Source organism: Oryzias latipes, chromosome 13 (assembly GCF_053564925.1).
Source record: "Oryzias latipes strain Hd-rR chromosome 13, Olatipes_Hd-rR_3.1".
Classification (NCBI taxonomy): domain Eukaryota; kingdom Metazoa; phylum Chordata; class Actinopteri; order Beloniformes; family Adrianichthyidae; genus Oryzias; species Oryzias latipes.
In genome coordinates, this window is record NC_136249.1 from 34,340,560 (window position 1) to 34,412,648 (window position 72,089).

Genomic DNA, 72,089 nt, shown 5'->3' on the forward strand with positions numbered 1-72,089 from the left:
ATTTGCATCTCCTGTTATTACGTCAAAGAAGGTCAGGCTAAATGGTTGAGCCTGAAACATTGTCATCTCAACAAATCCTGCCCTCTTTGTAAAATGTTTGGACACCCCTGGTAAAGAGAAAAGAGAAGTTTAAACACCTTAAAATGGGTTCAAATATCTTGAATGTCTGAAAACCAGGTTTCCGTTTGCAGTGTAGGGAGTGAGGAAGTGGAACTGTCTGGAAAAAACTGCCCGGTGACTTTTCTGGTCTTCTTCAGGGAAGCGGAGGCTGTTTAGGTAACCATCCATCAGAATTTACGTATTCTTTTACGATATTCTAGAGGCTGATTTCGGGACGGCAATATATTCAGTTTTTTGCAGACCCAAATACAAAACAGAAAAAAATAGACTGAGAAATTGTTTACAGGATGACTCACATGGATCCCTTTTTTAAAAATCTCAATACATCACAGATTAGAGATAAAACAGATGAAGAAAGTGTGAGCGTTCAGGACGCGGAGGTTGACTCAGAAGCTTCTGCTGGAGCCCGTCTACAAACCGCTTTAAGGTCTTCTGGCCTGACTGGCAGCAGACTGGACACAGTGATAAATGACATTTCACTCGGCCCCCTCCCCTGATGATTTTACACTGACGTGTATGAAAGCGTGAACGAGTTCAATCCAGTTTCATGTCTGGCAGGTCCTCGGTCCCCGTGGAAATCAAAGCCTCCTGCTTACATTAAAGCCTGACAGCCCCCCGCCTGTCCGGGGGACACTGTGGTACTTTTGGACTTTTTGAAGGTTTTTTTTTAAATCTCAAGGTCAGAAACAAATAAAAGACATATCCACATTCTTAACCCTTAAATGCTTCATACAAATGTCTTCATAACAGAATTTTAGAGGATAATTTAGCATGTCGTCCATATTTTTGCAGGGAGACGCTGTGCCTTGCAGGCTAGAGCCTGTGAGGCCTCCTATCTGATCAAGGGCAGCAGTGGGCTGTTTCACTGCGCTTTCAACCCCATTACCATGAGCCCGGACTGAAAGATAAGAGAGCAGGAATCATCTTTCATTCATGACTTAATTAATTATTCGGAACAAATTCCTATATCAGTCCAGTGTCTGTTTCTTTTCTAGCGTTTAGTTCTCATTAATTTTTCCTTTGCTGCTGCGGCTTTGGACAGACGATGTTTGAAATCCAGCGTGAGGAAAGCATCATGCAACAGCAGGAGTTACCAAAAAGCCTGGTACTCGGTAAAAAAAGAGAAGATCAAAATGCTCAGGAGTTTGGATAAGAGGGGATTTCAGCTGAGACTCTTCAGGTGTGAGGACAAGAATTTAACTTTTGTTACAACAGGTGTCTGCTAGTCAAACTAGTCAAACCAGCGCAGGTGGTCTGCAGGAAATGTCAAGGTCAAAGTAAATGCTTAGGAAATAAACAACTTTTTCTTTGGCATGCTGTAGGCGACAAGTCGTGGTGAACACTTAACACATATGGGTAATTGGAACCGGTTCCTAAAATATTGCACCACTGCATTTGGTGGCACAAGCACCACTTTTGGCATGATTGCAGCTGATGGAGCCCTGTTTCAAAAAAGCCTGGTTGGCACGAGAAAATACAAGAATTTAAAATTTATATGTACTCACACCAGATGCCCGAGCCACCTCAACTGGCCCCTCTCCATGTGGAGGAGAGGGGCCAGTTGAGGTGGCTTGGGCATCTGGTCCTGGTGCCCCCTGGATGCCTCCCTAGGGAGGTGTTCCAGGCATGTCCCACTGGGCAGAGGCACTGGGGAAGACCTGGCCTGGGAATGTCTCGGGGTCCCCCCAGAGGAGCTGGAGGAAGTGGCCAGGGTGAAGGAAGTCTGGACATCTTTGCTTAGACTGCTGCCCCCGTGACCCTGTCCGGATAAGCGGAAGAAGATGGATGTATTAGGTCCACTGTCCAACTGCTCGTGTCCAATGCAAATTTTAATCAGCCAATCATATGGCAGCAACTCACTGCATGTAGACATGGTCCAGACAATCTGCTATAGTTCAAACTGAGCAGCAGAACGGAGAAGAAAAGTGATAGTGACTTTGAACTTGGCATGGTTGTTGGTACCAGATTTTAGAAACTGCTGATCTTCTGGGATTTTCCCCAACAACCATCTCTATGGTTTACAGAGAATGGTCCTGAAAGGAGAAAATATCCAGAAAGCAGCAGTTCTGTGCTCAGAAATGCCTCGCTGATGCCAGAAGTTAGAGGAGAATAGCCAGACTGGTTCCAGCTGATAGAAAGACAACAGGAACTCAAAGAACCACTGATTCCAACCGAGGTCTGCAGAAGAGCATCTCTGAACGCAACAACACATCCAACCTGGAGGCAGATGGACTACAGTAGCAGAAGACCACACCGGGGAAACCGAGGCTACAATTCACACTCACTCACCAAAACTGGACAATACAAGATTGAAAAAAACATTGTCTGGTTTGACGAGTCTCCATTTCTGCTGCCACATTCGGATGGTAGGGTCGGACTTTGGACGTGCAGCGGACAAATCCTCAGCAAATGTGTGATGCTGTCATGTCAATATGGACCAAACTCTCAAAGGAATGTTTCCAAGACCTTGTTGAATCGATGCCATGAAAGATTATGGCAGTTCTGAAGGCAAAAGGGGTCCAACCTGGTAGCAAGATTTACCTAAGAGGCCAGTGAGTGTATAACATGTATACAGTGTAGTGGCATCCTGTAGGCTATCCTAAAGTTAAAAGACTGTTTTGAGTATTATTGTTGAGACTTGGACGAATAGACACCAAATACATTTGTAACAACTAGGTCTGTGGTAGTCAGTTGTTATTTATCTTGTGGCAAAACATGCTTTTCTGAAAGAGGGGATCCATTGATCTAATATGGCAAAATAGTAAGGGTGAAGTAGATGAGATGCAGGTATGACTAATGAATTTTCCTTTTTTCAACCCCCTAAATGTTGCAGACTGAGCAAGGAGGTTGTTAGTTCTGTTCAATTAGACAGAGTGTAGTTTGTGTGGACATCTTACAGGTGTCCTACGGGCACTTACATATCACGTGCACGCCCCGTGCGTGACGCATTTGTGTGCGGTCAGTAAGGAGCCAGTACTCGCACCTAACAACTAGAGTGGGCATAAAGACACCATACGGCAGCATCACCCGTCTGTCAGTAAGTGCGTGTAACTTCCCTTAGCCTCACGTATACTTCACACTACACTGAGCACACGCACCACAATGGTACGTTCCATTTTCATGACGTTCCTTAAGGTGGCCATACGATCTTCACGGCCCTCCACAGACCCGGACAACCCAAAAAAAACAGCAGAACCTGTGCGGGTCATTCATTTACGGCCCATAGTACTCCGTACGTGTCTCACCCAACTTTTTATTAAAAAGACTCAATTCCATTGAGCCTTTTTGGTCACTTTCTTCCTCATCAATAAATATGAAGAGGTTAGCAGGGACCTTCGTCACACATGTGGCTGAGGTTTTTTGGGTTCCCACCTCATTTCCCGAGTTCTGCTTTCAGTGAGACAGGCTTTCCTCCTTCTTGGTCCTGATCAATGCTCTAGAGTCCCTGAAAGATTTGCGATCACTTCTTCAACTCACCACTCCTTCCTCTTTTCCTTTCTCATGTTTGTACCATTTAAAGCTCAGCCGACTGAAGAAGGAAAACCGGCTCTGAATTTTCTCAGAAAGCCTTGATTAACGAAGGCTATTTAAAAGACTGCAGGAGAGTTTGGCTCCTTGGATGTATAATTAGAGAACGACGTGAAGATCATTCATAAATGTGTCGGGGTTTACGTGAGGATGATGCAGCAGCTTTAATTAAGCTCACTTAAGAGCAGAAAGGATCCGAGGCCGGCTTCTCCCGCTCTGAGACACATTAGACACATCTCTGGAGTGATCACTTTCTATTAATCTTTGAGATAATTTGAAAGAAGGCTCTCATGCAATCCAGCAGTCCTCCATCCATATCTGTAAATGATTACATTTTACAGGCTGAGTAATATCCTTCATCCAGGCCCCAAAATCTGCTGTGATTTGCTCACTTAATGATCAGGTTGGACCAGATTAGATGACGAGAGTGAATGAAATGAGCAGAAGAGAAAGTGGAGGGGGAAGTGTTTCATCAGCTCCATAAAACACTGCAAATGACTTTATTCTTCAACAGAAAGGAGTCATTTCCCCCCTGCTGCTATTATTTGCCTCAGGAATCACTCGTCTCATTCATCCAGAAGTCAGAGCTGCTGCAGAACGGCATTACCTTTCTACGCCCAACTAATGTCAGAATCCACAGAATTTACCATATATTATGTTATTATTGACTTTAACCATGACATTTACTCAGCAGGCTCAAACCTCTGTGAACCAGAAAAATAGAGAAATTACCCAGGTCTTTGGCCCCCGAAGGAACATCTGTTTGACTTGAAGACAGTTTGTTAATTTCTGTGAGCAAAAGAACAAAAGAAAAGACAGAATTTCACATTTTTTTTAAATATGGTAGCCCCAGTCCTCAACATCTACCTCCATGAGGGCTGTAACGAGTATTCGAGTACTCAAAATCCCAGATCACGGGTTCACAATCTATACAAATGTAGTAGATTTTAGTAAAACACACATCAGGCAATGCAATCGTCACTCTAAAGTTCTAAATAATGTTGGATTGTGAGGATAAACCAAACAAACCGAATGTCACAGAAGTAAATAAACATTCAAAGTAAAGTGATGTGAGGCGGTTGACCTCTAAACGGAATACTTAAGGTTCGATACCCGTGTTGCCCGCCCATATGTGGAAGTGAATGTGTGTGTGTTTCAAAGACAAAAAACATTAAACTGAAGCCTAAGATAATTTCAAAAAATCTGTTGTTTTTTAATATATTTAGAAAATGTACATAAAATAATATAACAGATATATAATTAAGAATCTCACAAAAATCTAGTGATCAATGATGTGACGTCATGTGACCATGTTAGCATGGTGGATCAAATCAAATCAAATCAAACTTTATTTATAAAATAGCGCTTCTCATGCATTTTGCGCAGCTCGAAGCGCTTTAACACTAAAAACAGAAAACACACAATATTACAGTAAAAACCCAACCCACCCTTCACCCTTCCCACTCCCCTCTGTTAAAACATATGACTCATGAATCGGAACACATCTGTAAAACGTTCATTTTAAGTTTATGTTGTGTTTTTCTTCTAAAGGTTTGGGGATTTTTTGGGGTTTTTCCTCTAAAGATGAAAAAATTCTTATTGAAAAAATGTGTTTTCTGTTGGAAACTGTTGTTGATGGAAGGACTGTGAGTGTTTTTCTAGTTGTTCTGTTTCTATCCAAGTTTGCTGCGTCTTCATTAATTGTCTTCTTGTCATCGATCTACTGGAACTGTAGTCGGCTAAACTCTGAGGAGGGAAAAACCGTTGAGAACATTTTCAGGATTTTTGGTTAAATGATTCAAAACAACAGTGATGTTTATGTTTTGTTTGCTGCTGAAGTTAACCAGGAAGTTGACAGAAAACATGTTTGCAGTTATGAATAACATTTCTTTCAGAATCCTTGTGTTTTTATCTGTCGTGTTTTGCTCTTTCTGACACACTTTTTTTTTTAAATTTTCATACATGCAGTATACAGACATACAGATAGAAAACATTCAAACAGATTTATGTTTTATGATTTGGGACTTGTTCGTCTTGATTTGTGAATCTGATTCCCCCCTTGGTCGGGATCCACAGCCCAGACCACTTTGCCTGTTTCTTTGCCTGCTTGATGTCTGATTACCTGGATCAGGTGTATGAGAACCTGAAAAGTCCTCTCTAGGTGTGTTTATGGATGAAGGTCTGCTGATGGTTCTCATGTGGATTCTATATCAGGATCAAATGAACCCTGGTCTATTTAATGGTTTAACCAACCATCACACACCAGCTGCTCGGTCAAACTCCACCGTACTGCGTCTGTGTTGGTGCAGACGTTACCTTGTGTTCTTTAGGTTCATTAGGCTTGTAATAAATGGTTAGCCTCACTATAAACAGCTGCCGGCGTCACCATCATCTGATGGTCAGAGGTCACCTGTGCAGAATTGAGAACAGACGGCACCTTTCCCAGTTCAGAAGCTGGAAAACGGATCATTCACCTCCCCGTCAGACCTGTGTTTGCTAAAACCAACGCTCATCTCTTTAATATGATATGCTTAAAATAATCAGAAAATGGATTTTTGACCAGCCGCCTCAAGGTTTCATTGAAGGACGCCAGACTTGGTACCATCGCAGATGTTGTGCATGGAGGAAAAAAACCTGGAAAGGTGTTTTCTGGCACGTTTCAGCTTCATTCAGTTCAGTCCAGAGAACCTGACCAGCAGCTTCCAGAGGAAGCAAAGAAGGTTCTCAGCAGAGCTTTCACCTGCAGGGACACAATTCTTCTTTTCTCCACAGAAATAAAGATCTCTGTTTTTTACTAATACAATCAATGAGGAGTTGATTGAGGAGTTTTTTTGTTTTCGATGTGCTCAAGTCTTGGTCGTCATGGTGACAGCATCAAGTCAGCATCTCATTTCTGTGGTGGTGGTGTTTCAGTCTTTTAGAAGTCATCAAAGTATAATTCATCATTCAGCGTTTTTGTGCCGTGACACACTGCCGTGCCGTGAGAGAGGGTCAGGCGTGCCGCGGAAATGAGAATTTTCACAGATGTAAAAACATTTATCATCAGCATGAATATCAGCTCTGTGTTGATCAAAAGTGGTTTCACGCTGAATGGTTTGCAGACGCCTTTGTGGAGCTCTCCGAAATAAATGCACAGGATCTCTCAACATCTTCTGATGATAGCTCCTCCCACACACACGCAGTGGGAGGAGCTATCATCAGAAGATGCTTAACACTTATTGTACAAGTGTCGAGCAGCGACTTTGACGTTGGTTAAAACAAAGGCAGAGAAAGCGGATTTGATGCGCTGATCGCTTTAATGTAAACGGACAAATGATGCACGCAGAGGGAGGAAATAGAAGGGAGGAGGGGGCAATCCGTGGCACACGTCTGTGCAGAACTGGGGCTGTTGATCTGTAGGAATGACGGGTCATCTGTGCACCCCTAGTAGCTTCCTGTGTAAAAAGTCAATAAAAAAATGAAGGTCAGAGACATGAGTCTGTCCAGCATCAGGACCACTGCTTTTCACTACATCTCCCATCATGCTTTGGCTTAATGAGACAGCCCATCTTACTGCGCTGCTGTTAACTGTCATGAAGCACAGCAAACGCAAACGACTGTTCTAATGCTGCGTTTACATCAGACGCATCAGGGGTGTCGAGTTTTAATGTTAAGTCAATGTACAGACGCAATCTGAGGTCTTGGAGCGCGATTTGGTCAGCGCGTCAACCACTCAGGGACTCAGCTTTGGACATGTTCATTTTCAGTGACTCCGTCAAAGGGTAGAAGAATAAATCCAACATGGCTGCTCGATGCGAGGATTTCCCCCCTGAACTTCCATCCATTTTCTTAACCCGCTAACCCGACGGGGTTACCAGAGGCTGTCACGGTTAGTGACCCTGGACAGGTCGCAAGCGATTAAGCCCCGCGGTCCGGCTGGACCCTGGGCGGCGGCGCTTGCTAGCTCCAGCTCCATGGGCTCTGTGAGAGGCTGGCGGCCAGTATGGCACTCGCCTAACAGTAACCTGGACAGAATCTGGCAACCCAGCGTAGCGAGCGAGCAGAGGAAGAGGATTGAGCGAGCGAGCGCCACTGCAGGGTCCGGTCTTACAATGCTTAACCGTACATGAAATTACATTTGAATAAACTGGAGGGAAAAACAACTTCCTGGGCAAATTTTCAACTAATTTAAAACTATCGCAACTTTTAGTAAAAACAACTGTAACTTCCACATTTTTTTACATTTATTATTACAAAAAATGGATGTGAGATCGTGGAGAGACTGTACATCGATGCAGAATTTTTTTTTGTTTGGTTGCTGGTGTCCCGCAGGTATTTTGTAGAGTGTACTTTGGCTGAAAGGTAAAAAAATGACTTTTATTCATCTCCATTTTTCAGAAACAGCTTCATCCTTTCGGATTTTTACAAACTATACTTTTCTTTAACCTAACTAGAGATAAATCTGAAGACCCTCTCTGCAAAAACTCCTCAAACTGAGAGCAGGACTGACTTCTTAAAGGGACAGCATCCCCTTTAAACTTTTACAGATGAAGAAACGCTGACAGAAAACCTTCATCAGGAATTTTCTGAAGGAATTGAGCTTTGAGTGATCCTCACTGCTGGTGGAGTCGACGGCGGAGCAGCTCTCCACCCCCATCCGGCTGTGGTCTGGCCCAGAATGGTTCATTTCTTTCCTTCAATGAGCATGTAGACCGGCTCAGAGGGACATCTGCATAATTGCACATCTGTCGTGAGCTAACTGCAGCACTAATAATTCAAGGTGTCAGTTTGAAGTTAAGGGGGCAATTAATCTGGATTTGATAGGCTTCTGTAAAAGAGTGGGAACCATCAACATGTCTCCAACACATAAATACATCAACTCACACTTTATTCTATTCCATTTTAGATTTCAGGTGTCGTCATGGGTGAAGAAGAACACGCCGGCAGGAATGTCGACTCCAACAACATCTGCTGTGACGGCTTCCCTCCTGACGGAGCTGGAACGCAGCTTTACTTACTTACTTTGCTTTTTATTTTATTCATTTATGTTTTAACATTTATTATTATTTAAGCATGTATTTATGTTTTTAATCTTTAATTGATGTATTTATTTTTAGATTTTTTTTATCTTTTTACATTTAATTTTTTTATTATTATTATTTATGTGAATTTTATTTTATTTTATTTTATTGCATTTATTTATTTTATGTTTGCAAAGCATTTGAACTGAAACTGTTTTATTTTGGGTTTTGGATAATTGTTTTACGTGGTGTTTGCTTTTGTCTTTTATGTTTTTTATTTATATTTATATTTTATCCTGTGAAGCACCATGTGACTTCTGTCTGTGAAAGATGCTATAGAAATAAAATGTACTCTACTTTACTTCACACTCCATCCATCACCAGCAGACGTTCAGCATCAGCTGGAGGCCGCAGTAACTCACCTGGATGAGGAATCAAAGTGTCAGCGCCCAATGCGAGCAAAGCAGGTGATAACTCTGACAAAAGCAAAGAACGTCTGCATTAAAACCACAGCTGTCTCTGGGCTGCTCTGATTTCATTTAAACTAACGGCTTTTAAATCAGGGACAATGATCTTCATGCAAAAGTCAGCGATCATGTGGTCAAATAAAATATTCAACCGACGCTGCAGCTGAGCGGATATTCAGAAAATGTTTCAGAGCACTGCAAAAACACTAAACATTAACACCAATTTAGGTTTTGTAGTTCAAAGATCTATTTACATTTCATTTAAGATAAAACCCCTTTCCCGGAACTGTTCAGGTAACGACTCAAGTCAATAAATATTAAATATGTCATTTGATCTTAAAATGGGTCATTTTTGTCTGTCTCTTCGAAAATAAGGATGTTTGGACTATCGTGGGGCTAAAAACAGGGTTTTATTTTGGAGAAAAAGTTAAAAAAGCACTGCAAACAGTTTTGGTTCTGTTTTGCTCTAAAATGAGTAATTTCCACTTATTACACTAGTTTTTTGTCACTTTAATCAAAATAAACTCCAATTAGGTTAATAAAAGTCATAAATTACAAACCATTTGCTTAGAACTATCAAAAAATACTAATTATTAGGCTGTTTAACATTCAATTTGAAATCATTCCATAGCTGTTTTAGATTATTTTGCTTGTTTCTAGATTTTGATATATGATCAGATTTCTTGTTAAGTAAAATGACTAACTATACTACTTTCTAGTGATTTCTTCTTAAGGTGAGTCTTCTATTTTTATATTTAGCTCCTTAACAAACAACAAAACAATAATTCAGTTTCCGCTTCGACTGGAATCAGCAGAACTGATGGTTTCCTGGTTTTTTCAGTCTGCGTCACAGAGCGGGTGGAAAAGTCTCTTCTTCAGCAGCAAACAGGGACCTCCTTGTGTTTGGAGAGAGCTCCTCAGTCACTTCAGACGTGAGCGTCTCACAGAAGTGCGTCCGTCTGTGTGAATGCATGCATTCACGCCGAAAAGCTCGTTCACAGAAGCGGCGATAAGGAAAATGTCAGGCCTGAAACATGTCGGCGCTACCGGCAAACGTGTGACTTTGTGTCACTGCGGGATGATAATTACTGTAATACAGCCGCGCATACACAGAGGAAGGTTGATTTCATTATGAGTGTGCAGACATTTGTGTGTGTCCTTCCTACAACACAGCAGACTTTTATGACCATTAATAAAATGTCAGCTCCTCCATAAATCCCGCTCCGGTTGTTCGCGTTCCCGCTGAGCGGAGCGGCTCATGTGGGCAGACACGTGCACAAACCAGAGGTTTTTAATGCTGCATAAGTGATTTGTGTTGAAATGAATGAACAAAATAACAGGCAGCGTTACATAATCCTCAAATTAAATGAAAATTAGTTTTGGAATTGTTGGAAATAATTAGTGGATTTTTGCTCCTAACAGTAAAACTGTAGATGAAAAACCTGGAAAGTGCTGTTCCTCCTGTTCCACAGACATCAGACACATGATTGAACGTCTGCATGTGCATGTTGGCCTTGCTGTTCACACATTTGGGTTTCCTCCTCCTGGTTCTGGAGGCATGAAAGCTCGCCTGAACCCCGGTTTGCACCAAACTGACCTCTGGAAGACGAGGACCTCTGTTCAGTTGGAAATGAGTTAATTTAAAAAAAAAATCAAAAACAAAACAAAGAAAGGTACAAAAGAAGACACGTCTGTGCTTAAGATGAGTAGACTTTATTTGATTGGAAATTAAAACAAATAAAAGTAAAAGACACACATATTACATTCACATACACATGTAAATGATGCCATCATCATAATTCTTATAGAAACAGTATATGACAAATTAAATCTATGAAATGTGAAATTTGTCAGAAACAGTTTAAATAATTGCTTAAAAAGAAGTTGAAGGAACGCAGCAGACTTATACAACCCCACTCCTATTATGTTTGACTATTTTAATTACTTTTTAAAACATGTTTATCATATTCACATTCTTCCAGAAATTACAGGTCACTTGCAGATGAACTCTGGTGCGGATTAGTTCATTATGAATGCAGTTAGACGGTGCACAGCAGCAGCCAAACTTATGAAGGTGGAGGCCATAAAAAGAAGAGATCTAGTGCCGATCTAAAGAAGCTTCAATCAAGAAAATGTTCTTAAATTTGATCAGAGGACAGCAGGAAATGTCACTTTTTTTCTACCTTATTTATTTATTACAGCGCTTTATGAAAGACTCATTTTGGACAACAGCGCCCCCAAATGAACCACTTTTGCGATTCTGGTGGCAGTTTGCTCCTCTTCAGTCAGTGGTTCTTACCTGAAAGCAAACCAAACTCAAATGGATTTATACTCATTCCAACCAAGTCAAGCTCCAGTCCACACACGAGGAAATATTTAGGGTTAATCCCAAACATTTGAAGACTTTAGACCAAATAATCTGACATTAGGTCAGTCAAGTTGGCAAATGTTGAGCACAGTTTGTTCCAGTCAACTCAGTCACATTCCCAAAGTGGGCTGTGTGGATGGAGTTTGGACTCTTAACATTAGTTTCATTGGAAAACTGCTCCCTTTTGCAACCAGCGACCTGTGGTCATTTGAGGAACTGCAGGATTTCTACATTCTGGTTGGCTTTACATCCAGAAACAGAATATTTTGGGTTTGGATAGAACAAATAAATGATTGTTTTAGTTGGTGGAACCATAAAGCTAATTTAAATCCAAGTCTTCCAGGAAATTTTGGATAAAAGTTGAAAGAGTAAAAATCAGACAGAAGTAATAATTTTATTTATAAACTGTTACTTTTAGAAAGTCGTGAAACCAGTAAAAAATAAGACCATCAAACTGATAAACTTTAATCTCCTGATGACAAAGGAGAACAAAAATCAAAGTTTTAAAGAACTAAACCAGAGTGAGACAAAGAAAAGAAGAAAATCTATAAAGTCTAAACTCTTTTTTCCTTTAGAATTATTTCATTTCTTGTCCTTCCGTAACTTTCCTGATTTCTTCTGCCTGCCTGCCGTCTTTCCGTTAATAAATCTTCCATAATTTATATGTATCTGCAGAAATCTGTGTTTTGTTTCTGCTGGCAGAAGTGAGAGGCAGGAACGGAGGGGGGAAGGGGGGGGGGCACATTACAGGAACCCAGCGGAATATTTTACCATTAAAACTCCATGAAAAATTAAAAAGCATCTGACAAAGGTTACTCACTTCGTTTCTAAAAGCCCTTTTCTGAAACACAAAGGAAGGAGCAGCGAGGCGGAACCGGCTCCCATGCTCTTCCTAAAAACCTTGAAAAAAAAAAAAAATAAATCAAGCCGAGCCCTCGGAACATTTAAAGATAAAATCCATGAAGAATTTATGGAATAACTAAAGCAAAAAGCAAACATTCACGGTCAGACTGTCGTTCTGGTGGAATTACTGTTTATCTGCAGTTAGCGTCTGAAGATTCACAGCCAAACACTTCAGGTTAGGAGGAAAGAACAACCAGAAGAAAAATAAACCGGTTATGGGATTGGAAACCCACAGCGGCTGCAGGACTGTAGGCACTTTAGGCTAATATTACAAAGCAAGTGTAATCCTGAGTTTAAATTAGTAATCTGTTAAGGTATCTGCACAAAACCCGTTTATGGTGTGGAGTCATATGAACGCACCGGATCAAACATTAACAGGTAAATTAAAAAAAAATGTGTTTCGAGGGGAAAACATTAAACTACAATGATGGAAACTCAAAGTGTAAACAGGCAACTTGGATCAGTTGTGGAAGGAAACATGATTTTAGAAAGAATTACTCTATTACTTGTTATTGACGTAGACAATTCAATAAGATTTTTTTCCTTCTTATTCCTTTTCCTAGTTTTATTTTGAAAATCTTATAGTTAATTTCGCATGAGGTACAGTATAAAGTCTGACAGGAGTCAGTCTCTCCTGGGTTTGTTAAACAAATGTCAGCTAAATCAAAACATCAGTAATCAATTCATTCAACTCATTGCTTTCTGTGTCCTCTCTGTCTAAACAGTGTACATTTCTACATGTCTTTGTCCTCTTCCTGCATGTGCTGTGTTACCTTTTATAGGTTCTGGCATTGCCAGTTCTCCAGCTGGTCCTCGTTGCCCCACCTGCATCCACTCACCTCATTAGGCACTGCTGGGTTCTGTCTTTGTTTTGTCACTCTTTTGCTGACATTTTAGTTCAGACAGTATCCCAGAAAGCAATATTAACCCACCCTGACATTGACCCTAAACTTGCTCACTGTGTGTGTCGGTTCCAAAGCGCCGGTTATGAGTTTGGTTAATTTACCTCCTCTTGGTAATCCTGCATTAACAACAAGGCATTTTCAATGGAATGCCGATTTCCAGAGTCCCCATAGAAATGTGTGGAGAAAAAAAAAGAGAGCTTCATACTTCAGTCAGACGGATGGAGGTTTTAATGACGGTTTATGAAGATTATACGCCCATCATAACTAAAACCGTGGGCACATCACCTTAACCCTTGTGCTATCTTAGATGACCCCCCCCCCCCTTCCATTGACTTGTTCTCCCTACCATGACAAAGGTGGATAAAGGTGGAAAGATTTCATGTAATCCATGGACACCAGTGAAGATCACAAATCATTGAAGAAAAAAGGTTCAGAGCACTGTCTAGTGGGTCTAGATGACCCAACTCCCAATGTTAAAGTGCCTAGGATAGAACAAGGGTTACATCTAAAATAAAATGTGAACATTTCTATTTTAAAACCTGGACCTCTTTCCTGTTTCCCCGGCTTTTTGACAGACAGGAAGTAAAACTCCCACGTAAAGCTTACGTTGCGTTGGAGGGACGGAAGTCCAAGGCAGACATGACCGAGATGATGTAAACGTTCCGATTGATTAACAAATGTTCTACTTTTTTGTGTTAACGCAACGGAGACGAACCGCAGATGGACCAGTAGACCCAGATTCCCACATTCATGGAGTTTTACTTTTCATCCTCCAGTTGGCCTCTTCTGCATTCAGTACCTTCTGTTTACAGGCCTGTTTCAGGCTCATAAATCCCAGGAAAAGAGCACAGCACTTCATAAAGTTGTGTAGCAGATGCTGGGGAAGCACTGCTGCACCTTCCAGCTCTCCTCCACCTCCGTGGAGGTAAAACTCAGCTGGTGTTCGAGGCCAAACATTTCCCCCTAAAAGCTTCGATAAAACACACGAAAACCTGCGACATGAAGTGGAAGTGAAACTCCAGGACATCATTTTAACTCAGCGTGAGCCTCAAGCCTCCGTCTCTGCGCCCTCCAGCAAAGCAGAGCGGACGTCTGAAAGGAGAAGATGGATCCTTTAATGATCAGACGAACCAGGATCGAACGCTTGGACAGATCAGACGCTAATGGGAGCGTCTGATGCTAATGGACGAGGACTGCTTCAGAGGAGAGGCTTCTCCACCAATGACACTTGGCTCTGAAGCTCAGAACATCACGTCATTACTGTCTCCCCTTCAGTCACATCTCACTTTAGTGAGTTTTAATGAGACACTGATTGATATTAAAGAGGCCGTGTCATGTTTTCTTTATGCTCTACAATATATATATATATATATATATATATATATATATATATATATATATATATATAAGGGGGTCCTTTGACCCCTTATTTGGGTGTGTGCGCTTGTTTTTTTTCTTTGTGGTCGTTGTCACTTCTCTGTCAGGCGTGGCGGTCTGGCGGCGGTGCATTTTGGGTGTTCCGGTATGGCTATTCGCTGTGCGAAGAATTTGATTCTCGTCAACCAATCAGGAACTGGCCCGTGATGTTTTGATGATGTAATCAGTGGGTGGAGTCCTAAACTGACATGAAAAAGCTGATTGCTGCTCTTTGCTCTGCTCCTGAACTTTATTTTAAAAGTTTCTCTGTTGTTATTCTTTGCTTTCCCTATTTGGACGACGTGGACAAAGAAAATTAGGCTTAAAGCTGCATTTCTGAGTATTTCTTTATTCAATTTGCTGTGAATCAGAAGCAGATGAAATCAATGCAGTTTGAAAAAGCTTGTATTTGAACTCCACACCATCAACTCAGAGGTGAATTCCTGCCGCTCTGCAGAAACTATATGTCCAAGAAAACCATACAGGTTTTTGTATTTTGGCTCAAAACAGCAAAACCATAATTAAGAGACCAGTAGGAACGCTTTGAAAATGGATGAAAAGATGATTGGAGTGGGACTTTAAGATAAACATTAATTAAGTTTACTTACTAAACCTTTTTTTTCCAAATACAGCGATTGACAAGGAAGTGACCTAACCCTTTGATTTTATTGCTTAGGTTTGACCCCAATCTGAAACTTGAAGTTTGACATTCCTCTGTCAATAAAGAAGAGGCCACGCCCCTATCTTACCACAAAAAAGATCCCAAATATAACATTTTCTCAACACCCTCCCCCACAGTTGGAGAGTTAGAATTTTGAGTGACAGCAGATAGACTTGCTGGTGTAAAAAGCCACCTAGTGGAGACTTTTAGACCTGGCGTGCTTTTTTTTCATTTGGATCAACCTGGAAGTCAAACCGCATCTTGCTGTATTCGTGGTTTTGCCTCGTTCGTCTCCTCCTTCCATCAACACCAAGCTTGTCTTCAGAGGAGTGCGTCAGTCTGAGAACCAAATGCAGAGAAGCCGTCAGAAGACTTTTCACAGATAATTGTGAACCGCCAGCACTTAATGGTAAAGGACGTTTTGTTTTGGGGGATTGGATCACAGACGAGGCTAAAAGAAAAGCTAACACGATTTTGTTTGATTCAGTGCCTTTACGCTGTGTTCAATTAATTTATTTTACTTATAATCTGGAAACACGATGACAAACTGAACCTGGAGTGTGCACGTGTGCGATTTTGTGTTTATTTAGGGGATTTCCAGGGCAGTTCATTCAAACCTGCTGACCTGCATTCATGCGCCTGTCAGGAGCTCGGCTGGAAATCCGCTTTCCTCTCTGTTGTCAAACGTGTCCGCACCGTAAAGAAGCTTTAAAAGACTGTTTACCAGGTTTCACACACAGCGCTCCTGCCTTTCTGCTCCGCAGTAACACAAAGACCGACTCTGCGACAGCAGGATTTTCTTGGTCAGCAGCAGATCTGAGCCGCGGCAGATCTACGTTAAAGTGTGGATGCCATGCTTTGAACAACTTTGTCAAATAAAAAAGCCCTTTAAACGCTGATTCTATTGATACCAATAGTTTGCGTCGAAAAAAATCCGAAGCATATGAATAATAGACATCTTTCGAAGGAATCAGAGATTTGGATCTGCCGCTAGAGCGCAGGCTGGAAGTGAACCCGATATGACCTGTGACGTCATGAAAGGCGTTGACTTTCGCAGTTCCGCTTCGGACAGCATGTAAACAAATCAGGTAGTCTTCGTTTCTCTCGTGTTTAAATCTGTTAATCATCAACATGCCAAGTCTTTGTGTGGCAGCTGGATGTAGCAATACATCTAGTGAAAGTGTATCTGTGTATAAAATTCCCAAAACAAGAAACGCTGCTGAAAAGGGGAAAGTTCAAGAAGGTGGACGGCGAAGGATTTTTCCCTCCAGATCTGCAGGAGAGAAGTCTGCGTTTTCGAAGGGACAAAAACCGGGACACAAACGAAGAATTTTGAACGGAGAGTTGGGAGGAGGATCTTGGCTTCTGAGTCGAGGAAAGGCGGGTGAGCTGGAAGCGAGCGAGCCGTTTTCTGGGTCGGAGAGGACGGCGCTGGAGTCGGGAGCGGAGGCTGCTAAGCTAGTGTGCATCACGATGGATCACATTGAGGCGAAGTAGTCGTGTTTTCTGTTGTCCTTGGATCCAACTGGAGTATTTCAACGCACTCAATGTTTTGCAAGAGAAGCAACAGGCCTGCAACGTTTTTTTTCTTTTGCTTTTGAGGTGCCGGTACCGTGAGTAAACTGAACTGTGTGTGTGTGTGAGCGCGCGCGCGCACGAGAAAAGGTTTCAAACGGGTTCAAACGGGTAAAACTGTTAATGTTCCACAGTTGTTAATGGTATACAGTGACTTTGTTAACTAAAGAGTAGTACCATCTGGGAAACTTTTATTTTGTGACATTTATTTTGTAAATTGGGTTGAAAACCAGTGTTTACCTTTGTTTAGATTAGGCCAAAAGGGGACATTTTGAGTATATTTTAGGGTAAGTGGAGTAATTTAATTTTATACATTTTTTAGACTTACTGGAGTCTAGCCGAATCTTCATGCTGGCTATCGTCATCGGCATGATCACTAGACCTACTACTTTCTGCTATATCCTCCTCACTTTTGCAAAAGGTTTCGAATCGATACGGTTGCAAAAGTGACTCATCATCATGATAATCTCCGCAACTTTCCTCTTCATCTTTCTGTTCATCTGATGATAAATCGCTAATAGAGACGGTAGCATCACTCTGTGCTTCGCTATCGGTGCTAGCCATGTTGTCTTCCTTGTCTTCCTTTCGTTACGTCACAAACAGGGCGGCGCGAATTCGGCGGAATGCGTGAAGCCGGCGGCCGTCCTCGTTGTTTATATTGCGTTTTTCGCTATTTATTCTTTTTCGAAAAATATTAAAAACAATCGCAACATGAAATAGAAACTATTTACTATATTTTGGCTTATTAAAATAGGCCATGTCACCCACACTTTAAAGGCCTGGCGCACTGTCGCTCTCAGTTTCCTTCTTTCTCATTTACTTTGTTGACTGAAGCGCCTGAGCCTTTTTTGGACCGATCTTCTGCTGTGCTTCTATAAAATCCCTGAAAAAGATGAAGAAAGTTTTCTAAGAAAAAGTTAGATTATTACAGTTCATGACAAAAAGAAAACACTGTCAGGATGACAGATATTTATTTTAAACACATTTAAAATTTGGCTCTTTGCTTTAATGATGACTTGGAATTTATTTGTACAGTAAAATTTCAATTGACTAAATCTATGTGAGTATGTGGGCAGATCTATACAGCTGTTCTGCACGGATGTGTGTCTGTACATTATATATATATATATATATATACACATATATATATATATATATATATATATATATATATATATATATATATATATATATATATATATATATATATATATATGTGTGTGTGTGTATGTATATATATATATATATACATACACACACACACATATATATATATATATATATATATATATATATATATATATATATATATATATATATATATATATATATACATATATATTTTTCAGGACAATAGAGTCCTTTCTTGTATCTCAAGAAAAATACTTTATTTTCTCAAGATAACAGTTACATATTATGTACACATAATATTAGTTTGTGTGTGAGAAACAGGTTTCAAATCGTCGTTTGAGAAGAAGATAGCAAAATGCAGTTGTCTCCCGTGGCGATAAGGAATCTGTGAGCTGTGATCCCGACACGTGGAGCTGTAACTTTATTCCATAATCAGAACTGATGGTTGATTATGGAAGGTTTTCCATTTGATGTAATTCTTTGTATGCATTTAGTTTCAACCTTCAATGAAACTACCAGGGATGGTGCGGTAATAAGTTGGTACCGACGTGTCCGGTGCCATCGGTGCAGACGACGCTCTGGAAACAGCCCGTCGTCGTGGCGATAGGCGGAGTCTGCAGTACAGACTGTCAGAAAGAAGGAAGAAATAAGGACATCTAAGCGTTCTCCTTCACCAGTCATTTAAGTGGGATGCATCAGCCCATCTGAATGTTTTTGGAAACATTTTTTTTATTTTTTATATTGAAAGCACTGTACTGGCTCAGCACTGACGCCTGATAAAATTGAAACAGTAGCCATACCTAGAAACTGCCCGCCTGAAGCATTTTTATTACAGCAAACATGTAAAATTCTGGATTTCAATACATCCTCTGATGCCCCATAACATGTGTTTTTTTTGCCTAACCTGCCTAACCTTCTTACACTAACACTTTTTCTGACTAAACACAAGCAAATAGGACATATCCAGCGTTCTGCTGCAGCTTTTATGCTAATTCACCAAGTGCCCTAACATACCTGTTGATAAAACGCGATAATCTGACTCTCCTTGTTTTTCTAGTGAAACCTTTTGAGTTTCTTATGATGTACAAACAAGTTATGCATTTTCTTCACCCAAATTACATGTTTGTCATCTCAAGAAAGAAAACAAAATTGAGCGTTTCAGCACCATTGGAGTCCCATACATGGGCTACAAAAAGTTTAAATTGATTTTGTCTTGTCTATTTTTCTTGATGAGACAAACCCTCCTTGCAGCTCTTAATGAAAATGCATTCTTTGACCTGGACACGTCTCTTGAGGAGATTTGAAAAAAATCAGTCTCATGACTTACACTCTATCCTGCAGGTTTGAAAGTGAATGTACTCTTCCTGCCAGAGGGTCTCCACAAACAGATTTCCATTTGAGGTCAACAGTGACCCAGCACTTCCTGGTATTTGGTCCCAAAGGACAAAAGTCATGGACCGTCTTAGAGCCCCCAACCAAGTTCAGAAGGGTGGAACCCTAAAATATTGGCTTTAGACGGCCCTTGATACCTGGAGCTTGACACCTGTGGACTCGAAAGACAAAGTAACCCTCTAGTTTAGACATTTTACACCGAACAATTTGGGTATGAGTTTACGACCAACAGCTACTCTTGTCTATCAAAGTAATGAATATATTTCAGTCAGACAACTCTTGCAGTAAGAAATATTTATTTCACATACTTAATTTTCACATTTTTTAAGTTGGCATTCACATCTTTTTCGTTTGGCATAAGGCTGCGTTCAATTCCATGAGATAATTTCCATAAAACTTTCGGGTAACAAAAACCCCCTCAACGGAGGCCACAGGTGGAAGCCGGGGAGGAGGGAGGGGCGAAGAATGAGCGCTGAAGGTAAGAAAGAGAACGAACAACTGCGCACCTGGGCTTAAATATGATGCTGAGCAGGTGAGTTAATTGACTGAACCGCCCTAGGGTTGTAACCTGTAAAACACTGCTGAGTATGCCTGCCTGAAATTACGACAAGTCGCTTATAAATGTTGTTGTTTCTCTTTTGGCTGTTCCCATCAGGGGTTGCCACAGTGAACGAGTCGCATGGTAAACTTGGCAATGTTTTACACCGGATGCCCTTCCTGACGCAACCCTCTCAAGGCAACCAGGCTTGGGACCGGCACACGGGCAACAGGGAGCAGCCGGGAGTTGAACCTGGGTTTCACGGACAGAAGGCGCCGCAAACCTGCACGAGCTAAACCGGCTCCCTTGACAAGTTGTTAATAAATAAAATCTCTAAATAAAATCTGCAAAATGAAGGGAATACATGTATTTCAGTTGTTCCTGTTGGACATAAAACCTCCCCTTCAGCTTGCTTTAGAATTTTCTAGGCGTCTCTGTTGGCTTCACATCTTTTACTCCCATTGTGATGGTTTGTTAAAGATACCAGCTACACTCTCCCCAATTTTTTTCTCTTTTTAATTCTCTCTGTTCAAAATTTTAGGACTGACTGGCTGTGAGGACTCGAGCAAAGCTGGTCGCCCCAGCTAACAGGTCACGCTCAGATGAAATCTAATTTACTTCTCCACAGCAAACACAAGCCTTTCTTTATGGAAAGATATGAATGATGGATATCGGCGGGTTTCCACATAAAGTATTCTTTCTGTTTGAGAAACAGCCCAGTCGTGTGCCGCTATATGAATAAAAAGCTGTGAGAAATCCACCAGCCGCCTCTGACATTTTACACTGACCTTTCCCGAGGTCGTTTAATGTCAAACATTGGTGCGCATTAAACTCATCATTTTGTGCATGCCTTTGCAGTGTTTTTTTTTCTTCTAGTTTAAACGTGTTTTCAGCAAACTGTGAAACTGTAAAAGATAAGTGAATGTGGGAGGAAGAGGAGGAAACTACCAGGATTGGAGGCATCTTACTGAATTTCCCAGCTGAGCAGCACATTTCCTAGAGGCCATGTAAACTCTGTAACGTGGCTCTTAAAGGGATCAGATGACTGTTTAGCTACAGATTATCGCTCTGTGGGTTTATCCTCTGCCCTCAGAGGGAAACGCCGCTGATTCTGAGGAGAATTAAGATAGGCTGAAAACAACAAAAAATACCAGAGGGAGATTAAGACGCATAAACTAAGTCAAAATGAAGAGTCAAAGCAGAAATATTAAAAAAAGCAAAAAAAAAAAACAATGGAAAGATTACAGTCTCAAATGATGTGTCAAAACAATTAATATTTTAAAGGATTTTACAGCATTCTTCCTGTCATTTTACTGTGTTGCATGATGGGGTAAGTCTTAAGTCTGTATCACACAGCCACTATGTACATTTTGCTCATATTGCACAGATGACATTTAGTCCTTGTGAATATACGAGAATCTTTCACAGATGTATCACGAATAAACCGCATTGAAACCACGACAGAAATATGAATAAACCATGGAAAGAACACGTGAATTAACGCAGAACACGAACACTGAGTTATCATTGCTCTGTTTATACGCAATCCCTTAGAGATTCCTGTGTCAGTCATGTAATTTGAATGTGATATGTGCGCTGCATATGCCATATAAAAGTTATACATCTGTCATACGTGCATCAAAAGTCTGTTAGACATACGTGGAACAGACAAAGAGAGCCACAAATTTGTGTATGCATCTTGCAAAAATCAAGCACAATTCCATAAGATTTGCATCACAATTGCATTTAAACTACGCAAAAATGCGCATGAACTGCTTAAATCTCAACCGACCAAAAACTCTGAACAGTTCAAAACCGAATTCACGTGAAGAACCGTCGGCTCAAACCCTCAACAGACATCTGCGCATATCGACGAATGACGAACACACTTATGAATTACGAATATCAGGCATGGATCACGAAAGACCAAAGTTTCATACTTGGAAAATGCGCAAAATGTACGTAGTAGCTGTGTGACATGCCCTTTAAGGAAGTAGTTCAAAACTTGTCCTGAATTAATTAAATGAGAATTGCTCCCACCAGAGAGGATCAACCATCGAGGCTGACAGAAAACGGGTTTATGGGATGTAATGTAGCTTATTAGTTTCTGGAAAAGAGCAGTGATATCAAAATGATATCAACGTTAAACTTGTATTTACATGACATGTAAACATCAAATGCATCCAAGAACTTGACTGAGTGACATCACCCACAGAAAAGGGCTAACTCTAACCAAATGAGGTCCATTCAGTTGCCATTTTTTCTTGATAAGGACCAGCGATGTTGGAGCCAAACATCGTCAGAATCGAGCGATTGATCAAAGTCAGTCTGAGCCACTGAGGCAACCAATCAGGAATAAGCTTATTGGAAGGTCACTCCCCTACCACTTGAAACCGGGCTACATGAAATTTGTAAATCAAATGTTTTAAACGTTGGATAGCTGGGGACCTGCAGGCTCCACCAACTTTTATTGAGGCATGTGATTGGTCATTCTATAACCTGAATAAGTTGAACTACAAAAAAAAAACATTTGAAAAACTCTATAAAAGCAAGAATGGTTCTTCTGACCAACAGAATGACTGAGTAACAGCTGTCCATTTCTCCACAGGAGTCTATGGGATTTTGGCTTCTTGAAACCACTTCCTGTTTGGAACGCCAGGGGTGAGGGGCCACTCAATCCAGTTCTCATGCATGCAAACAGTCAATGCATGCAAACAAGAGGCGGACACATCATTAGAAGCCACTAGACCAGGGGTCGGCAACCCAAAATGTTGAAAGAACCATTTTGGACCAAAAAAACTAAAAACAAATATGTCTAGAGCCGCAAAATATTAAAAGCCCTATTTAAGCCTTAAAATGAAGGCAACGCATGCGACATATATTAGCTATATTAGCCTGCAATCAAAATGACTAAGTTGCTACAAATACATTATAAGCATTCATGATTAAATGTTTATTTACCCTGCAGTGCATTCCGCGGAGAACGACGCGTCACATCACAGCTCTGTTGTGTAACTTTAACTTCATTACAATATCAATGAATTATGTTTCATTGCTTTGATAAAATTAGAGAAATGCAATAAAAAAATCCAATTTTTTATGTCATTTTTATTTTGAGGATTCAAACAAAAAACAACAAAATAGAATGTCCGTGATGACGTGCCCCTTCTCTGGGAACTAAACAGAGTGCAATAAAACGCAGCCTGCGTTTATAAAAAATAAAACAGCAGCCTTTGGAAAAGGTAAAGTATATAAAATCAAATTAATACAGTTGAGTTTGATTTCTGTGCAAATGCCAATGTCAGTGCAAAGGTAAAACAGCAGCATCCTCTTCTTTCGCTGTACATCTCTGGCAAAGACAGTCAGCTGCACTCGAATGACACAACAGCTTCAAGCATTTGCGGCGCAGTGTTTTCCCGCCCCTGGAGACTTTCATTCAGCTTGTTTAGGTGGCTAGTCACAGTCATAATCACCAAAACGTGCAGCTTTTCCAGCCACTCAGTATCTTCCAGTTGTGGGTAGTTCAGGTCTTTGCTTTTCAGGAATGTTTTCACATGTTCGAAACAGACGACAAAGTGACGCAAAAACTCACCCCTGGACAGCCATTGGACTTTGTTGTGTAGCAGGAGATCAGAATATTCGCTTTCAAATTCATCAAGCAATGCACTGAACTGACGGTCGTTCCATTTACATCAGCCACCTGCCTAGCGGTCCGCCGCCCTGCTGGTAGAAACGTGGGTCGCAGGTTGAAATTTAAAATTGTTTCCACACATTCTTACAGCATTGGAAAACGTTAAAAATGTTTGTCTTGTTTTTCCTCCTACAGAAACCATAGTAAAACATAAAATATATTTCTCTCCCCCATCTTTTTACATTTTCCAATATTTTTGAAAATGCTCCAGGGAGCCACTAGGGCGGCGCTAAAGAGCCGCATGCGGCTCCTGAGCCGCGGGTTGCCAACCCCCGCACTAGACCATTAGCCTCCTCATAGTGTGCAGATTCTGGAGCTACATTATAGGTTTGTGGTTTTGTTTTACAGTTTGAAGCTTCGGACAGCACAGGCGGGCTTTCTGCTTCTCCAGTCATGCTCAAAGGTCCAGAGTTCTCTAACGGAAACATTTGTCAGAGAGTCAATAAGCTTTTCCAACACATCAAACATTCAACATCTGACTGGAGTCAGAAAACTGGGTAAGTACTATTTTTCGTGGTTTAAAGTTATTTTTAGCACAACTCATTGTTTTTAAGCTTTTTACGATCAACGGGAATGTCTGTGATGGTTTCAGTACAAACTTTGACTTTTATCTTTTCATCCTTGGCAGCATATCAAGGTAAAAAGAGAGGATGAACCCCCACCTCAAACTATGAAGCACACACCTTTACTCCAGAGAGTAAATTCTCTGTTTGCATCAACCTGCAGTGAAATCTGTGTTTGTTTGACTTTCTGAGACCGTCTGTGCTGGTTAGCGAGGAAGACGCCACCATGAGGTCCCACGTGAACTTCTGCTGATGCTGGAAGAACCTCAAAAGCCTTCACTTTTGGGAATGTAGAACCAGATGGGTTTCTGCTCATGTTGGTAGAACCGATTCCCAGTTATCCTTCAGCCATCCAAACCCCACATGAACCTTTAAAAAATCAACTCTGGGGCTTGAGATCAAAGTTACCTGATCAGGAACAATGAGGGTCACAAACCCTAATGAAGGTGGATGGTCAAGAGTTGGTTACCCAAAGTTTCTGCCCCTCATCCAGGACCCATCCAGGACCAAGTCTCCTTCAGAGAGATCCCCATTCAGGGAGCAGTGGAGATCAGGGAGAGGCGTTCCGGCCACAACGATTGTCAGATTATCATAAAACAGAAATAGTTTGAGCACCACTCAGTGTGAGGTTGTGTTCATATTAGGGGTGTCACGATTTCGACTTTAAATCGAAATCGATCAAAATTAAGTCACAGTCTTGAACTTCGAATGAAAAAATGGAATCGTCGATGCTGCCACGCCCCCATGTTGCGTCTGGTTACTTGCCAAGCAGAAAAAAACACGTGTTGAAGTGCTGCGAGTCTAATTGTTAATAAAGTGCGAGTCAACCTCCTCTAACAGCCACTCAAAAGATAGCATGGCAACTGCAGATGCAAGAGACCCATCCCCAGAGCTCGAATCCCATCCTCTTTCACTGAAGATGCTGGTGTGGAGGTATTTTGGATTTCCAGTGAGTTATGTTGACAACGTTCGCGTTGTTGACAAAAAGAACAACGGTTTGTGAGCTGCGCTATGTATTTGCGTGTGCCGTATTCTCTTGCGGGCAGCACGACTAACATGCAGCCAACAACTACACAAACTACTCTTCCGTCTTCGTTTGGAATCAAACTTCCCAGCAACTCAACTCGTGCAAATGCGATTACGCCTGCGGTCGGAGTATTCATTGCGGCGGACATGCGACCTTATTCGGTGGTGGAAAACTCCGGTTTTAGGCATTTGATTAACGTGCTCAAGCCACGCTACGAAATCCCAAGTAGAACGCATCTCACAGCTACGGTGATTCCCTCCATGTGCAATAATGTAAAAGAGAAAGTTATTGAAGGTCTGAGCAGATCTTGAAAAAATATTTAAAACATACATTACAAAAAAATACATCAGTGTGTTTTATGTTCATCTGTTCAGAAATAGTTTAAGACACTTAATTGTTCAGAGACTGTGTCTGTTTCATTAGTTTTGTTTGTTTTGTTGTGAACTTGAATGTCATCTTTTGTGAAGAAGACTGCACTTACAAAAGAGAAACTGGATGTCAGTTTATTTTAAAAATTTTAATCGACTAAAGATATGTTATTGTAACATTATGTTGTTAATAACTGTTTTAAATTTGACAATGCAGTGTGGTACACTGCTAACAAAGGTCAGATGTTCTATTGCATTAAAGTCTAGTTTAAAAAATGATTATCTGTGCTTTAAAAAGAATGAATGTTAAAATCAAATCAGTGACCTTAGAATCGAAAATGAAATCAAATCGAGGATTTGGAGAATCGTGACACCCCTAGTTCATATTGTGTTGTTGTGATTATTACCACAGCAACTCTGTTTATTTTCAGTGGACCAAGAGAAAAACCCACAGAAAACAGTTTTTTCCCCCCAGTTTTTCTAACTCAGGCCTCCTGCTGGGTCACTAATCTGATTCCTTCGAGGTATCTTTCAAACGTTAGCAGCAAATACTTACAGTTTTACAGTTTTATCCCCGTTTTAATCAGTTTCAGAATGCTTAACACGACCAAAACCTCAGTTTACTGGTTTCAGGAATGGATGTTTCTGGATGGTAAGACTCACGCTTTTTTCTTGACACTGATTTGTGTCTTGGTGTGATATTTCTGAACTCTGACCAGCAGGTTTTCCATGTTATATTGCTTGATAAAAATACAAAATGAAAACACCTGATTTAGCTCATCATCAAGCTCTGCAGAGACCACACAATGACCGTCATGTGAGGCAGAAGTGAAAATGCAACTGCTGTTGCTTTCTCAGGCGTCTAAGCAGCACTTTGAGGTGACTTCCCATGTTGTGCGAGTGCTGCCTTGGGTTTTAATTAGCTTCTGGACAGCATTAATAGATTTTAAACACTACAAGCAAACTAACAAACCTCAGCAGCAGACTGCCAAACGCTGGTGTTTTCAGAGAGTTGGCACGAGTCCCCAGACTGCTGCTCTAAATAAGCCTGTTCTGTCTCAACTTGCCTTATTAAATCAGCTTAAAAATAGACTGTCATCTCTGATCCAAAACACTCAGTGTGCCGCAGCACTCAGGTGTGAGCGTGGTGCGTCAGGTGCCGATGGAAACCAAGGCGTCTTAGCAGAAAGGAGCTGAACCCCAGCTGAGGGCCTGTCAGGGCTTCTGTGGATTATAGAAAATATGATGAAAACATTTGGATTGTCTCTACCTTTGCCACAGGCTGCACACAGCATACAATGCTTTTTGACTACAGATAGACTTTAGAGAAATTAGCGACTTGCTCAAAGGCACTTGAACCGAAGCATCATTGTGTTTGGAATAAATCAAGAATCCCAAAAAACTGAAGGTCATCTGGGTCATTCCAATGAAACCTGATCCACATTTTTCTGATGGATCCAAACTCAAGTGTCCCCGTCAACTTCAGAGGACGTTGATCAAACTTTCAGTTAATAAAGCGGAGGACAGTATTTATACAGACGCATACAGCAAGATCAGATGTTAAAGGACGGTTAGATGGTGTCTGAAATTTTGGATGGCTTCGGTGACAGTGTCTCTTCAAGGTAAACTTGTTCATTATCAGAGGGTGCTGCACCCTGTCTCTGTTGCTGAGTGTTTGAAATGTCCCCAGGTTGGGTTTTGGTTTGGAAGATTGTTAAAAAATGAAGATCAAAGGGAGATTGGAGCTATCCAATTCTTGTTTTGATCCAAGTTTCTGAGACCTGCTACATCTTGAAATGTAGAATTTTGTAATTAGCATTTGCTGCAAGTAAAACCAGTTGTAAAAATTGCAGTGTTTTAAATCTAGTAAAAGACATCTAGACACATCCAAAGATTTAGGTACAAGTAGTTGTGTAGTAGACCTCTATGTGCAGATACCTTTCGGAACGCCATTGGTAGACCTCTAATAGATTGACATAATGGAGATGTCCAACAGACATCAACAATATATGTATATTAGTTACCTCATAGAGACCTTGTGCCCACAGGGAGGTCTCTAGAGAGTCACTCAGACCAGCTGTCATTTGAATCTTCATGGGTGGTGAGTCGTTGGTCCGACTGAGGCTTTACCACTGACAGACATGTTAGTGTTGTAGGAGACCCATTCCTCATCACGTCAAATTACCAGCAGTCAAACTAAGAAGTTTCATTTTAAGCTGAAAGTGAGATAAATGCAGCTAAAACTTAATATTTGAAGTAGAATGTTCTTGTACTCCTTCACATCCCTATAAGAAATGAATACCAAGTCTCTGAAGGATGAGCTTGCAGGCGCTTTGTGCCCCAGCTGTAATTAAAATCCTGTTTGTGACCCTCTGGGGTTGATTGCTGCACCCTCTCAGAAATTACAGAGCTGACTAAAAACAATAATTCTGTTGTTGTTGTTTAAATGATGATGTTTAAAATTCTCCCGTAAACAGATGTTTGCAATTCTCAGCACTGACATCTAAACCCGAGCATGTGCAGCACATTTTTCTTCATGTGAGATCCAAAGATCATCTCATCATGTAAATTTTATTCAACCAAATATTCTTAACTTAAGCAAATGCAGTCTTTCACTGGGGAGGAAGTCATTTTCATGAAAAAAAAACTATGGGAATTGTTAAACGTTGGAATAGACTGTACTTTTTCTGCAAAATGGCCTTAATGAACCCAGAGACAAGACACGCCTTAAATTGAACTAAATACACTCAGGTTTGTGGTTACACTAGGACAATCTGTATTTGTGGTGGAGGTGCTCCAGCCATTAAAAAAAGCCTGGAGGAGATGCAGGTGCAGCTACAGTGAATTAGATTCAGAGCTGAGTCATGCAGCAGGCCTCGGCGCCTGATGAGAATCCTCTCACAGCCACCACTTGAAGGCAAAATTGGTGAATGAGAAAAGTGCTGCATTTCTGTGATCACTGACATCAATGTGTGAAAGTAATGTGACAAGAGCAAAAGCTGAAGTTAAAATAGAATCTGAGCTAAAGAGGAGGAGGTTTTCAGGAACCCTCGGCTCTGTTTTAATCAGCACAGCACTGATCATAGTATCATAAGGATATACTGAATCTATGAAGGGCTCTGGGCTACATTGTTGCACTGGTGCACCAGCAAGAAAGGTGTGGTGCACCCACCTTCTCGACCAAATTCCATTTAACTCAGCAGGTTTCCATGGTCACTTTCCTTTTTAAGCTCTGTTAGTACCTGCAATAAGACTTAAAAAGGACTACGGGGGAATTCTGACTGGGAAAACCGTTTGGCCCGGACCCGGTCCCCTTAATTTGGTCCGGATCGAGTCCTAAGCCTTGCATTGACTGAAGACCTCTTCACTCATTGGTCACAAGAGTGCGGCAAAGCAACTAGAGACTGAAATGATGGAAGTCCTGCGCTTTGAGTTCATCCAAACTTCATATGTTGTCTGTATCAACGTCAGGCTCAACACTTTTGACTGCTGCTTTGGTTCAGTGGAAGCTGCAGGGCGTTACTGGCAAGAAGACGGCTAACACGAGTTTATGACATATAGATAGTTAGGAAAACGGTGATAGGCAATGTGTATCACGTTAAAAGTTGTTGTGATGAGTCTGAATTCATCCACTCACATGTCAATGAGTTGCTGTGTCTCATCGTTGTGGTGTAAGGGCGTTTTTTTTAAAGAGAATTCTGTTGAGGAAACTACAAGGTAGCTTTTAGGATGATGTCACAGCAGCGCCCAACGGGCGTGTGCCGCGGAACGAGACACAGAAAAGCATGTAAGAAGTCTTTTCAGTTGTGGTAACACACAAAAGCATCTTTGTAACATGGAAATCTGAATTTAAATATGTTCAAAGCATAAAATATTTCATAAGAAAAAAAAATCTTGAGCATTTAGGGTTCAGGATCATTGGATTATCCGGTTTACGACTCAAAAAATCTGATGATTCAAGACATTTGGATATTATGAAACCAGATAACCAAGATGAATGGATTGGACAGACTTGTAGTGAAAAGAAATGAAAATGAAGTGTTTGGCTGCGGTGGTGTGTCAGTCCTCCCTCCACAAAGCTCCTGACAGACTCATAGAGGTTCATCAAAGGAAAATGCATTGGCTTTCTGTGAGCTCCATCACCTCCTCTGCAGCTGTGCAAAAGGAGCTCCTGCTGATGGGCAGGAAATGACTCATTATGAGGTGCAGCAAAAGAAAAAAAAAACTCTTTGACATCTGCCAAGTGTCAGAAAAAGCTTGGTAATTAGAGAAGCTGTATTTTGAGCGTGGTTCTCTGTTTGAGATGAGGCTGTCCCCCTTTGTTAATGCTGCAGCAGAGAGATTACACCAAACCGTCCTTCAAACTGAAGAAATAACAAGAAAAAGAGTCAGGGGACGCGAGCTGGAGCTGGATTTACTGAGGGGTAAACTGATTGAAGATGCAGTAATGTTTTGGAGGGGCTCACAGTGTTGGACCCAAAGCAGAGCCGTCTGCACGACAGCTGTCCTTTCCATCAAAGAGGAGCCTCAGCAAAACTGTTGAGATGCTGAGAAGGAAAAAGACTTAGGAGGTCCTAACATGTGGCAGGCATAGATGCTGAAAATTCAAGTTGGAGCATCGGAACTTATTTTGCCAACTGTAATGCATGTATGAAGCTCAAACAAGTCCAGAGTTTTTCTCCAAACATTGATCCTCTGATTAAATGTAACCAAATTACCTTTAAAAAATAAGGTCAAAGTCAAGGACACAGACAAAAGAGGGACGTGGAGGATGGGGAAAAGTATCAGAACCACACACACCAACCATGGTGATGTGAGGAGGAGTGAAGAGTGAACTGGAACCAATGGGTTCAATTCCCAAGTCCTCATTGCAAATGAGAATGGATTCTCAATTGACTTACCTTGAACAGGTTAATTGTCACAGGTTAACCAGTCTGTCATTGGATGAAGGAAAGGAGCAGGAAGAGTTTCTCTCTGCATTTATTCTTAGTTTTTAATTTTCATTTATATTGTTAGGAACATGTTGGTCTGAGAGTTTGAGTGACTGTTTTTGTCTTTTTCTTTCTGTGAAGGACTAGGATTTGTTTGTATTCTGTGAAGCACTTTGTGCATCTAAAGTCTTTTTGTAAATAAAGTGGAATTTGATTGGAAGGAGAACATTGGTCATCGATGTAAATGTAATATAGGATCCTATATGATACCATACATACTACAAGACACACCTGCGCTCCCCTTAAGATGCAGACACTCCTCTCTACGACCCTCAACGGCGCTAGACACCCCAAAACCCCCCAGCACCCGTACGGGTCAACCCCCCATACCGGTGCATGTGACTAAGGCTTGAACCAGCAGCTTCTTGCCTCTGACCGCGAGGGCTCTGTGAAAATGTGCCGACTACAGCTTGTGGTTAAAACATTTTGCGGTGAATGTCTCGGTCATTACTGTGTTCTCCGTGTTTGGGCACATTCATGTTTTTGTGCAGGACAGAGAAGATCTCCCAGCTTCACTGCTGATTGTTAATAAGCTGATTTCCTTGTTGGCTCAGTGCAGCAGAGGGGGTGTGTTTGCTCCTCTATGTTCTCCTCTCATGTGACCAATTACTGAGCTGTCAGGACATCACCATCAACGGTGTTATACATCCGTCATCTGCAAGCCGTGCCACTTCCGTCCTTGGGGAAGCCGTGAAATGACTCACCCCTCCTTTCTCTCAGGCCGGACCAGTGCTGCTTTTTTTTTTCCTCCAACAGTGACTGCTTTGACAGAAAAACAGTCCAGAATTTCATCGCGCAAAAGGGAAACATCAAAAAAAGGTTTTCAATTCCAATGTTCTGGTCTTTTTTGATGACCGACCTTGTGTTTTACCGGACGCCCTCAAGGGAACAGGCATTTGCTGCTTGATGTGAAGGAAAACTTGCAGGAGAAATAGGAAAGTTTAGAAAACTGAATTGCTGCTCTGGTTGTTTTTACAGATTCAAACTCCTTCTATTTTTTTTTCTTTTTGCTGTTATGTTTGGTCCTTTAACATGAATGATTAGACTAGTTTTCTGTTGAAAATATCACATCATGATATGCATGTGAATCGAGTCAAGCATTAAAAGTGAAAGGATGTTACTTTAGGACTGCTGCTCTCTGACACACACACACACACACACCCACACACGCACGCACCCCCCCCCCCCCCCCACACACACACACACACACCCACACGCGCACACACACACACACACACACACACACACACACACACACACACACACACACACACACACACGCGCACACACACACACACACACACACACACACACACACCCACCCACACACACACACACACAGGGTGTTGGGACGAAGGCCCGATCCATTTTTGTCTCTGCAGTTGTTGTTAATAACGGAGCTACAAATGATTGCATGTGTTTTGCTGAGTTGGCTCCAAAGTCCCGGCTTTCTGCTCACTAACTCAGCGTAATGGCTCACGCCTGATAAAGCGGCTCTGTTAACGCATAGCTTTTCCCGCCGCAGCGGCGGCGATAAAACGCCTGCAGTTAAAAAGGTACAATTTGCCTGGACATCATTTCACATGTGGATTATTATTTTCAGAAGGCAAGAACTGAATCCAAATGAGCTGAGATGATTGTGTTTGTGGTCACAGCAGCTGAGCTCACAGGTGCTGCCTGCTACTCTGTTTGGTGGAAAGTTGAGAATATAAAACTTTGAACTGAAAATGATCTATTTATTGTTGAAATTATTATTTTTTTAAATATAAACAAGCTTGAAACTGATGTTTTTTGGAGTTTCCAATCCTGACTTAACAGTTCAAATTTACAGTTTATAATCTTTCCTACATTCTTTGGTGAGATGGTTGATCTTTCAATGTAAGTATTAACATTTTATCTTTGCGTACCGCAGTCAATCTGTCATGTGTGTGTGTGTTTGTGTGTGGGGGGTGTTTTCCTTTTAAACATGCTCATTAATGACTGTAGACAGTTTATAAAGGCTTTCTGGGCTGTTTGCAGCCATTGGGTGTCACAGGAACCTCCCCTTTGATGAGCAATTCTTTGAAAAGGCTTGTTGATGCTGTCTTCAGGGCAGGATATAATTGTGTGGGTGGTGAGAGCTCATTAATACATGGAAACTTGCCACCAGAAATTGTTAGAGAACTTAAGAAAGATGCTGATGATTGAGTGTGTGTTCAACTGATTCCTTATGTAATCAAGAGCACTGGGAGAAAACATCGGCAGTGCTGTAGCTCAACTCAACTCAACTTTACTTGTGTGACACAAAGTACTGAAGATTAAATATGGGGAGGTAAAAACAGTACAATAACACTAAAACAACATAAGTCTCACGTTGGATTACAAGCCAGAGCAAATCTAGAGTTACCCGAGACTCCACAGTCCGAAGGGTAAGACACTCCACGCTGCCTCCATAATGTGTGATGCAACGGTATCATTAACCCTTGTGCTATCTTAGATGACCCCACCCTTACATCGACATGTTCTCCCTACCATGACAAAGGTGGATAAAGGTGGAAAGATTTCATGTAATCCATGGACACCAGTGAAGATCACAAATCATTGAAGAAAAAAGGTTCAGAGCACTGTCTAGTGGGTCTAGATGACCCAACTCCCAACGTTAAAGTACCTAGGATAGCACAAGGGTTACAGGTACATTATTTACATAAAGCGTCCACAGGTCCTGATGGAATTAATGAAGTGGCAGACTCAAGGGCAAAGAGAACACAACAAACCCCCAAAAAGAACGATCTTTAGCAACAGAAGTTGAATATGTGGGAAGAGGAGTTAATGGCTGGAGGAAGAAACTAGTGTGTGAATAGAAAGAAAAGGATATGAAGACAACGTAAAAAGACTCAACGGAGAGATGGGAGACGTTTTATAACTCTAGCAACAAAAGAGGACGGACGGAGTGCTGCCATTATACAGTGAGAGTTTATGGAGTCTATTTGCTAACACAGCACAGGTAGACACAAACAGGTGTAGCATCAGTGCATTATCAGAGGCGCTTTAATAACACACATATCTGCTCCACACAGCAGTGACGTCGCCTACAGTAAAGTTTGACAGTTCATTAAATTACCGCGTTAATATCGAGCGCTCGAGCTGTCCAAGGTTAATGGGACCATTCGGGCTGAAATAAAGGTTTGACTAGCGGCTGATAGAGGCCATAAAAGAGCCTATTTGGTCTCCTATCTCGCCGCAGGCAAAATGCCTGATATGGCGCCGCACAGAAAACACCACAACACATGAGCTCCATCCAGCAGAGACATGAAATAGTCTCATTAGAACAATTTTCAGCTATTACAGCAGCACTATCAATGTTTGGAAAAGTTGGTTGACGTTTCTGTGACTCAGAGGGAACGAGGGCTGTTATTTTGGTTCACATTCATCTCAATTTGAATGTGTGTGTGAGCTTGTGGCCCAACAGTGGTAGTCAACTGCTGGGATACATTAACTTCAACTGGTTGAGTTCCCGATCTTGGAAACTTGGTAACTCGACTCAAAGTCTCCAGCTTGTTCAGAACGCAGCAGCTAGATTGTGAGCAGGAACTAGCAGAAGAGATCACATCACTCCTGTGTTAGTTTCACTTCACTGGATCCCAGTTGATTCTAGAATTAAGCTCAAAATCCTCCTGTTAATCTATAAGGCCTTACATGGAATGACCCCATCCTACATCAAAGACCTCATAGTCCCTTACCATCCAAACAGAACACTTCGCTCACTAAATGCAGGACTGCTTGTGGTTCCTAGAATTAGTAAAAGTACGGTTGGAGGTAGAGCCTTTAGCTCAAAAGGTTAAAGGCCATTTAAGGCTTTTAAGTGTGCCCCATTATGCACTCAATACTGTATTCATTTACAAACATCTCAGAATGTGGAAGCGTGGAATGCGGGTTTCCCTGTGGACAGATGTAAGACATCTCTGATGTCCAGTCCTGAATGGGACCCGACTGTTTGAAGTAAGACCTTTTCAGGGGCTCTTTATGGGTCACATGAACCCCAAACTCCAAAGTTTCTGTTTCTAATCTTACTTTTTAAATTTGTGTGTGGTGTCAGAAATGTTGTGGTCCTGTTGTGGACTGGCAAACTTTGACTGTAGACTTTGATGACTCCATAACCCTAAACAAGACTAAGCAGGTATAGAGAGTGAATGGATAGATGGATGAAGTTGATGAAATGAATGAACCAAAACAATCTGTAAAACCCACTGCTTAAATGTTCAGTTAAAGGCATCATCTTGGATTTGTGAGTAAGAATTATTTTCAGAAGCTTTGATTTGACCCAATCAGGCAGAACATGAACCCGGTAATAAAGGCTCAGAGTACAAGACAGTGGTTTAAGTGATCAGACCACAGACCAAAGCAGACCATGAGTGTGTTTGTCTAATGTTGGCAGATTTGCCCATGCTCATGAAGGTGGAAGAAAGCGATAACAGATAACAGGTCTTAAAAAGCTTCAAAAAGGAGTTTGCCATTACAGGAGGTGTCAGAGGAGAATTATGTAAGATTCTAAATTACCTGCAGGTTCACATGGTAATAAATTCTCTCAGTGGGAGGCTTTGAGTTTGTACAATAATGTCCTTAAAGCTTTTACTGTCTCTGTGCTTCATGAACATGAAAAAGACGAGACATGAAGATTTGAACTGTTATAACATCTGAAATGTATTGAATTTTTACATTTTTCTGCTTTGCTAGAAATACGCACTGTAATGTTTGGGGTCTTATGTACCGGGCAGCAGTGGATGCAGTTTGTTCTTGAAGCACAGCTGTGGAAGTCTTGTTGTTTGTTGTTCATTGGAATCAAAAGTGAGTCAGACGCAGGATATTTCACAGAGGTTCTTGTCGCGGTCAGGAGTTTGTTAAAAGGAAAACGGGTGTCTGTGTTTATTACCAAACAGTGAAAGCATCTGTGGTGGTTAAAGTACACGGGCCAGGGTAAATGGGCAAACGTAGGGGGTGAATGTGACTGAGGCTTAAAACTTCAAATTGACAGAAACAAGGTTCAACAAAAGGCAGATTAAACAGAGGATCTGACAAAGAGGAACTGGAAACTAGAATCTAGAATAACTGACCTAACAAACAGAAAACGCCCGTGGATTCCAATGAAACATGGAAAACACAAAGACATGATCACAAAGCTTGATTAAAAGCAAAGCCCTGAAACCAGAGAAGCAGAAATATATATATTTATAGCTTCAGCTATTGTCTGATACTGTTAAATCTATGAAATCGCTCCAAGGACGTCTTGTTTATATCCATAAAAAGCAGAAAATGTCATGGAATCCCAGCAGAGAGAAGGTGGAGGTCCCTTGTCACATCTGCTTGAGTTTCTAAACTGTCATTGATGGAAAATAAAGTTAGATGAAAGTCCGTGCAGAGGATGTGAGCATTAAAAACAGGAAAACTGTCTGGAAGTTGCAGCTGGACTTCAGCAGAAAATCGTTTTCTTTCTTCAGCTGGAGCTCCCTCTGGATCATCACATTATGCTGCTTCTTCCTCCGTTTTTGTTAAATGCAAACTAAAACGAAGGAGCAATTAAACACAACCTGACCGGGTGAATAGTGACTGACTGAATAGTGAGCAGGTCTGCTTTCAGCATTAAATGCAAATTTCTGCTCCTCCGTTTGCCTGCTCAAGTCTAAAAACTGAACTTTGATGCTGAAATAAATGGACTCTGACTCAGTAAAGTGCATTAATAAAGCAGACAGAAGTGCTGCTTATAGTGCATTTAGGGAGAATGGAGAATAGTGAGGACAGTTTTTTGTTTTTGCGTGCAGAGTTTAACGGCTCTGAAACAATACATTTTCCCATCTGCAGGGAGTTTAATTCCTGCTTAATCCTCTTCGTTCCTTTCTGGTCGTAAAGCCACGGGGATCCACCAGCGTCGTTGCAAATACATCGGTGAGTCAGCTCATCCCTTATTTCTGCAGAAATTGTGGGATTTTATCTATTTTTTCATTCCCACAGCTGAGCTGGGCTGGTCTCAGGTGAGGATCCTGCTGGCCGCACTAACAAACCCCAGCAGCCCTGCAGGCCGGACTAAATAAATCCTCTGCTTCACTTGGAGCACGAGATAAAGCCCCATGTAGTCCCCTGTATTCAAGACATATGCGTCCACAGAATCCAGAAGATTCCCGTCCCTCACATGTCTGACCTGAAGTGAGTCATGTGTCCCCGCACCTGAACTGAGATTTACTGAAAAGAGCGGTGGAAGCAGTGCTTTACGGACACATTTTACTGCTAGATAAGAAATATCCAAGGTAAAATGAAATAATGAAGTTTAGAGAACACCCAGAGACTTCAGAGAATATGCTGCCAGTGTCAAAAATAATCAGTCTGTTCTCATGCCCCAGTAGTTCGGAATATTCCAGAGGAAAATGTGAAAAATGTTTTTTCTATTTTGAGAGGCTTGAGTGGTATAAATCCTGCTTCCAGATTCCACGGATCATCATCAGCAACCTTTTGACTGGAAATGCAGCACATTTTTCAGGTTCTGGCTAAAGATCACAGTTTCCACAGATGAAAAAACAAAACTGCACCAGCGAGGGACCATTCATTTTAACAGTTTTTAATGGAACTTGCATTGAAACTCAAAAGATGAGCCTTCTGCTGCTGCAGCCTCTGTCATCCATCCATCCATCCATCCATCCATCCATCCATCCATGCATCCTTTGATCCATCCATCCATCCATCCATCCATCCATCCATCCATCCATCCATCCATCCTTCCATTCATCCATCCATCAATCCTTCCATCCATCCATCCTTTGATCCATCCATCCATCCATCCTTCCATCCATCCTTTGATCCATCCATCCATCCACCCTTTGATCCATCCATCCATCCATCCATCCATCCATCCATCCTTTGATCCATCCATCCATCCATCCATCCATCCATCCATCCATCCATCCATCCTTTGATCCATCCATCCATCCATCCATCCATCCATCCATCCATCCATCCATCCATCCTTCCATCCATCCTTTGATCCATCCATCCATCCATCCATCCATCCATCCATCCATCCATCCATCCATCCATCCATCCATCCATCCATCCATCCATCCATCCATCCATCCTTCCATTCATCCATCCATCAATCCTTCCATCCATCCATCCTTTGATCCATCCATCCATCCATCCTTCCATCCATCCTTTGATCCATCCATCCATCCACCCTTTGATCCATCCATCCATCCATCCATCCATCCATCCATCCATCCTTTGATCCATCCATCCATCCATCCATCCATCCATCCATCCATCCATCCATCCATCCATCCATCCATCCATCCTTTGATCCATCCATCCATCCATCCATCCATCCATCCATCCATCCATCCATCCATCCATCCATCCATCCATCCTTTGATCCATCCATCCATCCATCCATCCATCCTTTGATCCATCCATCCATCCATCCATCCATCCTTTGATCCATCCATCCATCCATCCATCCATCCATCCATCCATCCATCCATCCATCCATCCATCCATCCACCCTTCCATCCATCCTTCCATCCATCCTTTGATCCATCCATCCATCCACCCTTTGATCCATCCATCCATCCATCCATCCATCCATCCATCCATCCTTTGATCCATCCATCCATCCATCCATCCATCCATCAATCCTTCCATCCATCCATCCTTTGATCCATCCATCCATCCATCCATCCATCCATCCATCCATCCATCCATCCATCCATCCATCCATCCATCCATCCATCCATCCATCCATCCTTCCATCCATCCATCCTTTGCAGGCTGGTGGGTCCAGAGGAACACTGACATTGACCAATAGGAGATTTTGACTTAAACATGTTTCCTCCCCCAGCAGAGCAAGAACTACACAGCCTCAAGCAGGTAATCATTTCTACATCGACGGCTTTAGCAGGTTTATAGCCGACACGATCAGTGAAACTGCTGATCAGACAATGGTGCAGATGCTTTTCGCTGCTGCTGTCAGACCCACAGAAAGCCGTGCAGAGTCAGCAGGACTCACCTTGAGCAACAGTCATAACTGCCCTTACAGGTGGACACGGGCTCTCTGAGGGTAAAGGTCAAACCTGTACAGGAAATGCAGGTGACCCCCAGGAAATATCAAGGTGGTACCACGCTCGGAAAACCCGTAGAGAGAAAGTGGGCATGCTGCCGTGGGTGAACACTTATAGAGTGTGTGTTGGGGGGGGGGGGGGGGGGGGGGTGTAAGTGAGACACAGGTTGTTGTGCAGATTCTTGCAGGGTGCACAACGAGCCCGTTAGTGCTTGTTATGTGATCTGTGTGCTCCTCACTGCAGCCCGACTGTTGAAAATGAGGGAATTAGACAATCAGAGTGTAGTTTTTGTGGACACAAGTGTCCTGTGGGCTCTAAAGTTTTTTGTTAGCGGCATTCGTTCAGGGTCAGTAAGGAGCCAGCGCTGACGACCAGAGTGTGGCGTTGGGACACCATACAGCAGCATCACCTGTACGTCTTAAGTGCGTGTAGCTTCCATTACCCTTCTAAAGACGTCACGATATGCTCACCACACCCACATCAGTGGTTCGTTCTATTTTCATGACGTCCATTGAGGTGGCCATGCGAACCTCAAGGAAACTGGAAGACACACCTGTGCTCTCCTAGCCCTTTGTTCTTCAATGATATGTGATCTTCACTGGTGTCCATGAATTACATGAAATCTTTCCACCTTTATCCACCTTTGTCATGGTAGGGAGAACACGTCAATGTAAGGGTGGGGTCATATGGACCCCATAGGATAGCACAAGGGTTAAAGATGCAGCCGCTGCTCTCTACGACCCTCCATGGACCCGGACAACCCAAAAACCTGCAGCACCCGTTCGGGTCAACCCCTTGTAGGTGTGGATGTGACTACGGCTTTAAGCAAGGATTCATCTGCACGCCCATCCAGAACAGTTGAATCCACTCTCTAAAGGGGCCGTCCTGCTCCAATTGTGGAGGTGAAGTCCTGGTTGCTGCATGGGACCATGGCTGGATCCTCGTCAAATCCCTGAACCTAAATGAGGGCCGTTTATTCTGAGGAGAAATGTAAAACTTGCTCACTTGTGTTCTTGTCTTTCAACAAGCCACTCAGCATCGTTAAGTGAAGCGAGTCCGTGTTTGTGAGATTCATAGCAGAATGTCGTTGCATGCAGCCCCCCCTCACCAGCATCTACGTTAGACTTTAGGCTCAGAGTGAACCCCTCTCTTCCTCATCCTCCTCCTCCTCCTCCTCCTCGCCATACGTTCACATTGACAGCAGAACAACAGAATTGGATTTGTTGTGGTCCTCGGAGGAGAGTGGGCGTTTCAGGAAACTGGATTACAGCTGCTCAAAGTTCTCCATGAAAATAAAACCATTGGAAACGCAGAAACAACAATAGGAAAGGTTTGAAGTGAAATGGTTAGATTTTATGTGATAAGACCCAGCTGGCAATCAGAAAGAACATCTAAAAAAGCTTTTTTTTGCTGAATTGATCTGTTTGTTTTTATTTCTATTTGTCTGAAAGGAACAGTGAAGGAAATGACCTGCGTCAGAAACGTCGTGGATAGTTTTTTTTTTTTTAAACGTGAGAGTTTCCTGCACGGAGAGGGAGAGGAGGCAAAGATAAGGGGAGAAGCCAAGAATCTTCTGGTAGCTTCCTCGTGCATCCAGGTGGTGAAGCAGGTCCGAAGCGCCATGGCATCCTTAGCAGATCTTATTTGCCAATAAAGATGTCATTCTCTGTGCAGAACATCTCCTCCTGCATTTTCTCTGCTTTTTAGACGTCCTGCAAACCCTAATCTGTTCTGCATCGTTGAAGGCCGGTTCCAGGATGTAGGTTAGGAGTTGAGGCCTCAGGTCTTAGATGGATGAAGATATTTGGAAATCAGGGAGATTTCTAAAAAAAAAACCTTTTATTTCTTAGTCTCTCTGGAAGATTCCTGTAGATTGTTTGTCTCTTAGAGATAGATTTGACAGGATGAACAGATGTTGGAGAGCAGAACAGATGTTTGTCTAAAGATCCGCACATGCACTGTCAGATTTCTGTGGAAAACAGCTTTTCAGACTTTTCAAGCTGTTTATTCCCAGGACTAAACAATGCAAAGATCTGCACAAGCATTCATTTTTCCATCAATTAGCATTGATGTAAGGTGGAATAATTTGACTAGAAATGACAACTTTGTCAACAATGAAAGTACATATAATCCTCGATTGGTGTAAGGGAGTGAAATTTAATCTTTGATGAGTAACAACTAATGAAGATACTCAAAGAAACCACCGTAAAGTTTTTAACCAAAGTGATAAAAACATAGATGTGACTAAAACAGCTTCTGGGTTCTGGATAATTCAAATTCCAACTAGAGATGTTGTGCATAACAGTATATGATTTAAAAGTTTACCATAAAGGAAGACACGACCAGATCAGACAGGTAAAGAAAGTCATGAACCGCAGACATGACAAACCCTGTGGTCACATGATTCATGCTCCTTTTAATAAACGACTGACTTTCATGGAAAGGTCGTGTCACACGTGTCCACTTATGTCTAGCGCTTTGAGATTTTATCTAAAATGTAAAGCGCATTCTAAATAAAATGTATTATTATTATTATTATTATTATTACACATCCAGTTTTGGATATTTTCCAGATATGAAACTTCGGTCTTTCGTGATCCATGCGTGATCTACGTCATTGTCATTCGTCGAGGGTTTTGGCTGACGGGTCTTTACGTGGATTGGGTTTTAAGGTGTTTGGTTGAGAATAAGACAGTTTATGAGTATCACACATAGTTTATCTGCAATTATTACATAAATCCTAGGCAATTGTAAATTTTTCTTGAAAGACACTAATTTGTGTCTTTCCACGACGGTTCCACTTATGTCTAACGGACTTTTCACGCACGTACTACTGATGTTTCACTTTAACATTGTGGATATGGTTCGTTCAAACCACGTAATGAATGCAGGAGTCACTAATATAAACAGTGCACGATTTGTACGTGACTTTTACCTTGATTTATATGTTATTCCCCTGGTTTATTCGTATTTTTTCCATGGCTTTAACATGGTTTAATTGTAAGACATCGATGAAAAGTTCACGTGCAGAGCATAACTTTTCTCAATTATCAAGTTATCAATCAATCAATCAACCAATCAATCAAAAGGACCGAGTGACATCACAGCAGAAAAACACACATGTGATGGCAGCAAATAAGGATCGAGCCATCACCATTTTTACTTCTAACAGGGAAAGAAACGTAATCCAACTTAATGAAAACCAAAAAAAAGATTTGGCTGCAACAGTTTAAGGGGCTGACACATCCAGGGTGACATTCGGAGAGTCTGCGGCTCAGAGAACGGCGGGAGCAGAGTTTCTCAGTGCACGTCAGCTCTTTGAGCAGCGTGGGAAGCGCCGGCGAGCCGACCCAACTCATCTTTTGGTATTTGCAAAGAGCTACTTAACATTCAGCAAAGGAACAGCGAGTGAAAGTCATTACCCCGGGACGGTTAACAGATCAGCCGTAGATGGATGAGGAGGTCTGAGGCGTGTTTTCCTCCCCAAACTAAGTGAAAGAGAGGTTTCACTTAAGACAGCGTGACCCCTCCCTCCCGACCGGCTGGGTCGGTCAGAGCAGGAGGCAGCGCAGTTCCCTTCATAGTGATGCCGCCGGGGTTCGGCAGGAGGGGTGATGAAGGTGGATTAGACTCCACACAACGATTTGGTCAACTCTCCTATTTTAAAGGAGCGTTTTCTTTCCAACTGCTGATGTTGAGTGAGTTCATAAACGCTTTTAGCATCATTGGGTTTTTTTGGCTTTTGGGATTGTTGAAGACGCTAAAAAACAACGTATTGAATGAAAATATTGACACTTGTAAAAACATTTACATTTCCTTAGGGATTTTTAAAGACCTATTCCTTTTCTATTCTATTCTATTGTCTTATTTCTGAGTGGGGGAAACTTGTGACCAAATCGTGCAGACTGAAATTTTTGGGATTTTTAAGATTTTTGTATAAAAGTGAATAAAAACAGCAGTTTTTGGTCATTTCTTAGGAAATTTCTCAATTCATCTATAACTGCATTCGGTCAATTTACCTACATTTTTTGAACAACCCGTTTCTGATTTTTATTTTATTATAAATATTTTCATTTGCATCGCCTTTCAGTTTCACTGAAACTTCCTATGAATGTAAATGTACAGAATAGAAAGTCCTGTTTGAGATCTGCCACATGCTGGAAAAGACCTGGAAAAGATCAACAACCGTCAATTCAAAAAACAAATTCAATCTGCTCCGATTCTCCAAGTGAAGGAAAAACGTGAAAAGTTTCAGCTTTTCGGCACAAAATAAGAACAAAACCAAAACACTAGAATGTAAGCGACTAGAACTGTGATGACACTGTGATTAGAACCTCTACGGTTTGAAAGTGATCAACCGGCTAGAGTTGGGCGTTTTTCCAGACTGAAGCAGAGCAGAGATGGATACATTTGGATCGGACACATGTGTGTTTTTGTAAACTCCCAAAGTGCCGAGCTGCGTGTTTGTGCATTTCACAGTTCAGCAGGCCTTCACTGCAGACCCCCAGGCTGCGCGGAGATCCTTGGTGGAGCAAACAAACGCAGCCGGAGCTGCTCTGGCATTTTTCACTCACAATATTTAAACATAGTGCTGTTATAGTTGTGTGTAGCCCCACACAAAAACACACACATCCAAATCACACCGGCTCTGATTTGTTTCCTATTCGAGTGTGAGTTTCAGCTTAATCTTATTTATTTATACGGCACCTTAACATAAAAGCAGCAAATAAAAATTAAAACAGCTTAAAAGTAAAATGTAAACCAAGAATGCTGATAAAAGCAAAGGTCACCAGCAAAGCCGGGTCTCCTGACACGCCCAAAGTCTGGCCATGAAAACAGGTTTGTGGAGGTTTGTCAGAAAACAGACTGTGCAGATCCCCTGAATCTATTTTTTTTTTTAATCTATTTTTTACTTTTTTTAAATGTCAAATATAATGTCACTCATTTTCCAAAGTAGGTTAAAAACCTAATAAACATGAATATTTTACAAAGACTTTTCATGAATCCACTCAGTTCTGATGATGAACATTTGTATGATTTATAAAATAAATACATGCTTTGTTTTGTTTTTGCAATTGACAAATCATTCAAACGCAATGCATTGTGGTCTATCTTCGCCCATCTAGTGACCATTGATCATTTACTGTATCAGAGAACCGGACTGAGCGTGACGTCATTCATAGAAAATGGTTTTCTTCCAACTCCAACCAAATCCAGTCTTTTAAGTCGTCCAATCAAAATGGAGCTTTGTTTGCGTCAGACGTCATCAGTAACCACTGGTTGGTCAAAGTTTATCTGAACTGTTTCAATGGCATCCGCTCTCACCAATCATGATCTGCTCTTCTGATGGATTCATTCCTGATCCATCCTGAGCATCTTCCTCTCTGCTACCTCCAGCTCTGCCTCCTGTCTCTCCAAACCAACATGGCTGCTCTCACCATGGTCTTCTGCAGCTTTCCTCTTGGTCACACATCCAGTGTCCCTCCACCCACACCAACCTGCTAGCACACGCCGTTTCACCTGTAGACTCTTGACTCCATGTCCTCAAAGTCCCTCACCTTCTTCACCTGTGCTCCCTGTAACTTCACTGTTCCTCACCCCACCGTTACAACTAATATTGAACACAATAGTGGAAAAACTGAAACATGACCTATAATCCACACTCTGGTTTGGACCTAACAAATCCTTCTCCAACAATGTACCTCTCACTTCCAGAGAACAGGGCTGTGTGTTTCAGCAGAGAGTCCTGCTGGCCCTCATGGACGGATCTGTTTGAGTTGGGCCGTGGAAAGTGTTTGTCAGGCGAGCGTGGATAAAGGTCAGCGAGCAGCACTTCTCCGTGTGGATGCACTGCTCTCAGCCGCAGGTTAATCCAGCATGCAGATCAAACCTGAAACGCCGTGACCACGCAGACCTCAGCCTCACTCCAACGTTTCATCTCCAAACTCGGCATCGCGCTCTGGTGAGTCGTGGCTCTTTCACACTCAAGTTTTTCTCTAATCAATGAGAACATATTTAATATTGAGGGATTGTTAGAGTGATGATCTAAAAGATATTTTAAAAAGTTCATAAATTATAGAACAATACTCTGTTTATATGACTCATATTCTTTGTTGTGCATGTAAGCAAATATTGCTAAATGTCGGTTTATATTTTTGTGCAGAGGTTTCAACAGAACCAGCAGGAGTCTAAACTTTCCTCAGAAAACAGGAAGTGATGTACAGGAAGTGCCCCAGAAGGGCAGACTGCTAATTGGCTCACCCTCTGCCCTCCATCCCAGAATGATCTACTGTCCTCTCCTGTTTAAACACTTCAACTTTGACCTCTTTGGAAACATCCACAAAGGACTCCTAGACCAACACCAAGCAAGACTCCACTGGGTCTAATACATCCTTCTGAAATATGTTGAGCTTATGCCTTCAAAAAATATTGATTTGTGTCTTTTTATTGTACATTCACTCCTGTTAGCCTATATTGGTGCAGAAACGTCCATTAAACCCAGCTGATGGAGTTTGACCGACTGTCAGTCTCGGTTCCACCTTTACACTAGTCTGAAAAGGACAGGACTGATTTAGTCTTTTTGGAATGTTCCATATATGTTGGCTAAATTTATTGATTTTAATGAAATATATTCATGTTGAATAAACACAAAATGTCTTTAGGAGAAGAAAACTTAAATGGCTGAGGTTCTGGATTGTGCAAGTTTAAGTATTTTTTTCCATAAACATCTGTTTCAAATAAATATTTGAAGCAAATATCTTAAAAACAAAGTTATCCAAAATAGAGACGTTCTTACATTATGGCTTTTATAATGTTTTTTTTTTGGTTTGTCATTTATTTATCATTTTAATTCTATGTTTGACTATGTTTGCTCCCTTCACTGCCATAAAGCTGAGTTTTGGACGTAAAGTCCATTTCTGTCTCACAACAATGTTTTGTCATTTTGCAAACTTTAATGCTGCCATCATTTGGGACGTTTGCATCTATTTGCTTTTGGGTTACAGCAGTGAAGATGGATTATTTCTGCCTTTATTTAGACAAATAAGCATCACTCTGACCATCACTTCACCTACTGCAGCTTCAAACCTTAAGACTCAATTGGAAAAATCTGCATTTTGTTGCAGCAAAATGTTTGATTTTTTTTTGTTTGTTTGCAAAAACCAAGAGTAGGTGCATGGGTCAACCCCCCCATGACTAAGGCTTAGCCTTCATTAAGGCTCATCTTGTAAAACAAAAGTGTTTCTGTTCATCCAAATGTAGACATCAGAAGAAGGTTTATAGAAATCTTTCCTTCTGTGGACTCCATAAAACAGGAAATGTGCTGCATAATAAGTGTTAGATTTCAAAAGAAAAGTCTTTTCTAAACCCAATTTTGTTGGATTCTTTGTGCTGGGGCAGGGGCTTTCAAGACTGCTACCGTTGATGGAAGATGTTGGGGGCTGTGCTTGATTTGCATCCAAAGAAAAGCCCCTGGGGCGCTTTGTTGGCGTACATCAAGCATACATACCCCTGTGAGCCTGCTGAGAATAGATCAATGCGTCTCACTTATTCAATCAAAACCAAGATCCTGTTTCATTTCTCTGCCCTTTCTTTGTCCTTTACGTCTAAAGTCTATATTTGTTTGAAACCTGACTGTCTGGAAGTGAACAACATCCATTTCAACCTCGCTGCGCTCCAAGCTCCATACAAATATGACGCTACGACGGAGTCGGCTGCAAGAGCGGTTCTGATAACATCCACGTATCTGTTCCTCTTTGAAGTCAAAAGAAAACGAAGCCGAGAAAGTACGAAAAGAGAAAAACAGAAGAAAACATGCAAAGGAACATCATGGATTTTTAAACAGAGCCTTCTTCAAAGCTCAGTTTGTGTCGGTCGACTGACCGTCAGAGGAAGCTGGACTCTCTGGAGAAAACTCCACACAGAAAACCAGTTGATATTTATGTTATGGAGTCCCACAGGGCTCAGTTCTTTGGTCTCTGGTTTTTTTCTATGTTCTTCCCCTCCTTCCCTCTGATGATGCTGTCCTGTGGTTTCCGTCAGAATGAATTTACCTCTCAATCAGGAGTGTCTGTGCGATTACTATTCTGACCACGCCACTGGAGGATAGACTTCCTGCATTTTAACAGTTTTTGAGTCTTACTCCTTCCTGTTTGACATTTTTGATCTTAAAACATGATATCTTGCTGACCTTTCAATTTAACTTTTCATTAAGGTTTTCTCACTGAGAGAAAGCCTCGGTGAGACATGGCTGTAGGGTTCGGCCTGCAGGCGACCCTCAGGGCTGCAGAGGATGGAAGAGCGTTTCCAGTCACATTTTGTTTATACAGCACTTTTTCTATGAAAAAAACAGCACAAAGTGCTTTACATTGAAAAACAAAACAAAACAAATAATATAAAAATTAGCATGTAAATTGAGCCCACTCCCCATCACCTACACCCCCTAACTGATGGGGATAGACAACGGGAAATAGGCTGAGCCCGAAAACATGTTTGTTTTTGAAACGCTAGTATTTGGGACCTTCTTCTCTGTGTATAGCTGCACAGCCAGCCAACACAGCATCACAGGCGGGGGACCGGCCCCGGCGCAGGCGGGGGACCGGCCCCGGCGCAGGCGGGGGACCAGCCCCGGCCCCGGCGCAGGCGGGGGACTGGCCCCGGCGCAGGCGGGGGACCGGCCCCGGCGCAGGCGGGGGACCAGCCCCGGCCCCGGCGCAGGCGGAGGACCGGCCCCGGCGCAGGCGGGGGACCGGCCCCGGCGCAGGCGGGGGACCAGCCCCGGCCCCGGCGCAGGCGGGGGACCAGCCCCGGCCCCGGCGCAGGCGGGGGACCGGCCCCGGCGCAGGCGAGGGACCGGCCCCGGCGCAGGCGGGGGACCAGCCCCGGCCCCGGCGCAGGCGGGGGACCAGCCCCGGCCCCGGCGCAGGCGGGGGACCCGCCTTATCAGACCAGGCTGAGCACAGCTTAGTGGCGATGCAGGTCCCCATCTAGAGCTGCAGCCGATCCAGAGGGGAAGGGCCCAACTGAGGAAGCACCGGAAATAAGTAAAACTAATACTGAGATCTGACGTGAATCCAAGGCACACCTGACGTCACAACAATTTTTAACAAGGCTGTCTCAGTACTGTGGTTCGTTCTATAGACAGATTGGTTTGTCTCAAAGATGTTGTTTTGGAAGAGAAACTCATTAAACTCAATAAAGCTTTAAAATGGCAAGTTGGACACAGGTCTGTAGTTATTTGAAGCTGACGGGTCTAAATTGTTTTTCTTTAGTAAGGGTTTCACCTGCAGTTTTAAAGACAGCAGGAAAAATACCTGTCTGTAGAGAGCAGTGCATGAAATTTACAACCTCCCTCTCAAAAGACCTGTAAAATAATTTAGAAAGGGATGATGGGATGGGACTTTGAATTCTTGAGACTAACAGATGCCCAATTTTATTGTTGTGTTTCGTGGGTTTGGTTTTATCTTCACATATTTTTGAATTTTACTACTAATTTGTGAGCCCTTTGTTTATTTCTGATGCTGGGAAGTCTTGAAGAACCAAAGTTATCTCCTCCACATTAACCTTAGATCCCTTTCTGGCTGAATGAGGCTCATTTTCAGCCCCCTGATGTTCCCACTGAAGATAATGACTGTTGGAGGTGAGGCCTTCACGCTGTGTCTGAACGATCCAGCATCTGGAAACCTTTAGGGTCAACGTCAGACAGAGAGGTCGACTTCATTGTCACGTTAAGACACAACATTAATCCTGAAAATGTAAATTAACAGTCTGCTAGGATTTGTTTCCAGCAGCTTCAGGTGAGAGTAAACGCATTTTACAAGGGTATGTAAAAAAAATAAAGTAAAAAAATGATACAATAATAGATTTTCCTTTAAATATTTGAATTGCAAAACGATGCATCGGCTTTGTTTTCTATGCAGGAACTTTAGAGGCACATGCTCCACCTGAAAACACCACCTGATGCATTCCTGACCAGTTTGGAAGTCAGAGAAAAACGTGAACTGATTTGAAACTGGTTTTCCTTCCGTGCTGATCCTATTTTAGGAGCTGGCAGAAGTAAAAGTGAGCGGGAAAAGAGTGTGGAGGTTGACCTTTATTGATGCAACGTCTCATTAGTTATTTAGTCTCGACGGAGTTCACTGTTGGTTCAGCGAGCCACTTATCCCGGCTGCAAAGGTGACGGCAGGTTTTCACGTAGCCAAAACTTAAGGCTGTGACCTCCAAATGGCTTTTTGGTCTTAAACTTTAATAAAGAGCTAAATAATAGAGTGAAAATAACTCAACCTTGATCTCTGACAGCAGAAAAACAAACACATTTCATGCAGGAAGAGCGCTCTGCAGGCTGCACACTAACATAACCCTCTTCCTGTCATTATGCTCCAGCCTCTTCTCTGTAGTGACGAGCAATGATTCCATGATATAATAATAATAATGGATTGGATTTATCTGCGCTTTTCAAGACACCCAAAGCGCTTACATTGTGTCCATTATTCATTCACTCCTCATTCATACTTGGTGATGGTAAGCTATGGTTGTAGCCTCAGCTGCCCTGGGGCAGACTGACAGAGGCGTGGCTGCCAGTTCGCGCCTTCGGCCCCTCTGACCATCACCGGGATCAATCATGCGCATTCACACACCAGTGGAGCCACACTGGAGGCAAGGAGGGTGAAGTGTCTTGCCCAAGGACACAACGACATTTTGGCTGGTGGGAGCAGGGATCGAACCGCCAACCCTTCGATCATTGGACGACCCGCTCAACCACCTGTGCCACTGTCGTCACTGGTCACTGGTTTTGGGGTGTCGTCCCATCCCAGGTGGGTTGTTTGTCTTCAGGCTGCAAAGTGAAAACTGAGGCTCGAGCACAACAAACGCCTTTAACCATCTCCTGACATCAAACAGAAGTTTTTCTCTGTCCTTTCCTTCTTCCTCGATTTTTCCTGTTTCCTCGAAACAACAACCTGCTGCTGAATAAAACTCTGCAAACTTACAGCAAAGGACAAAAAAGAACAATCAGCTGTTGAACTGTGATGATAAACATTTGAAGATTTTGCATTAGAAGACCCGAGTATACATGAAAAGACCCAAATGGATGGGATGCAATGAAATAGAGTATTTAAAACAGGGCTGGAGGTGTGGGAGGCTTTGAGCCACAGCCAGAAATTTCCTACAATTACTGGCTTTCTGGTGAGAAAACGTAAGTAGGCGTGTCCAAAGAGTCTATGGTGGTTCTCTTTTCCTTTGTTGTGGTTTGTTGGATCTTTTTGTTTGTCTATTCCGGAGACTCTGGATCTGCAATATCTTGGTTGACCAAAACAAACCCGTATCTTATGATTTAGTTCCATCGCTCTGAATATTCGCCGGCCTGAACACTTATAAAAACAGATTTGAGGTATTGCTGCGAGGAAAGGCTTTATGGCCATCAGACGTCAATCGCACAGATGAGCCAGAGGCTGAAGCCCCACAAACGCAGCATCGGTGTGAAATCTCTGATTCTGCGTGGAAACACAAACCTGCTTTGGCCTTCGTCAGCGGAGAGCTGTGCTGAAACAGGAAGGAGCAAACATTTGGAGGAAGATGCTTCCTGGATTCCTCCACCTGCCTGAACGCTCTCCACCCTTGTGTTCTGTCAGTTTTCTCTTTCATTTGTCGCTCAGATGGACAGATGGCAGCTTTGTCTGCGTCTGCCTGTCCGTCACCTGCTCGTGTCTCACTTCTCTGCGGTGCAGTCGCTGCTTCTCTGCTGTCACTTATCTCTCTGCCTTCTCCAAACAACAGCTGCAGAGTGGTGGAGGTGTACTTGCAGTTTTCTTCAAAGTATTTAGCTGTTATCACGTTAAAACGATGAAAGTAGGACTTTCGAACTCGCTGTGACTGATGAACAACCTCAAACACCCGTTCATTATTCCGACCACGAAGCCAGCTCCTTCAGACTGAGGCCGCTCTTTGACGCGTCTCTCTCATCATTAAGCCGTCTCTGATTTCAATGATGGTGTTCGCAGGGTCACGTCGGGGCCGCCGGGGTTAAGCAGCTTTGGGGAAGAATATTGAAAAAAAGGAGGGAAAGAGCAGCACAGTGTCAATAACCCTCATTAGCGACTCCTCACAGGTTGTCCAGACGAGAGGAGGAGGAGGAGGAGGAGGAGGAGGAGGAGGACTCAGCCAAACAAATGAATCTGCTCCCACAGAAATGTGTCCCCGCTAGAGCTGGGAAGGAGGTTTAGGGATGTTTCTGAAAGGAAAACAGAGTCTTTGATGATTCTGGGAATATTCACATGAAACTAAATATCAGTTTTTAATCCAGAGAGTGATCTATAAAAGAAAAGCATCAAAGTTTTTGAAAAAACAAAAAAAGGGGATTAAAATCACACACAAAGTTATCATTAGTCGGCAGCAAATTTGAAACTGCAGCAGAAGAAAAAGAAAATAAGCCAAAGCCCCACAAAGGGGAAGATACTGCAGTGAAATACTGGAGCTGCTTTCACCTCATCTCATAATTTGAATAGATAATTACGTCCAAAAGTGAATGGAATTATTTGGTTAATGAATTAGCTTGCTCTGTGCCAATGTCCCGTCCACAACTCAGGGGTGAATTCTAAAAAATAACTTCCTGGAAAATAACAAAGATTTTTGGATTTTGGCTAAAAATGCAAAAATCATAATTTAACAACCACTGGGTGTCATGGTTTTCGAGACTTTGAGACAGAGCCAGAAGCTGGAACCCGGAAGGAACACAGGAGAGTTTTAAGGTAAGTATTTTGATTTATTTTGTTCTTGTAGGTGATCTTCCAGAGGTGATGTCTTTGGCTCGAGACTGCAGGTGAGTGGCAGGAAGATATGGCGTGGCTGAAGGGCTTCTGTGGAGGAGGAGAGGGAATAACCGGCTTGCGAAGTGAGCGTGGATTGAACAGGCGGCTCCAGAGGAAATCCCAGGTAGCACTTGTGTTGATAGACTCCTGGAAGCGAGGCGTAAGGCAAAATTATTAAACAAGAATATTTCCTTGGCATAAACATTAGAGACCAGACAAGCACCATGGAGGAGCAACGAACTGGCAACTAATACTGGCTGTGGATCTCCTTAAGAAGGCAGCAGGGATGATGAAGTGGGTGGCAACAGCTGGGAATCCTCCGGAGAAGAGCAGAGAGGGGCGGGGCTGACAGAGGCACCATGACACTGGGAGCGCTTTTACAACAGAACAAAAGATGATCGGAAGGGAACGCTAAGCAAGACAAGCATACCTCAATTGCTCCAACTGTAAAAGAGATGTAAACATTTCTTTGGATAAAAAATAAATATAAATGAAGTGAAAACAGCCCAATCACTAAAAAAATATTTTTGTGAAAAATGCCAGCACAGGGTATCGAACCAGCGAGCTTCTGCACCAAGGATTCCCCATGTATTTCAATGGAGTTAAAAATCCTGGAAATCCTGGAATATCTGGAAAATCTTAAGAATTTGAAGGACCAAAATACTGTAGACGGAGTTTACTAGAATAAAGACAGAGAAACAGGAAACCAATGGGATGAAAGGTTTGTAGCATTCCAGGTTCCATAATCCCAATGATATGTTCCAGTTTGTGCAGCATGACATTTGAATCAAACAGATAATGTGTTCATGTACAAAGACACACAAAACAAACAAACTGTCAAAGATCTTCAAAAGGTAAATGTTAAAATACGGGCTTATCCTGTCAGAAAACAACAGGTAAGCACACCGAAGCACTTCCTGTGTCACAGCAGCTGTTTTGACAGGAGTGACAGCAACAAACAGCAGGAAAACCGCGGCGGCTCTTTTCTCCTCTAACTGCAGCCGTATTTTCCAGGTGAGCACAACCAGCTGACGGCGGGGCTGTTCGGCTCCAGAAAAGACGGCTGAGATCACGCGGGTCGCGCTCTGACAGACTCTCAGCATGGCGCCCGCAGCTGTTGAGTGCAGAGCCAAAATGAGGCTGGATCTCTGGGTGCCTCAGTGGGTCAACTGGGACTGATTTGATGAGTGTGGAGGCTCTCAGCGAGCCCCATCTGCCCCAAACATCCTCCAGACTGACATGAACGCTCAGAGAGGGCAGCTGGAATCAGAGAACTTTAGCAAAATAACACCTCCCACAACATCAGGAGTGACGATAAACAACAAACCAACACCCAATCAATATTAGAACCATTAAGTAAAGAAGCAAACACTTATTTCCACTGAAAGCTTTCTCTAAAGTCTTTTTTCAATGATGCCGTCAGTTTATTTCACCTGCAGGTAAGACTGTAATCCAGTCAATAAAAATCAGAAAAGAAGGTTTCTGACTTCTAGGCTCTGAAGGCCGTGTCGCACAACCACCTAGATTTTGCACATATTGTTTGGATGAAAACTGATCATTTGTGAATATAGGTGGAAAAAGTGATAAAAGTTGTGGTCTTTACGTGAAATTTTCACAGATGGATCACGAAAAAACCACCCAAAGAACACGTAAATCAACGTGGAACATGGACCCTGTGATTTTTGCGCCGTTTATATGCAATTCATTGATGATGTGATATGTGTGCGTCAATTACGTCACTTGAACGTGATATGTGTGCCGTGTACAAACATGTGTACTATTATACCTGGAGTATAACGGGGTGTAAAAAATTTCTGCCAACTCTTTTTGTTCAGTAGTACTATGCATTGCACTGCAACAAGCTATTTCTGAGTTGTTAGTACTCCCTAGTTGCTTGTAAGCTCAGAGTATGCATTCGTCACACATCCATTGGGATTCTGATAACCGCTTCATACGATGATCTCCTTGAGTTCTGGATGGCCTTTGATGGTACCAGTTTCTACTGGCATACGTTAGGAATGTCCTGGTCATCGCTCCATCTCATGGTTCTGTTTGTCTGCTCAACACGACGCTTGGTTTTCTGCATTTACTTTGGGAGATGGTGGAGATTTTTACCGATTCACAGAGGCAGAGTGAAAACACTTTTAGATAAAATCCAGTCATCTTCTGTGCCTTCCTCAATGTTTCATGGCCCATGAGCTGAGCTGAGGTCAAACAGCTTTAGGATAATCTTTGTACCTTGCTAGTTTGCACGAGAGCACAAGACACCGAAGGCAAATTCCTTGTACATGCGCTGTACTTGGTCAATAGATCTTAAACAGAAACTGAGGGATTTTTGTCCTACATTGGTGTGCGACCTTAAAAACACATCCTACAGAAAAAAATCCAACATTAAAAAACCTCTACATGGAGTCAGACAGGAGACGGTCAACTGAACTTTTTGTCATGAAGACTTCATTTCCTGCACCATAGTGTGCTAACGTTTCATGGTCTGGTTTCCAGCAAGTGTGGAAGTAAACGGGACAGAACCAAATGTGGAGAGCTGGGTTTGACACCAGCCATATGGTTTCGTGTTCCAGTTGAGTGGATGGATTTCCACTCCTTACTTTAAAGGCTTTTAAAGCTCTGTGGTCAAAGCTCGCCGTTGAGCGTCTCTCTCGTGTGTTGGCTTTGTTTGACCCAATCAACCTCTCGTGTTCAGAGCGGAGCTCCTCACCCAGAAATACCTCTTAAGAGTAAAATGTGTGCAAAATAATCAACACCCGATGACACACCAACCTGAGCGTGAATAATCTGTTCCAGCGTGTGCTAAAAACTGATGTCAGAGCAAAGAAAAAAAAGCTTAATAAGCCTCCCGATGGGTTGAAAAGTAGAACAAATCTCCTCCACCTTGCTTCTTCCCACTGTTGGTTTTGTTCTCTTAATCTCTAAAAATGTTTCCAGCATGTATTTCTCTCTGTAAATACAAGTTCTGGCTGATTTTTCTTGGAGAATTGACCTTGGGAAATGAGGTTTACTGCAGCAGAGAATACTGCAGGGAGTCGGCTCTGCTCATTAAAGATCTGTACACAACTGCTATAATGAGCACTACAATGATGGAGCTGGGTAAGATTTATCCACAAGGCTTTTCTTATGAAGTAGGTTGGGAATAATGCTTCCACAACGTCACAATGCACACTGCAGCAAAATTAACTACATTTCAACTTTCCCATGTACGTTCAACAAAACAAAACAAAAAAACAGCCTTGATTAAAATATGCCAAGAGAAGAAAAAGTGATTTGCTTCGCTTCTAAAAGTTTTGGGTCAAACATTTGAAGGGCAGAAAAGAAAAAAAAAAGCAGCAATGCTGACACAGTGTGTGCTTTAATACACTGAGGGTCTGATCACCTGAACCACCAACAGCTGCCATGATTACAAACCTGAACCTGGTGTGATCTGCAAATGAGACACAAAGAGTCTCAACTGAACAAACTTAAAACCTAATTTAAGTCAAATCCTCTCAGTTTAAACAAACAAATGGGACTGAGCGGAGAGGAAATTATCCTGAAGGAAAATTCAGAGATCATGTGCAGCTTTGGGTCATTCCAGAATTGGAGGACTTTTAATTTCCAATTCAAGTATAAAAACATGTATTTTCTAAATTAATTTATATGTCTTGCGGGACCAATAAAACAAATACTAAGAGAAAACAAAATGTTTTAAAAACAGCAAATAAGTCCAAAGTACAAACTAAGAATTCGATATGGAAAAAAAAACTGTGTCTTTTTCAGATGGAGTCCATTTACTGACTGTACCTAAATAACTTCAGGAAAGGAAAGAAAATAAAGTGATCTCAAACACAAAAAACGACGCAAGTAGTGGGCACAGTGCATTATGGGAGTTTTTTTTTCTTCTTTTTCTCTCACACGATTCAATACGCATCTCCATGGTCCACAAATACGATGCGATACGGTCAAATCAATCTAAATCAATCTAGATATTTTTCTTCATTTGGTGTTTCAAACTATAAATAAAAATGTTTTCTAACAAAGAAACTCTTTTTCGTTTAATCAGCAAAAGCAAAATGTCTGACATGGAAGCCTTAAACATTCAAACCTGACATCACGATCTTTTAGACGCTTTTATTCGTTGTGGTTAAATAAAAGTGTGTTATAATAATTCACTTGTTTGTAGTGATGTGAAGAAAGAAAAGGTTGTCACGTGTTTAGTGAACACAACACACACTGCTGTGGTTCACCTTCAGCCAATTGGAATTGACCCGACCTTTTAGACGCAAGCTTGTGATTGGACGTCTTTTTGTCTGCATCACATTTTCATGAAAAAAGTAAAGACAGTAGAGACACAACAGGCAGAGAAACTCACAACCTTTGACAGAAACCGAATATTTACTTGTTGATTGATTTGATGCCTTTTACACCGGAAAAGTCTGATACGCACCGGTTTTTCAACCAATACTGCTCGACGTGTATCTATTATTCCTTTTAGTCCCACTCTGATCTTCTTCTGCTCTATTTTCAAAGCGTTTCCAGTGGTCTTTTCATTAGGATTATGCTGTTTTTAGACAAAAATATTTTTGAAAGGGTCATTTTCTTTTTTATTTATTTTTTTCCCCCTTTATTTATTTTTTACTTTAACTGCATTTATTAATTTATTTTGTATTATTTATTGAAAGGGGCATTTTCTTTTTATTTCTTTTTGTTTGTTTATTTTATTTATTTAAAGTTTTTTATTATTTTTATTTTTTATTGAACGGATCATTTTCTAGGACATAGTTTCTGCAGAGCGGCTGTAGTTCATTAGAAATTCACCTCCAAGTTGTGAGCACTGTTGGTGTGGAGTAAGCCTCCCCTGACTTCCCATGATTTCTTTGTTTGCCTTCCTTCTCCTGCTAGCTTACAGCCCCCTTACAACCACCAAGCTAACATTACCGGTGCAACAAAAATTGCCAGCAATATTGGAGCTATCCAGCCGTACAGTTTTGATCCAGACGAGGAAAGTTAAGACTTTATTGGATCAATTTCTTATGGTTGCATCAGAATGGAGCGGAGCAGGAAGCTTTTGCCCCACCGATCGTAAAAGCTGCATCACAGCTAGAGGCTTTTTTCAACTGCGTGTTTTCGTCTGCTTCTGATTCACCACGCTTTGAATAACTTAGAAATGCAGTTTTTAATCTTAAATTTCTTTATATATGTTCTCCATCGTTGGAAAAATACTGCAAGAACATGTTAACAACATCATTTTCATAAAATTACTACTTTTTCTCAATGTTTGAATCAGTCTTTTGAGTTTGAAAGGATTTCTAGAAAATGTGATCCACTTTATCAGACATAAGAATCCAGGTTTTAGTTCCTGAGGATGAAAATGCTTCTGCAGGTATCGCGTTTTCAGGCACACCTGTTGTTCCGGTTGGTCTTTTCCTTGATTTTTTTATTCCCAGTCCACAGAAAGATGTCTAGCGTTTGGGTGAAATTTCTACCTTTTGTTGTTTTTAACGGTGAGACCACAGGACCAAGTCCATGAAATATTCATCCGCATGAGCAGTGAAACGATGCCGCCGCTGAAAATAGAAGGAAATCAGGGAGGACTGCAGAAAGACCTTGTCATTTTTGAAACGTGTTCATCGTGTTTGTTTAGAGGTTTTGGGGGAATGCTCCCACAGCTTCATCTCCTCCCCAGCACCTGTGCAGCTGTACCTGATTATCCCATTAGACTGAGTCTTTCCTTGTGTGAATCTTCCCTTTCAAGATTCAATCTATAAAATCTCTCATTACTTCTATGCTGAAATGTCAGTAGAAACACAGAGTGTATGTTTGTGTGTTCCTAACTGAGAATGAGCCGTTTTTCTCTTTCCTGATTTTAGGTTATTTAAAAGGTAATATTTGCCAATAAATCACCAGCAAAGATGGCATAACAGAGAATAAGTCTTGATATTTGCGCATATTTACATCTCTCCATATGAAATATGAGTCGATAAGCAGAACTGATTCACATACTCTGTCTTTGCCCTGTTTTACATCCCAGGTGTCCCTGCTACCCCTACTCTAGGTTGCAGACCCTACCTCTGGCTCGTCTGGCCCCCCCAGCTGTCCCCCAGTTCCTTCTGGATGAAGCTCGTCTGCTGGACTATTTAAACATGTAGTTGTAGAGTCAGATAAGCTCATTCGTCTCTAAGAGTTCTGGTTCATCGTCTGTCCGTCCTGGGGGAGGATCCTCCTTCATGTAGACACCCCTGGGGTTTCTTCTTTTCTTCTGGAATCTGTGATTTTTTGGGGGTGGGGGGGTTTCCTTACAGAGAAAGAGGGTTTAAGGGCAGCGATGCCCAGTTTAGCTTAGTCTGTTTAGTTAGTTCAGTTTAGAATTCTATGTATTGATGATCCTTTTGATTTCATGTTTACAATCACCGGTACGAAGCTCATTGAGACGACTGCTGACAAATACAATTGCCAATTGACCCATGAAGCATGTGTTTGGACGGTGGGAGGAAGCCGGAGACCCCGGCTATTACAAAATAAATACAAAAAAATAATAAAACAAATTATTAATCAATTATTGAGAATGGTTAAATTGATTGACTTTTAATGATATTACTTCACTTGCTCTAAAAAATTGATAAGTCGATTCATAATTTTTCCTAATGTAACATAATTTTGCACATATTTTTTTTTTTTTTTAAACTTTTTTCTTTTTCTTTTCAAACTTGTCCTGTCCAACAGCTAGGCAGACAGATGAGAGCTGAGGGCCTCTTGTGTTGGACATATTTTATTTTAACAAGAGGGGTTATTCATCTTCAGACAAACCAAAGGTATGTCTGAATAAACCCCTTTTGTAATTGAGGCCAAACTTTATTAATTTCAATCATGTTTGAAAATCTTTGGTGTTGGACCGGACGGAAAAGGAAAGAGGGGAAGAAGAGAGAGGGACGCTAGAGAGAGGGGGGGGGGGGTAGGAGGGTGATAATAGGAGGGGAAGGGGGATAAGACCATGAAGCAGCATAGAGCAGACAGGTTTACTGGTTGTTTATCATTACGGTACAGTTCAAATGTAGTACAAAAAGGGCGGGGCCTGTTCACACACACTCAAATGTTATCAACACACCTGCTAGCTGCAAAAATGTCCACATGTCAACATGTACACAAAACAGATAGTGTTCACGAACGCATACCTATGCCTTTAAACCAACTAGTGTGAAATCTTTCATTCATTCAATCATACAAACTGTTAGTGCAAAGGTGAGCTAACACCTGTGCTCAGGTGAGTGTTTATGTTCTTCTAAAATGGATGGTGGAATGTGAAAAGAAGGAGGAGGAGCGCCCAGCCACCCCCACACCCATACCCCCGCCGCAGCAGCAGCGGCAGCCGGAATTCCCCCAACGCCATACGGGAACAGGCAGGGAACAACCGCCCCCCGGGCAACCAAGACCGCCACCCAGGCCAGGGCCAGCAGGACCGCCGCGAGGCCCCCAGAGCCAGAGAGCAGGGAAGCACGGAGGGAAAGAGAGCGCCGCCCCAGCCCAGCCAGGAAAGCAGCCCCCCCGCCGCGCCGGAAGAGCCCAACGCAGGGCCCCACCGGAGAGGGACTCCCACAGCCCCAGACGAGCACCCCACCACCACCCAGGAGTTCCGGGCATCCCCCCGCCCCGACCCCAGGTACGAGCCAGGACCCCCCAAGGGAGACCCGCTCCGCACTCCAGGCAGCCACCCACCCGGCCCACGGTTGGTCCAGGGAAGAGCAAGGCAGGAGCCTGCCGCCCCCGCCCAGGAGGGGGGAACCCCGGGGAAAAAAAGGGGGCCCACAAGGGGTGTTGTAAATATGGCCCGACCAGGCTCGGCCATGTTGGAAGTTTGGCGGGGCCCAACGCCCAGGGGCAAGGACCAGGACCCACCCCCCAGGGACACGAACACCCCCGGCTCAGGTGTAATATGAACCCCCCCACCATGCGGAGAGAGCACCGCCGGGCCCAGGGAGCCGGCACCCAAGGGACACGGCCGCCATCGCCAACGGGCCCGCACCCCCCACCAGGGAAGGGGTAGGGGACAGATGGACCCAGGTCCCACCTTCCTTGTAAAATGTGTGTGCGTGTATGGGTGTTTGAGAGGGTGTTATATTTTTAACTTTTGATACTTGATCAAATTTTGCTATGAAAATTCCTTAAACAATGTTATGTCTATTTTACTGATATAGTATTATTTTTTAATCATATCAATGACTTTTATAAGTAACATAATCTGCATATATATTTTGGATACTTCATTGCCATGTTGATTTCTAAAAGTTATTCTTTACAAAATAATTTAAGTAATTCATCTTTGTCATGTGCTTTATTGATACTTTACGATTCTTAATTCTGTCTGATAAAAGTTATGAACCAGATGTTGATAAATCATGTAATAAAATGGTTACGGTAGAACAGGGGTGGGATTATAGAAGTTCGCTTCCTTCCACTCCCTTTCAAGCAATATTTATTAATATGTTTAATTATCGAAAGTTTGATTAGTTATTGTATGAATGTATAACTGATGATTGTATTATTTTTGTGTATTATTTCTATTGGATTGCTTGAAACAAACCATTTCAAATCAAATCAAAGTTCTCCTTCAGGTCAGAGAGCCACAAAGGGAACAGATTTGAGGTGAAAATCCATTTGGCACTTTTAGAACACAGGCGACTTCTTTTCTGTTTGGGTCAGGGCAGCAATAACTAAAGCACAGCAGAACAGACATCCTTAAGTCACCTCCTCCAGGAGACCCCCGGAATGTTAGATCGCCCACAATGCATTGCAAAAAGCCTCCAGGAGACATATTGACCTGGAATCCAAACCACCGCAGCTGGTTCTTCTCAGTTTGGAGGAGTGACGGCTCATTTTGATCCATTTTTTAAATACCCCTGCAGAGCATGTTGTCTCTTGATCCATTGTTAAGGACTAACCACTGATCTTAGAGGAGTTATGTCAGACAGAATTGTCTGAAGTTGAGGTAAAAAAATGAAAAACAAAATGAGATAGTTTTTTTCTTTTTTATTCTTACCTTCTTTTGTTAAAAAGACTTTGAATGATGACTTTTGCTCATTTTAAAAGCCTGTTTTTGTGATTATGACGAGCTCAAGGCTACGTTTCATGTTCTGCCATTTCCCAGGTGGTCGCCACAGCTAAAGCAAACTATCTTTATTACTATCTAAGACCCAAAACAGGAGGAGGTCCTGCAAATAAGTCAACCTGAATTAAAGCTGGGGTGTTAGGCTGCTGCAACTCCACTTAATGCAGGCTGACGTCATATGTTCACGTTCAGGTTTTGGTTTCTCGACCCTTTTTCTGAACGTCTTCATCCGTGGGTGTCGTCGTCTGTAGTGTTCTTCCTGTCCTACAGAGTGTCTTTGTTTGGCTTCAATAGTACGTTCCCTCCTGTGTCCTCATTAGGAGTTATCACAGAGCTGTCAGTTCATGCAGTGGCACCCCCCCCCTCTCTCAGCACAGGTTTGTGCATCAAATCATTCTCTCTGTGGCTGCATCTGTTACCCATTACATGCATATTATCCACATATGATGAGAGCACACGTCACAAAAGACACCATGAAGTCATTCTGAAAGCATGACCCGTGATGTTTTAGAGCAAAGGCTGGTAAATGCATGTTAAGGAAGAGTTTCTGCAGGTGCCACAACCGTCCAAACTTTTAACATTTATACGCTTTTAAACTCATGAAGCAGCTTACTTTTTAAAAAAAAAAAACAAAAAGAAAACTTTTTATGCTTTGGTTAGTGAACACATTTATGCATTTCCTTTTAATTTGTTCTAGCATTATGGAGCACAACTGGAGTCATTTACGGCACAAACCCTTTGAAGAAGGACATTTGTGTGCAGGAAAAACTGGATTCTGAGCTTAGAAATGGACTTCTAAAAGTCAATTTGTTGTGGAAATGACACTAACTTATTATCTAATTTATGCAATAAGAACGGATTTAAATAGGAATCTGCAACATGTCATTTAATGCATTGACAGCTCATTCCCCCCCAAAAAAATGCTCCCCCTTAAAGGGTCTAAAATTTCATTGAACCTGTTTACATAAACACCAAACATCAGATCATTATCTGATTTCTTAAAATGTCAGATTTTTCCAAGCGTTGACAGGACGTCTCCACTATCCAGTAATGAGGTATTGGATAAACTCCCAAGGCTGATTTCCAACAGGGAAAAGTAATATAAAGTGTACGATACTATAGTTCCTTTTTCTTTCATGAGATGACCTCATAAAAATGAGTATAAGTCTTTTTAAAGTGGCGACCACTTGACCTATCATTCAGGAGGATTCACTTTATGGTTCGTTGGTCTGTAGTTGAATTCCACTCTTATGTGTAGAAAAACTTGTGAAGAGTTTTATTGGAAGGGGTTGAAAATACAAACTGCACCTGACAAAGACGAGCTTCCACGGAGCCTCATGTCACAGGGATGGCTTGTTGAGAGCACACAGCTGTCAGTTTGCTCAGAGATGATGAGCCTCAGCTGTGCTCTTCCTCCATCAGAAACATCATATATTCCTCAACTGCACTCCATCTGCAGTCCCAAACCTTTCCCTCAGAAGACGAACATGAACGATGAGACTTCAAGGAAAATAAATGTATTATTCACTCACTTTTTTACTCCAGTTCATCAAACCGGAAAAAAACTCCATCGTCATCCAGCCAGAGTCTTCAGAAGTGGGTCTTATGCTGGTTGGTTGATGCTATAAAGCCTTAAACCGCTGTTTTCCTGTTTCTCTTTCTTTATTATAGTATCTTCTGCCATTTTTTTCAGCTTAACTCCATCTACAATGCTTCACCCATTTTAACCCTTCCAATGATAAAATGTTCAGCTCTTTCAGCTTTTTCCAGCTATGACTTTTGCTCCTTCAAATCCTTGAACTTTACCAGATATTCCAGATTTTCCAGGATTTCTGCTATTACTCTGTATTTTACATCTAAAATGCTAACTGCCTGGCCAATAAATGAATTGGAGTCCATTTTCAGCATAAACAATGCGACAGAATCTGAGGTTTTCCAAACAATACAGCTAGAAAAACTAAAGATGTATTCTGTATAGATACTTTTATGTTAATGTAACTCAGTCTGAATTTTTTTATTTCTATGTAAGTGGAAAACAGCTGTCATCCCAACTCATAAAAATGGAGACGCTTCGTCACTTTCCCATTTAGTGTCCTACCAACAGTGCCTAAAGTTGCTGAGAAACGACCATCTTCACTTCATCCTATGCACACGCTCACAAACACACATACATTACACTTCACATGTGTCGGTTTTTATGCAGTATGTGTGTGTGAACTGTTGTATTGTGTACATGTTGACATGTTTGTATATAAAGATTTTTGCAGTCATCAAGTATGTTGGTAACAGATAGATATTCCTTTAACCGTGCAGCTTTAGGGTTACAGAGTGGCTGCTTTTGATGCTGTAAACCAAATAACACAACTCTTCTTTTTATTTCTCACAATAGTTTCTTCTGTTTTGCTTCTTTTTGGTCTAACATTTAGATTTGAAGAAACTTTGAACGTTGTGTCAAACCATGAGGGTCTCCAGACGTACATGAGCGTTTTGTCTGTTTCACAGATGGACTTCCCGCTGCAGTGTTGTGTTTGGACTGGAAGCAGTCACAACCTGATGATCAGAACACACGGATAAAAAAAGAAAGGTCTGAGAGAGTTCAGAAGACTGGCAGGCAGACCAACTCAGAGACGGAGAGGCCGCGGTTACGCAACAGAGATAATGAACCAAACAGACGCTGAGTGCTTGTGACAGGTAGTGTTACTGCAAAGATACCTGTCCGCCGTGATCCGCCGCACCTTCCTCAGGCAGAGTGCAACCAAAGTGAGGTTGTGTGAGTAGCCCGAGCGGAGACAAAGGCAGGAACACCTGTCTGCTGCTGTTAGGAATGCTTACATGTAATGCTTGTTAGTGAAGTCCAGAGCAGCTAAAGCTGAACACAGCCTACGACGCTCAGGGCTGTTGTGCGTGTGTTGGACATCCGGCTGTGCGATTGTGTCAGCGTGTGAATTACAAGAGCGAGTTGTCCTCGGGGGTGGGGGGGTCTGGCGCCACTGTCATCGTGGGCGGGTATGGGGAGGGGGGAGTCTGAAGGGTCTAGTGTCCGCCGGAGTTAGAGCTCCTTTGAATTGATGCAGATGTGTGAGCGTGTGCAGGTAAACCTGTCAGGCTTAGTTCAGATCTCACGCTTCCGTCCGCAGCCCCGCGGGTCGTTGCACTTCCACGTGAATGCCTCACTGGGAGGAGCACTTTGAAATAAGTTGAAGAAACGTCAAAGAAGAAGAAAACAATTCAATTCAATTTTATTTGTATAGCTCAAATTCACAACAACAGTCGTCTCGATGGGCTTCGTATCTGCAATTGAAAAAGTAAAGGATCATGAATACAAAGAGTTCAATAGGAAAATACTAAAATGAACTAACAAACTGACTAAGCTATACTGGCATCCCTGCCCTTAGACCCCCCTTCACGGTAAGGAAAAACTACTAAAAAAACAGATTCCGGAAAAAACGAAGAAACCTCAGGGGTGCCCACATGAAGGAGGGATCCTCCCCCAGGACGGACAGGCGATTTACCAGAACTCTTAGAGAAAAATTAACTTATCTAAATCTACAACTACATATATAAAAGTCCAGCAGACGAGCTTCATCCAAACGGAGTTGGGGGGACAGTCAGGGGCGCGAGTCAAGCCAGAGACAGGATCCACAGCCAGGTGCAGGAGCAGTGGTAGAGGTGAGCCAGAGACAAGGTACTCGGTCAGGTACAGACCAGAGACGAGCCAGAGGCAGGATCCACAGCCAGGTGTAGGAGCGGGAGCAAAGGCGAGGTAGACGGTCAGGTACAGGAGCACGGATGAGCCAACTGGAGTCTGGAAGCACTCCCACTCCCCAGGAAGGGAGAGGAAAAGAGGGACAATACATGAATCACTGCACCAAACAGAGGCATGGAGAACTAAATGATAAATGATGATCAAGAATAGAGGAGAGGAAGCGTAGAAGTAGAAAAGAAAAGAAGACAGAACCCCAGTGCACCATAGTTACCCCAGCTTCAACTTCTAGCAGCCTTTTAAAAGAAAAAGTTATTAAGTTTAATTTAAACAAATTAACATTAAGTTAAATAATCTCTAAATACTAACTAGTCTGACAATAAGCCTGCCCACATAGGAATGTTTTCAGTTCAACTTTGAATGTAGAAACTGTGTCGGCCTCTCTTACATGAGCTGGGAGTTTATTCCATAAGACAGGGGCTTGGTGGCTAAACGCTCTACCTCCAACCGTACTTTTACTAATTCTAGGAACCACAAACAGTCCTGCATTTTGGGAGCGAAGTGTTCTGTTTGGATGGTAAGGGACTATGAGGTCCTTAATATAGGACGGGGCCATTCCATGTAAGGCCTTATAGATTAACAGGAGGATCTTGAACTTGATTCTGGAATCAACTGGGATCCAGTGAAGTGAAACCAACACAGGAGTGATGTGATCTCTTCTGCTAGTTCCTGCTAACAATCTAGCTGCTGCGTTCTGAACAAGCTGGAGACTTCTTAAGGAACTCTTAGGACACGCTGCTAACAAGGAGTTACAGTAATCCAGCCTCGACGTAACAAATGCATGGATGAGTTTTTCAGCATCACTCTTAGAAAGTAGATTTCTGATCTCAGCAATATTCCGCAGGTGAAAAAAGGCAGTTCTACACGCCTGAGACATATGAGCCTTAAATGATAAATCCTGGTCAAATAAAACCCCAAGGTTTCTAACTGTGGAATTGGGGGCTATACTTATACCATCCAGGGAGACTATCTGAGCAGACAGAGTATCTCTGAGGTTTTTAGGACCTAGTATAATGACCTCAGTTTTTTCTGGGTTCAAGAGGAGGTAATTAATTGTCATCCAGGTCTTGATGTCACTGATGCAGGCGTTCAGTTTCTCTATCTGGTCATTCTGGTCAGGCTTCATGGATAAATACAACTGCGTATCGTCGGCATAACAATGAAAATTAATGCTGTGTTTCCTGATTATGTTTCCTAGGGGTAGCATATAAAGCGTAAACAGGATCGGTCCCAAGACTGAGCCCTGTGGGACTCCATAGTTGACTCGAGTGCACTGAGAGGAATGGCCATTTACATTAACGAACTGATACCTATCAGACAGATAGGATTTAAACCACTGGAGAGCAGATCCTCTGATCCCTATGTCCTGCTCTAATCTATGGAGTAAAATACTTTGGTCGATAGTGTCAAAGGCTGCACTGAGGTCCAACAGGACCAGAATAGAAAGTAGTCCCTTTTCTGAGGCCAATAACAAGTCATTAGAGACTCTAACTAGTGCAGTTTCCGTACTATGGTGAGGTCTGAACCCCGACTGAAAGTCTTCAAAGTGGCTGTTGTCCTGTAGGTGGCAGTAAAACTGCTTAACTACAACTCTTTCTAGGATTTTAGAAATAAAAGGCAGGTTTGATATCGGTCTATAGTTGGCCAAGATGCTAGGATCCAAACTGGGCTTTTTTAGAAGAGGTTTAACAACTGCATATTTAAAAGACTGTGGCACGTAACCCGTTTCCAGAGAGGCATTTATCATTGTTAATATGGAATCATTAATTAGGGGAAAAGTTTCTTTAAAAAGTCTAGTGGGAATTGGGTCTAACAGACACGTTGAGGATTTGGAGGACGTAATAATTGATGTTATTTCCGCTTGATCCACAGCAGTGAAGCAGTCTAATGTTACAGAGGTTTCTATGGATGCCTCCATTTCTACCGCTTCAGCCTGCTCTGGGCTGATAGTAGGAATAACTTGATTTAACTTATGTCTAATATTTGAGATTTTACTATCGAAAAATGTAAGAAAATCATCAGAGCTGAGAGAAACAGGAACATGTGGTTCTACTGAGCTCTGACTGCGAGTTAATTTCGCAATAGTGCTAAAAAGAAATCTTGGATTATTTCCATTCTCTGATATTAAGGTTGAATAGTACTGGCTTCTAGCTCTACGCAGAGCTTTTTTATAATTTAAAAGGCTATGTTTCCAGATATCCAGAGACTGCTCTGAACCACTGAACAGTCGTTTTGGAGGCCATAAACAATAACCTTTATCATGAAATGACACAATAACTCACAACACAACAACTCACAACACAACAACTCACAACACTGACTCACAACACAACAACTCACAACACAACAACTCACAACACAATTATTCACAACACAACTCACAACACAATTATTCACAACACAACTCACAACACAACACTTTAACTCACAACACAATAACTCAACACAATAACTTACAACACTAACTCACAACACAATAACTCAACACAATAACTTACAACACTAACTCACAACACAATAACTCACAACACAACAACTCACAACACAACAACTCACAACACTGACTCACAACACAACAACTCACAACACAATAACTCACAACACAACAACTCACAACACAATTATTCACAACACAACTCACAACACAACACTTTAACTCACAACACAATAACTCAACACAATAACTTACAACACTAACTCACAACACAATAACTCAACACAATAACTTACAACATTAACTCACAACACAATAACTCACAACACTTTAACTCACAACACAACAACTCACAACACAATTATTCACAACACAACTCACAACACAACACTTTTACTCACAACACAATAACTCAACACAATAATTTACAACACTAACTCACAACACAATAACTCATAACACAACAACTCACAACACAACAACTCACAACACAACAACTCACAACACAATAACTCACAACACAACACTTTAACTCACAACACTTTAACTCACAACACAACACAATACAATAACTCACCTAAATGTTGTGACGAATTGTAGTGTGTTATTTTGTGTTGTGTTGCGAAATCTAAAGTGTTGTGTTGTGAGCCGCTGAATCTGAAGCTTTGTAGAAAACAGCTCTGGATAAAAATTCTGAAATCAAGATGGCAGAATAACAGAAAAACATTTTTTTGACGTTTGCTGTTTCCGCCGATCTCTTGTGTATTCCTTTCACACTGAACTGAGCAGAAACATTCAGATTTTGTGTTGCCCTCATGTGCCATCACATGCTCGGTCAGCGGACGTTAATGACTGTTTCCGGCTGGACAAACACCGAGTGTCATTCAGGACGTTTTCCTCACATGGGAGAAAAACTGCAGACCTGCTTTAACACCGCGTGCTCTGAACTCTGCAAGCTCATCTGCTGACGTGGGACCCATGAGCCTCGTGACGTCCAATATGACTGCTGTCCTTTGGTACAGTTCAAAACAAAACCAATTAGACATGTAAAAATGTATTTGTGTGGCTTCATCAACCAACGTTCTCAGCAGAATCCATCACAGCTTCTTCTGTTCCGCCACCTTCTCCATGTCGTCCACCAAAACGCCTCACGGTCAGCCAAGAGACACGGTCCCAGCAGCTGGTCAAGTGTCTGCCCTCTGTCCTCCTCCCAGTAACACATGCTGGAAACACCTGCAGAGAAAGCCATTCTGACCAGAAGCCCAAATCACCTCATCCGTCTCCCTTTGATATGAGGAGCAACTCTATTCCCAAATCCCCGCCGCATAAATGAGCTCCTCGCTCTTTGTCTGGAGGTCCAAGAAAAGCTCATCCTGGCACTGCAGTCACGGGAGAATGGAAAAAACGCCAATTTTTGACCTTTACCTCTGAATTGAAACAAGGCAGGAAACAAAAAAAAACAATTTTTTATACATTATAAGTAATGCTCATCCACCTGCAGTCCATCTCATGAACACATGTTCAAACTGGAACTGTGATAATGAATCCATCTGCTTCATTCATCTCTGTCTATAACTTCCCTTCATGGAAGTGGAGCTGCATAACTGAACAAATGCTCCTCTCATACCCATAACCAGAGCATTCTGCAAATACTAAAACATTTAAATGTATCTGCCAGCTTTGCAGGTGATGCTTAAAGAAATATGATCTGTTTGCAGAGTCAAACGTCTCAGTTTTGGTGCGGAGAATTGTTAGTTATCTCTCTCACTGCAGAAATGAAGCTGATAATTGATAATTGATAATTAATCGTTATTTAACATTTTCATCAAATAAATGTGTCTAGAGGATTGTTTTGTTTTGTTTTTTCTGCAGAAAGAAAAAGTTACATTAGGTGTTTTTTTTAATGAATTGAGTCAAGATTTATGCTACACTTTGGTGGTTTACCTTGAATATTGACAAATGCTGTTTGTTCCTGCAAAGAAGCATCTTTGAAGCTTTTAATGAAGATAAAGTCAAGAACTTGTGGAAAAGTCCTGATTCATTGGTCTTAAACTGGGATTTGTTAGCTCTGTTCCAAGGGAACTTCATTAGTTGGAGGAAACATTTTAATAAAAATGTTAGAAAAAAGGGGAACAAAGCACAACAATGCTGTAAATAAAGATCTATTTAAAGGACTTTTTTCATCAGACCACTAAGGTGGAAGAGGACTTTTCTTTTCTGTTTATTTTGTTACTTTTTCAGCAAACTAAAAAGTTGAAACTTTCATGTTTCTTTATAAAATTCTGTCAGTATAAAACATCAGTATAGAACTCAGGAGACCCTGCTGTGTCACTTTGAAGGCCGTGTCACACAGTCACTACGTATATTTTTTGCGTATGTTCAACACATAAAAGTTTGATTGAAAATTACACAGTGTCCGCGTATTTTATGTAGGCTATTATAATTGTAATTATACTTTGGTCCAGGTAAATACTCGATTCTGATTGGCTGCTGGGTGTGCATTAAAAAGTGATAACTGCACGCCCCAAAAAGAAGTTCCGGTCACCTAGCTTAAATGTTTTGTATCACTGCGCCGGCTTCTTTAAAACAACATTTAGCTTCATGATCTGGACAAAAACAAGCGGTAAGAGGAGAACTTTCTCTCTGAACTGATGCTTTATTCAACCCATCAGCATATATATATATCGCTTTATATCGCCGAATCTTGACTGCAGCAGTGGAGCGGCGCCTTGTCACGTTACCATGAAAGGGGCCTTGGAAAAAAAAACAAGAGTTAAGGACTAAAAACTGATTAATATTTATATCTTTTGTAAGTGAGCGTGGTATAAGCGGGTTAAGGGCCTTTGAAGTGTGCATTATCACTTTTTAACGCAAGCCGCGGAAGCCTGAACCTGCGTTAAAAAGTGATAATTCATACTTCAATGGCCATTAACACTGATTTATTATTATCGTAAATCTTACGCAATTGTGTGATATTTGCGAGATGCATACAAATGTGCATTGTTTCACGTATGTCTAACAGACTTTGCATGCATGTACCACCAATGTATACCTTTTATATTGCGTGTACTTCGCACCTATCACGTTAAGATTACATAATTGACACACGAATCACAAATTAATTGCATGTAAACAGCGCAAAAATCACGCACAGTTCATAAAGGATTGGCGCATTGTATGACGGGGTATATACATCGACTGATCTTTCACCCTCATACAGTCTACTAATAATAATTATGATTATTATTATACAGTCTAGACAGGCTGGGGATTTCCTGTCCCCCTGATCCAGCTCGTCTTGGCTGGGGGACAGGGAGATCCTGGTAAAGCAGCCGTGGATGCAATTCTTGCTGCATTTGTCAGGTGTGAAAAAAGGACTAAATATATGTCATATGATGCGTTCAGTTTGTCTTAAATGGTTTAAAAATCACACGAGAGGCTGAGACACTCTGGACTTCGATGAAAGAGCAGTTCTGCTTTTTGAGACATTTGTGTTTAGAACTGTAAGAAGTCAGAGTTCTGAGGGGTTTAATGCTATGTTGGAGAAGCTGTGAAGTGTTCGGTTGATGGATGTTCTGCTCACAGAAACATTCAGTTTCTTGAGTTTATCTTCATTTTTCTGTACAGAAAGTCACTCAGTGTAAAAAAAAAGAACACCGTCAGGGAAACTTCAGTTAATGTGTTTTTAATCTGCATGGTTGATTTATTCCTTTTATGATCCATTTCTCTTGTCGTATCGTCCTATTTCACAACAAACTCACTGAAGGAAGAGTCAGGAGACAAATGAGAAAACATCCGAACGTTAATGTGAGGTTTGGGGAACTCCCATGGTCTTTGAACATGGAAATAGGACTTCATGAGTTTCAGAGTTATAAAGATGTGTTTTAATTCCATGCAGCTGAAATCAAAAATCAGTGAAATCGTCTGTTAGGTCTAGATTTTGAATATAATTGATAAAGGATCCCCAAATCTCCTCAAATAGGTGTTGTTTGGTTTTATGAATATACATTAGTCTTTCCAAAGGAAGGGAATATGACATTTGTTTTAGAAAATAACTTGTATAACCCCGCCCCTGTTTACTCAATCAGAGGAAATCAGCCAATTCTTTTGTGGAAAAAAAAAGGATTTTTGCATTTCTGTAGCAAAACTCCACGCTTGTAAGTGTTGCTTATTGGTGCAAAGCTGATATGAAAAGCTGATTTTCTCCACGTCAGAATGAGGTGATGAGGTCATAGAGCGTGTTATTTCAGTGAGATCCCCGGTGTTAAATGGTTAAAGCCATTATTCTAGAAACCCTCCTCCCTAAACCGACCTGCAGGGCGTAGCTCCCACGTCGGTCATTCCTCCCGGTTTTGGACTTTATTGCTGTTCTGGTTATTTATTTGGCTCCACGCTGAAGTCCTTAAGGCTTTGTGCAGAAAAGTAGATGTGCTGCAGGAGATACACTTCTGCAGTTTGTCCTTGTCACAGAAAATAGATTTTTCCTTTCAAAGATGAAAAATGAAACATGGCTTTCATTGCAAAATTAACTAAGATGTTTCTGTGTAAGAATAACTTATGGCGGCTTTTCATTATTTGGATGTTTTGACGTCATTCTCTTGGAGGAGAAAGGAAACGGGACCAGAGGATGTTATGGAACTAAAGATGTCCGATGACAACGCTGGAAGGTTGTGTTTTTGACGTGTAGACATTAGATGCTGCACCCAGAAGGTGCATCTTAAATTCTAATGACTTTGGCGCGGCACGGTTTTGCCGGGAGGACCTCGGATGACTTTAGCGCCACGCCGGGCTGCTGCTGGATGGAGGAGTCACGCTGTGCAAGTTTGTGGTTTGTGGTCAGGAACTGTGAAGCTGAGATGCTTCTTCTGCTTCTGCATCCTTGAAGAAGAAATAACCTCGGTCATGCATGCGTGAGTGTGTGTCTCATTTTGTGTTTCTCTTTTCACCTCACAAGCCTGATTTTTGCATTTGCCATTCCTCTGGGGATAAAACTGCTCCTTTCATGGCTAAAGGACAAAAAAAAAAAGTTTTTTTCTCGAAGTGATCTCTGACAGTCAAAAGTTTTAGAAGTTTGTCAGGAATTTGCACAAACACAAGTCTGCCTCCTGCAGGTACATTTCTTTCTGTGTTTCTGAAAAGAGAATTATGGGTAAACATGGCGAACAGGAGGGCTTTAACTATACTTCATGGCGATTTGTAATTGCTGGGGTCGGATGGATTGGAGGGCCATCAGAGAGGCTGATGACATCATCTGGGATTGGAATACACCTGTC

The 72,089-nt window shown here is 41.9% G+C and overlaps 1 long non-coding RNA gene across 2 annotated transcripts; it reads left to right on the forward strand.

Moving 5' to 3' along the window:
* The first annotated feature begins 32,420 nt into the window (after window positions 1-32,420).
* Window positions 32,421-40,590, forward strand: LOC144981719 (uncharacterized). Of its 2 annotated transcripts, XR_013647258.1 has the most exons (4): window positions 32,421-32,522; window positions 36,480-36,563; window positions 36,630-36,821; window positions 40,174-40,590. It is a non-coding gene; the product is annotated as an uncharacterized LOC144981719 (long non-coding RNA). The 2 variants fall into 2 exon arrangements; XR_013647257.1 differs by lacking the exon at window positions 40,174-40,590 and having other exon boundaries at window positions 36,630-37,637.
* Window positions 40,591-72,089: the final 31,499 nt, after the last annotated feature.